The following is a 72,089-nucleotide window of genomic DNA, read 5'->3' as shown; positions in this document are numbered from 1 at the left end:
TTAGTATATAAGTGCTTTGTTAATAGTTCTATTGCTCGTTTTTAGTGTTGGCTAGTTCTTTTTATGTTTCCTGATGCTCTTTCTAATATTATTTTCTCCAATATTTGATGTGTTGTCATAGAGGCAACATTTCAGAAAAGAAAAGATTGTCCCTATCAAATAAAATATAAATTCTCTCCTAATTATTTACCTTATTTGTGTCCTGATTTTTTGGTTCTAATTGTACGGTGGCCGACCCATGCAAACGCACTACAATTAGGAAAATCGTGCTGCACTTTCAAACAATATGTATACTGTAAATTGCATGTCAATTTCACAGAGTTTGTCTGTTTCATAATTGTAAATGTTTTGTCAGTATTGAAATGACAAGGTTAGCTTCTTTAGCGAGCTAGCTTACAGCAGATCTTCAATAATATCAAAAGTAGTAATGCAATCACATTGTTAAAATAAGCAGATACAACTTTTTAGGTAAGTTTCCAGTGACAGTTCAGTTGGCAATCTTTATAATCTCCATCTTCCGTGTTGTTTTGAGCTTCTTGCATAGTTTTTTTATTTGCAGTGTTTTGTTTATGCAGCACTTTTAGTAAACGCTGTGCATGTTTTGTCAAGTTGGTGAAGATGTTTCTTAATTTTCATGTGTTATGGCACATTTGTGTTTTTATGTTTTGATTGCCACGAGTCTCTTCTAATGGAAGTGTTATGGGGCGCTGTATCGCTGAGTAACATGATTTCCTTTCAAAATGTCGCTCTATTGATATCATCTACATTTCCTCTTAAGGGAGATAACTTACCAAAGAGAGAAGTCAGTTCACAGTTTTTTATTCTTGCAGTGTTAACGCACCTCTTTATGTGTCCTGGGGGATTTTTCTGAATTAATCACCACAAAGTTCATGCACTCCAAAAGCTACCTGATGCAAGTACAACTAGACAATCTGATAATCAGATAAAAACACAATTCATAAGCAAAATGCTGCAGATGAACAATCTCCTATGAAACTGCAGTACTCTCACTGACCCCACGGTGGCAGTGTAGAGCAAAGCACGCACACTTGCATGTCCACACTCATGGAAGCTTTCTAATTTCTCTAATTCCCCTCCTCGACTCCTTTCCTCGTGTCTTAGTCCCGCCCGCAGGAGATGCGAGCGGAGGAGTCGAGGAGGGGAACCGAGGAGAGAGGAGGGGAAGCAGCAGGCGGTTAGAGAAATGAGAAATCCTCTCCTCTGAGTGGTCATTTTAAAGAGACGTCCATTAATGATGACAGGAGGCACAGCAGCCCTCTTACTGATGGACAGAACTGTGTTCATGACGACATATATATTTACTTTTAATTCATTGACAGTGCGGTATAATGAGACAATAACAAGCTACAGATGCGGTCATATACACACACATTTATATATATATATGTTTTATTTACAAGTATTATTAACAAGTATTTAAAGTAAGCATAGCACACCAAACCAACTGAGACCCGTCTGTCCGCCGCATCTACGCACACACACACACACACACACACACACACACACACAAGCCCGCCTTAACCTGCCATCAGGCCCTGGGGGCCGGGGCTGATGGTTTTGTAGGCCCCCTATTTCAACAACAAATCAAAGTCATTTATAGCCTCGGCAGGCTCTGTGATCGCACTTCTCCACTCTGCCTGGTCCTCTCCTCCAGATGAGTGACGTATCGGGCCTCCCTCATGTATTGTCCGGATGCCATTGGCTCCCCTCCACGTAGCAAGTCCTCGTCGTCCTCTCCATCTCCTCCAACAGATAATGTCCCTCCTGTCTGTTTTTCCTCTCCCGCTACTCCATCGCTATCAGAACCAGACGGCCTACTTGGCTCCGAGCCCCCTGCTGCCGGCACCACTGCAGTGGCGGAGCCAGGACATTTTCAGTGGGGTGGCCAGGATGGAACCAGTGATCATTTTGGGGTGGCATTGAAATCACTATTATATGAACATAAAAATACATCTCACTATAAAATAAGGGGTTATTTAAGGCACCTACAACACACCTCTACATTATTTGAGATTAAGCTAGTGGTGGAATAGATCAAATAATATTCAGTATATCTAACTATTTTTTTGTCAGAGGCAAAGTATCAATGAAGCTTACATTATACAAATGTAGTGCAATATACAGACTGTTTAGCTTATGGTGATCAGCAGCCCTATGAGCTCATTCTCTCAGTGTATCATCAGGAATACAGAGACACACACACATCATTTAAATAAGAGTTTTTAAATTCAATTATTAGTTAAGAATAAACATCTTAAAGTAAATAACAATAGTCCTTAAGCCTGTAAGGCCCCCGGTTGTAATTTTACAACATTTCCTTAAAGGGATAGTGGAAATCCGCGAATTTTGGGTTTAACTTATGTATTTTTATTAAAAATAAGCATAATAAACAATTTTTTTTAATTTCATGTGCCTAGTTTCATTTTATTTTCAATTTTACTGCGCCCTCTCAATGAAACGAAATACTTCGGGAATCGTCGGGAATCTTCGGGTGATGACGAGAGCATAGGAAGACGGGCACAAACAATGGCGGACATTCAATAGCATTTGCATGTGAATGTGAATTATGGTGAATAGATGTGTTTTGTATGGCTGTAGTGCGACAGAAAAATTCTACGTGACACAACGACATTGGATTAACCTTGAGATGCGTTTTTATTCCGTTGAACACAACTTTTGATCACAAATCAAAAAAGGTAAGACGTAATTATTGTAATATTTTTGGAACCGGATGTTGTTTACTTTCTCTTTTCTGGCTGATAGCTCCAGGAATTCGAGGTCTTACAGTGATGACATTACATGTGTGGAATCTGTGGAGTCTCAGATTTAAATCGTATATCTTGTTTGTGCAGTTAAGATAGTAATAAGGGCATTTCTACCGTGTGTTGTGTGTAAAAAAGCGTTAGCATTGTTTCGCTCAATGCTAATTCAAAGGCTTGGTATTACTCTTGTGTTTTTTCTAGCTAACAATTGTTCTTATTGTCAGTTAGCGGAGTTTCTTACCTTTAAAAGGGTATGAAACATTAATAGTTCCATAAATGTTAAGAAGCCCTGAGACATGTGAGAGAAAAAAAACTGTGGGAGGGGTCCACTGGGGGGACCTTCGGGCTTAACTGGTTAACAATGATTAATATTTGTAAAGGCTACAGGTGATCTTAAGATGCGTGAGCTATGCTTAGGGACCTACCAGTCAAGATTATTTGTGCGTAGGGGTGTATCATCTGGCGCCTGGTCCTGGTCATCCTCGCCATTGCCCATGCCGTGAACCATCACCTCGGGCTCGGGCTCGAACAAATAAGGACGTAATGGTCCATCGTCTGGCTCAATATTGTCACCATCGTCGCTTACTGAACCGGATTTAGATTCAGTTCCTAAAACGACATTTTCGTAGGAAAGCCGAGAGGATGTTTCTGACTCGCTATAATCACTGGATACCTCGTACAATCCTTCTTCTTTGTCTGGTATATTTGCCCTTCCACGTTCATTCTGCATAGACGCCATGGTTTGTTATCGTATCGTCTTCCTAAGTTTTCGTCACTTCCGGTTTGGCTGAGTCGAACATTTCGTTTCTAAAAAACTTCGGGGAAGCTGCAATAAAGTGCTTCTAACATGCGTAAGGCAATTATTAGATTTTTTTAATCAGGTGTGATTGTTTTGGTACGTAATTATGCGTGTATATAAGTTAAAATGAAACTATTTGAGGTTCCATTTCCACTATCCCTTTAAGCTATCCTAAAAAAGTCAGTAAATGTTTTTGTTTTTTTAAAAGACTACATTTACATCATTGGGTAGGAAATGTGTTTATAGGTCCTGCCCTCTGGCCATACATATAAGACTAACATTCCTGACAAAAGATCTCAATAGTAATCTTTTATGGTGTAAATGCCTTTTTAATAATAACATTTTTGAATGGAACATTCTCAACACGAATGCATCAATCCAAATAAATATAACTTGAATATGTGGGAAAATACTGTGTTTGAAATGTATAATTGAATTGAGATGTTAGCTTTTTGTTTTGATATATATATATATATATATATATATATATATATATATTGTTTTCCAGTCTCCCTTCAGATATGTTAAGTGGCATGTAATTCAACACAATGCTGCTCACCTCCTTCAGTTGGGAGAAAAGCTGGTTCAGGTTCAGCATTATGGGGGGACAGCAGGGCTGCTGAGCCTAAAGATGGATCTGTTGGTCCTGGCACCAGGGGGAGAGACAACTGATTTAGTATGAATAGCTGCTAAAAATCTACCTGAATTTGTTAAATGTCAGCTAAAAGAGCAGTGAAATTAAAAACCTCTGAATTTTCTATATAGATATTAACAGTACATAAAGGTGGGGTAGGTAATTTTGGAGAAACCAGCTCGAGTGCGCTAGAATATGAAAATACACAGCCGGAACAAATCTGCTACTTCCTTACAGAGCCCCTCCTCCAACACACACGAACGTGCACATGACCAATGAGGGCACGAGATAAGTTTGTGCACAAATGGAAGGCTGACAGGCAGGTAGGCCATCCAGTTATTTTAGCCGGGCCGGATGACATTTTTTTAATGGATTTTTTGTCAAAGCGCTTAAGATATTCATTGCTATCGGGATGTTAAGAGCATTTCATGGAATATAACACAAAGTGTATCTCGAGCCGGTTTCTCAAACTTACCTACCCCACCTTTAATGTCAGCTTAGTAAAAAAAACAACATAAAAATGCTCACACTCACCTTTTCTCTTCAAATACTGGGTGACATACTGTCGCCCTTTAGTCCCTCTCTCTTTTCTTTCTCTCCTTTCTTTCCTTTTTGAAAGCCTGACTTTGTGAGTCGTTGAGACATCGTACACACGTAAGTGCTAGCATCCCTGCTCCTAACATGCTCTCACTCTCTGCTAGAAAGTACCGTTTGGAGGTGGGACCAAACCATTAGATGTAAATAGAAGGGGGTGTACAGAGGCTTTGGATAATTAACTCTTGGAAGAAAATAAGTTAAATGAATTGTAAGTTTAGTGAGTACATTATCAATATAACATAATATTAATGTTAATTATTGATGAATGATGAAAGGTTACTTAAAACATTTGTTCTGAATGTTCTAAAATTGTTTGGGCTCCGTGGTGAGGGTGTTTGGGGCGGCCAATACGGCCAGGGCCACCCCCAGCCACCCCCCAGCTCCACCACTGTACAGAACTAATCCGTCCTTCCTCCTCATCCTGTAGGTTTAAAATAACCTGTAAGCTTCGGCATTTTTTGTAATAGCTGCTTGTCTCGAAACTCCTTTTCCCTCAACAATTTCCTTTTCCGAGCGCCACTCTCAAACTTTTTCTTCTGCGACATTTTCTCCTAAACAACCTTCATCTGTCACTCAATCACTCGCAATTTGAATAAGTCACATGTGAAACATATTCTCATTCTGATTGGCTGTTAAGTGGTGCCCACTTACTGTTACGGAGTCATCATGTTTGAGAAAAATCTCTGGAATCCATCGATCTGATTGATTAGCGGAGCAAATGATCAAAATAGTATGGAGGGAAGATATTTTCGTTTGGATTACTGGTCTGGGGGAAGCTCGCGAGTGTGTGTGTGTGTGTGTGTGTATCCGTGTGCGTGTTTGTGTATTTTTGCGTTTGTGTGTATTGTGTTTGTTTCCCGGGAAAAACACTCACGAGAAACACCGGCTGTTGTTGTGCCTGCTGTGACGTCAAGTTACTCCGTTCTCCGCTTGTAATTATGCCGTTACAAGCTTCAAAGTTGTATTTATCATCTGAATTTGCCGAAACAAGTTTAATATTCTGAAAGCCAAGACTTTGTTTATTTGAAATCAGATAAAAACAAACTGTAACGGACCCTGCCGTGTTATCTATGATTACTATACGCCTTACATTCATAATTTCAGCGGAGGGAGCGGTGCTGTGGAACAGCAGAGTGGCGAGTGAGAGCTGTCTTCTTCCCTTTACAAGCTTCAAAAATGTATTTATCGTGTGATTTTCGAAATACAAGTTTCATATTCTGAAAGCCAAGACTTTGTTTATTTAAAATAAAACACCCGAAATTAAAAAAATTCAAATAGAATTTTTTTTTTTTAAATGTTTGTATTGGCTCATGATAGGCCCCCGATCTTCGTAGGCCCCTGAGCTTCAGCCCAAGTCAGCCCGTGCATTAAGGTGGCCCTGCACACACACCTACACACTGTACCACACGCACCTACACACTGTACTACACGCACCTGGCGTGGCACGGTGTCGCCGAGGCTCCACTAGCACCCCTCTAGGTAAAATAATAGTTTTATCATGCCAAAAAGCTGCTGTGTCGTTTATTGCACCTCAAACATTAAAACTAGGGGCGGGACTCGATTAAAAAAATTAATCTAATTAATTAGAGGCTTTGTAATTAATTAATCGAAATTAATCGCATTTTTAATCGCATATACATATTTGACCTAAGAACAGTGAGAAGCAATTTTTTTTCACATGGATTTTAGTATACCATTAGGCGCATTCACACCGCAGTACTTTTCCCACAAAGGTTCATGAGAACTTAGTTCATGAGAACTCTTTGAACCTGGGGGAGGATTAGGCAAATGAAGCCGCTGACGTCACTTCTTCTTCTTCTGCTTTGGGTTTACTAGCAGGCCGCAAACCACTTCACGGCGTATACTGCCGCCCAAAGTCCCCGGCCGGAAGTCCCCGGAGTTGGGGACTGGCTTCAGTAGAAGCTGCTGGGAGTCCCAGCAGCCTTCCGAGTAAATCGCCAGAACGCCGACACCCTCCTCATCTCCACCGCTCCCATGTTTTATTTTGTGTTGCCATAAGTTAGTCTCTCTGCGTTTCTGCGCTGGGCTAATGCTAATAATGCTAATGCGAGGATAATAAAATGGCGACTTCACAAAACTTTTTGGGAGTTTTACGGGGCGTGGTTTGCAATCCGCCCAGCCAATCAGAAATATAGCTCTTTTCTCACAAGAGAGCCGTACGAAAGTCCCTGCTTTCGTGGGGGTAAAAAGGTTCTCATGAACTAATTTTAGTACCGGCTCTTTTTGGTGTGAACGCGATAAAAGAGGCTAACGTCCACGCTAGCTTCCACGCTAGCTGCTATATGTTTTTGCATTGAGGTGATACTTGAGGCTTGATGTGCTGCGGTGATATGCGAATTCCTTTTTGCATAATTTGCACACAACCGTGCTCTTATCGACGCTTCCATCCGTCCGTTTTTTAAAACAACATTTCCCACTGTTGTTCACTGTGGTTTGTTGTTGTCTGAAGTCATGAACGTTAGTTGGTGCTCCAGTATAATCGGTACGCCTGAAACTCATCCAGTGGGAAACGTTCCGCGGTGCAAAAATAAGTGCGATTAAAATGCGTTAATTTTTTTAACGCGTTAATTTTTGTGTAATTAATTAATCTTAATTAACGCGTTAAAGTCCCGGCCCTAATTAAAACAAATCCAGAGTTACGTTTTTCTGTACTTCCTCTAAGAAAAAAGGACAGTAAAAGAAGAGCTCTGTGGCTTCAGCCTTGATCGCCATTCAAATGACAGTGTTGTTTCCCCCAAAAGTGGGCGGGGCCGTAATTTTCGCCCGGAAGTGACGTAGATGTTACTCTCATCTATGGACATCGATCGCCTACTGCTATATTTAACCATATATCGAGCCCGATCGTCAATTTCCAATGATTTAATGTAATTGTTTGCCTGTCTGGCCATTGTAATCGGGCTCTTTGAAGATCCTAAAATCCACGGTTTTCTTAAATTTCTGATCGGATTGGCAAAAACTTCTGAATTTGAATTGACCGCCATTCAAATTTTTGCCCGGAAGTGACGCATTTGTTACTCTCATCTATAGAGTGCCGAAGTCCCTCCCTTTCCGGTGGACCTCCATGGGACCTTTTTTCTGAAAAAGTCAAGTGAATGGCGAAAGAAAGATCGTTGTGCCACGAATTACACATATGATGTTTGTCTCTGAAGTACCAGCACCTTACCGTGGTAGAGAGGTTTGTGTGCCCTGATGAACCTGGGGGCTGTGTTGTCTGGAACCTTGTGTTCCTGGTAGGGTCTCCCATGGCAAATTGGTCTCAGGCAAGTGGCCAGACTAAGATTGGTTCAAAAGACCTCATGAAAGACGACACAAGAAGTGAGGATACCCGGCCCGGAGGAAGCCCGGGGTCCCCTTCTGGAGCCAGGCCCAGAAGGAGGACTCGTCGGCGAGCGTCTGGTGGCCGGGCTGCCCAGCCCGAAAAGGCAACGTGGGCAACACCTCCGCTTCTCCGTCCCGCGGGCCCACCACCTACGGGAAACAGCGATGGGGTCGGGTGCGCTGCCAGAAGGGTGGCAGTGAAAGCGGAGGGTCTCGACGGACCAGACCCGGGCGACAGAAGCTGGCTTTGGGGACGTGGAACATCACCTCTCTGGGGGGGAAGGAGCCGGAGCTTGTGCGGGAGGTGGAGCGTTACCAGTTGGATCTGGTTGGGCTCACCTCTACGCACAGCGTCGGCTCTGGAACCTTACTTCTGGATAGGGGTTGGACTCTATTCTTCTCCGGAGTTGCTCAAGGTGTGAGGCGCCGGGCGGGTGTGGGGATACTCACAAGTCCCCGGTTAGGTGCTTCGTTGTTGGAGTTTACCCCAGTGGACGAGAGGGTCGCCTCCCTACGCCTGCGGGTTATGGGGGGGGAAAACTCTGACTGTTGTGTGTACTTATGCACCCAACAGCAGTTCAGAGTATACGGCCTTCTTGGAGACCCTGGAAAGAGTCCTGTATTGGGCTCCTGAAGGGGACTCTTTAATCTTGCTGGGAGACTTCAACGCACATGTGGGCAATGATGGAGACACTTGGAGGGGCGTGATTGGGAGGAACGGCCCCCCTGATCTGAACCGGAGTGGTGGTTTGTTACTGGACTTCTGTGCTAGTCATGGATTGGCCATAACAAACACCATGTTCGAACATAAGGATGCTCATAAGTGTACGTGGTACCAGACCACCCTAGGCAGAAGGTCCATGATCGATTTCGTTATCGGACCTGAGGCCGTATGTTTTGGACACTCGGGTAAAGAGAGGGGCGGAGTTGTCAACTGATCACCATCTGGTGGTGAGTTGGGTCGAGTGGCGGGGGAAGCCTCTGGATAGACCTGGTAAGCCCAAACGTGTAGTTCGGGTGAACTGGGAACGTCTGGAGGAGGCCCAAGTTCAGGAGGCCTTCAACTCACACCTCCGGCGGAGCTTTTCGGGCATTCCTGTGGAGGTTGGGGACATTGAACCAGAGTGGTCGGTGTTCAAAGCCTCTATTGCCAAAGCCGCGGCGGGGAGCTGTGGTCTCAAGGTCCTAGGTGCCTCAAGGGGCGGTAACCATCGAACCTCCTGGTGGACACCGGTGGTCAGGGAAGCCGTCCGACTGAAGAAGGAGGCCTTCAGGGATTTGTTATCCCGGGGGACTCCCGAGGCAGTTGCAAGGTACCGACAGGCCCGAAGGGCAGCAGCCTCATCCGTGGCCGAGGCAAAGCAGCGGGTGTGGGAGAAGTTCGGAGAAGACATGGAGAAGGACTTTCGGGCGGCACCAAAGTTGTTCTGGAAAACTGTCCGACACCTCAGGAGGGGGAAGCAGGGAACCATCCAAGCTGTGTACAGTAAGGATGGGACGTTGTTGACCTCAACTGATGGAGTGTTAGGGCGTTGGAAGGAACACTTTGAGGAACTCCTGAACCCGACAACTCCGCCCTCTATGTTAGAGGCAGAGCTGGAGTATGACGGGGGATCAACACCAATCTCCCGGGGGGAGGTCACTGAGGTCGTCAAACAACTCCACAGTGGCAAAGCCCCGGGGGTGGATGAGATCCGCCCGGAAATGCTGAAGGCTCTGGGTGTTGAGGGACTGTCATGGTTGACACGTCTCATCAACGTTGCGTGGAAGTCGGAAACAGTACCGAAGGAGTGGCAGACCGGGGTGGTGGTTCCCCTTTTTAAAAAGGGGGATCAGAGGGTGTGTGCCAATTACAGAGGCATCACACTACTCAGCCTCCCCGGGAAAGTTTACTCTAAGGCAGCGGTCCCCAACCTTTTTTGCGCCACGGACCGTTTTAATGTCAGACAATATTTTCACGGACCGGCCTTTAAGGTGTGGCGGATAAATACACAAAATAAAATGATACAACCGGCATAAAAACTGGTATTTTCATAAATATAATATTAAACGTGAATCCACTGTGTACTCGTATGCAACTTTATTATCAGCGACCTCGGAACATCGCACCAACAACATAACATGAGTAACATCCTCTCTGCCCCCTAACACTCTCTGGTCGCTATGGTAACGTTTAAACATGCCTTCAAAATAAGATACAACACAAAAACAAATATAAAGTGCATGAAAAATACAGCTCACCATAACGCTAAATCAGTGGGAGCCCTGAGCTTGTTTCTCTGCAACGAGACGGTCCCATCTGGGGGTAATGGGAGACAATGACACCCGAAGTGTGTTGCTTATGTCCAGTCTACTCCGTAATTTTGTTTTGGTTGCTGTCCAGTGCTGGAATTAGGCCGGTACTCACCGGTACGCAGTACCGGCACTTCTGGTTCTGACCCATGGAGTACCGGCACTTCTTGCTCAGTACCGGCATGCTGGCGGTACTCCGGTACTCATGCACCGTGCCAGTACTCAACACTCTCCCGCCGTTCTTATTATACATCCATATATATATATACAGCCGCCCGGTACTCAGTAGATGCGTCATGAGGTGCCGAACGGACATTCTCATCGCTCTAACCGCTGGAGTTTCACAGCGGCTGTCAGCTGTTTACTCCTGTCATTCAAACAGAACCTGCTGGAGAGGGGGCGGGGCTTATCTTCTCCATGTAAATACTGTGGTGGAAACGACTATGTCAAAAATTAACCTATTTGACCGTGATTTAATAGTAATACACGTTTCAAAATAATAATAATAATAATAATGCCGAAGTAACAACATACTGAAAACTGTTAGTAAAACCATGTTTTAATGCTTTACAATTTACATACCTAGATGCACGTGTGTTGTGTTTATGCAGTGCAACTCCCACCCAGTGGGTGGCTATGTAGAGTGATAGAACAGAGCAGGCACGCCCCCGAGAGAAGGAAAGCAAGTCACGTCACAAATTAGCATTTCTAAAATGTTAGCGATTAATAAAAGTGCAAAAAGACAGCGGTTGTCGCCGGAAGAAACTTCAAATACAGAGAATGCTGTGCCTGTGTTGGAAATTGTGTCTGATGGGGAGCTTTCTTTGATTGATCCTCCTGCTCCAAGTTCTAGTGCATTAGCATTAGCACTAGCTCCGCCGCCTCCTCCAGAGCCTCTAACGTTAGCTGCTGCTGGCGCAACTGCCACCACCAACACCGGGCAAAGCGATGCACCTGACTGCTGGACAACGGACCAGGTGCAATATTTTTGCAAGACCAATGCATGGTGTAGTGGAAATTTTATTATATCCTGATATGTTCAAAGTAACCAAATGCTTCTCATTTGGTTACTGTGCTGTTTTCCTCTATCTTCTCTACTTCAAGGCCACAGAGCTGTTTTGGCTACTGAGTTGACTCACACAAAGTCACACGAGAACTTCTACAGCTCAAGGCCAGGTGTCTAATAACAATGTGACCGTGTGAAGATTTCTTCTCCTCCCCACCTTTTTACTCTCCCTTTATATTGCTTTGCTATTATATTAAACTGCGCACACTCGCGCAGACTATCCTATACTCTGTGAGACCTGTGTCTATATTTTATTGTATCTGATGTTTGTTTGAGGCCTCGAATAAACATCACCAGAAAGACAACTCTGTTGGATTCACCATTTATTTGTTTTCTGACTTGTACTCTACAGTATTGGGGTTTTTAGATTTCCATAACAATGGCTCCTTCTTAAAGATAAGAAGCTAGGATGTCGGATATGCAGAGATGTCAAATCTTTGGGAATACACACTGGACAAGGACTGAAACTGTCAACTGAATGGGGTGAGTGTGCAGTGTCTTATTTCGGTGTTGACAAGGGCAAACAACAAGCTAGCCTGAGAAAAAAAATCAAAGAACATAAAGAATCACAAGCCCATGTAAAAGCTGCTGACATCCTTACATCTGCTTCACGTGAAACTATTCAACATCAAGTGCAGTCTATGCATAAATCTGAATTAGACACCACTATCAGAGTTTTTCGAACGGCATATAAAATTGGCAAACATAGCCGGCCATTCACAGACATGCCAATTGATTTGAATGTACAGAAACTGAATGGGCTGAACGTGGGCAGGGTTTTGCACTCCAATAAAACCTGTGGCGAAATCATCGACCACATAGCTCATGAGCTGAAGAAAAAAATGGCAAAAGACATTACAGAAAACCAAAGAAAACTCTGTGTTTTGGTCGATGAATCTACCACTATTAGTGGTAAAACGGTGCTTGTTGTGTGTCTACGCTCAGCATTAGCTGATGCTGAGCCCGAAACGTTTTTTTGGGAGCTGATCGAGTTGGATGGAACAACGGCTGATGACATCACAAAGGCGTTAATGGAGTGTCTTGGAAGAGATTTTAACGAGGACTTTTTAGGTCAGTGTTTCGTTTCTTTTGCATGTGATGGGGCTTCAGTCATGCTAGGGAAGAGAACAGGCGTTGCTACTCAGTTGTGTAGTAAATTCCCAAGCCTGTTTGTGTGGCACTGCTCCAATCATCGTCTAGAGCTGGCAGTTGGGGATGTGGTCAAGGAGGTCTCAGGGCTCAATCATTTCCAGATCTTTTTTGACAAACTCTATTCCTTGTTCCATGCCTCCCCCAAAAATCAGAGGCAGTTAGCGCAGTGTGCGCAAGCAGTCGGACAGCGTCTCCTGGTGATAGGGCGTGTTTTGTCCATCCGCTGGGTGGCTTCAAGTGAAAGGAGCGTCAGAGCAGTCTGGGAAAACTACCGAGTGCTTCATGATCACTTCACAAATGCTGAAAACGACACGAGCAGGGATTCCAGAGACAGAGCAAAGTACAAGGGCCTGGATGATGTGCTCACATCTGCAACGTTTGTCAGCAATCTGGGACTGATGTACGATGCGCTCACAGAGCTCAGCGACCTCTCTCGGCAACTCCAAAAAAGAGAGATGACACTTCCTACAGCAGATAGGCTCTTAACTCGAGAAATACGAGTTTTTGAATCCATGGTCACCATGCCTGGCCCACACATGACTACAGTTCATACAGTTCTAGCTGAGAAGTCCTTCAAGGGTGTTGCCCTGCGTGAGAATGGCAGGCTTGTACAGATTCATGCAGGTCAGTTTTTCCGCAGTATGGTAGAGAATCTGAGACACAGAATGACTTCCACAACCTCCTCTCATGTCAGCACAAGAGAAATCCCATTACATGGCCGGGAGGCCCGGGACAATCAGCTAATCCAGGACATGAAAGTTATCCATCCTGGAAGTTGGCCTGAAGAGGAGTTAGACGTACAGTATGGGGACGTAGAGGTGCTACGTTTGTGCGAAGTGCTGAAAGTGGACAGAAGAGAGACTGTTCAGGGCTTTCGCGAATACAAGGAAACCAGGGCATCCCGTACACCTGCTGCCATGGAGCCTCTACTGAAAGCAGTCCGAACCATCGCTGTCTCCACTAGTGAGTGTGAGCGGGCATTCAGCTGCATGAACGATATCCTTACTGCAAAAAGGAATGCTCTCTCTGTCAGCCGACTGTCCAGCCTGGTTTTCATTAAATGTAATGGACCATCACTAGGACAGTTCAATCCGGAACAGTATGTGAGGTCCTGGCTGGCAAAGGGAAGGAGAAGTGCTGATGAAAGAGCCTGTCCAGCTCCAGCCCCTGATACTGATGTCCCCAAGGCCTTCTGGAGCCTTTTCTAACAATGTGAAGTATATTGCAAAGCAGCTCACCCAGTGAGAAGACTTTTGGCATAATGTGCCGATTTGTACAGATCCTGGAGATAGAAGGACTTCAGACCAACCAGGGAGTTATCTGATCAGCTTGGTGTTCAATGTAACTCTTTACCATGGCTCAGACTTTGTTACTTGCAGTTACAGTTTCTCATTTTAGATTGTGCACATTTTGCATTTGTTTTTACATGTTCTTTGTTCATGCTCTTTATCATTTTTCTGAGTTGGAAAGTTAGATTGCATCATAGTTTACTTTATACATATTTGTATTCTTCAGTGGTGAAGTATATTGCAAAGCAGCTCAGCCATGTGAGAAGACTTTTGGCACTTTTTCGTTTTCTGAGTTGGAAAGTTAGATTGCATTCAAAATATACAGAAATACTTAATTTTGTTAAAGCTTTTTATAACAAATGCTTCTGACCAGAGCTTTGTTTCCTTGTCATTAATGTTGAACACCACCAGAGGGGCTCTCACCTGAAAGGTCTCTGCTTCATGTGTCTTCAGCAGAAGATCTAGACTTTGATTGCTATATTTTCAGTTAATATTGACCTTACTGAACTTTAGCCATATCCGCTGCCTATCATAAAAAATGTTAAGTACAGTGAACCTTTCTAAAATATACAGTAGTAAAGAGACAAACCCACCAGCATTATAGTAGCCAAATTCTTGTTTGTGGGCTGTATATATAAAATTGACTTGAAAAAGTTTGCTGATTTTAGAGTACTGGCACCTTTTTCATTCCAATTCAAGCACTGTTGCTGTCACTGCAGAAAATCCCGCTTCACACAAATAGGATGTCGGAAATGGCAACAGGGTTTTCAGTGCTGTTGTGGCGATCTCAGGGTATTCTGCCGTGACTTTAATCCAGAACACCGGCAGAGTTGTTGTCTCGAACATACTTTTAAGGCCGCCGTCATTTGCGATCTCCAGCAGTTGATCTTCTTCTTGCATAGACATGCTTGATTCACCTGGTTTGTTGACAAATGGGTCGCGGATCCATTCCTTGGCAGTTCGTGGGTCTTTTGTGGTTGGGAAGTAGCGCTCGAACTCTTTTAAAAGCAAAGACAGGTGATCATGCACCATCTGGGAGAATGAAAGCTCGGGCTCAGTCTCTTCCAAAATCCCCGCGAATGTTTGAAACATGTCAAATATACCTCTGTTCACGCGCCGTCCCCACAAATCCAGTTTGGCTTTAAATGCAGCTACTTTATCTGCCAACTTGAAGACAGTTGTCATTTTCCCCTGAAGTGACAGATTGAGTTCATTGAGCAGGTTGAATATGTCGCACAAGTAAGCGAGTTTTGCGACCCATTCCTTGTCACTGAAATGTGCTGCCAGCGGTGACTTCTTTTCTGAGAGAAATCTCTGCAGCGGCTCTCGTAATTCAAACACTCTGGCCAGCGATCTCCCTCGGGATAACCATCTTATTTCTTTGTATAAGAGAAGGCGTCTGTGCTCCGCGTCCATCTCCTCACAAAGCTGCTCGAACAGGCGCGAGTTAAGGGCGTGTGCTTTGATGTGGTTAATAACTTTAACGACATCATTCAATACGCTGTTAAGTTCCGGTGGCATTTTTCGGCTAGCCAGCATTTCCCTGTGAATGACACAATGCGTAGACTCACATTCAGGTGCGACCTCCTTAATCCTAGTAGTTAAACCAGACAGCCGTCCGGTCATGGCAGCAGCTCCGTCTGTGCATATGCCGACACAAAAGGACCATTTCAGTTTTCCTGATATATAATCATCCAGCGACTTGAATAGTTCTGCGGCTGTGGTTTTGGTTGGCAACGATAGAGCACATAACATATCCTCATGCACATCCTCCTGATAAAGATATCGCACATAAACAAGTAGTATTGCCTTGTTGTCAATATCTGTAGACTCGTCAACCTGGAGTGCGTACCACGGTGATGTATTAATCCTCTCCAACAATTGTGTCTCAATGTCCTCTGCTATTTTCTCAATGCGCCGAGTGACGGTGCTAGCCGAAAGAGGCACCTGTGCTATCTTTTTAACCGCAGCCTCTCCTAGAAGTTCACGGCAAATGTCTTTAGTGGCGGGCAGGATCAATTCTTCACCAATGGTGAATGGCTTCTTAGCCTTAGCAATACGGTGAGCCACCAAGTATGATGCTCTCAGTACACTCGCATATGTTGATGTGGCGGCCCTCAGGAATTGCTTCTGTCCTTCTTGTTCATGCTTTTTTCTTTCAAAATACTCCGAAGGCTTGTCTTTTAATGCAGGGTGCTTGGTCTCCAAGTGGCGAAGCAGTTTTGAAGGCTTCATTGCCTCATTAGAGAGCCGGTTGCCGCATATTATGCAGAGCGGGCTTGGTGCGCGGGCATCACCTGTCGCGATAAATCCATATTTTAAGTAGGACTCCTGGTATTGTCTGTTAAATGCAGCTTTTTTTTTCTTGGAAGTCGTAGGCTCTTCTTCTGTCTCCTCACTGGGCCTTTTTCCCTTCGCAAAGAAACTTTCCAAAGATGTTTGTTTTTTACTCATTTTGCTAGTTTGTGGGTTTCCTTTTAGCGGCAACGGATTAGCGGCATAGACGGATGTAACAGAGGGAATCCGGTCAGTTTTCAAAATAAAACATTGTTCAAACTCAGATAATAAATAAAACGGAAATAATGTAAGTTATTTATTTTTTCTCTGCGGCCCGGTACCAAATGACCCACGGACCGGTACCGGTCCGCGGCCCGGGGTTTGGGGACCCCTGCTCTAAGGTACTCGAAAGGAGGGTCAGGCCGATTGTCGAACCTCAGATTGAGGAGGAACAATGCGGATTCCGTCCTGGTCGTGGAACGACGGATCAGCTTTTTACTCTCGCAAGGATCCTGGAGGGGGCCTGGGAGTACGCTTAGACTGTAGACTTGGAGAAGGCGTATGACCGAGTTCCCAGGGAGGTGCTGCGGGAGTATGGGGTGAGGGGGTCTCTACTCAGGGCCATCCAATCTCTGTACTCCCAAAGCGAGAGCTGTGTCCGGGTCCTCTGCAGTAAGTCGGACCCATTTCCGGTGAGGGTTGGCCTCCGCCAGGGCTGCGCTTTGTCACCAATCCTGTTTGTAATATACATGGATCGGATTTCGAGGCGTAGTCATGGGGGAGGGGGTCTGCAGTTCGGTGGACTAAGGATTGCACCACTGCTTTTTGCAGATGATGTGGTTCTAATGGCTTCATCGGTCTGCGACCTTCAGCACTCACTGGATCGGTTCGCAACCGAGTGTGAAGCGGCTGGGATGAGGATCAGCACCTCCAAATCTGAGGCCATGGTTCTCAGCAGGAAACCGATGGACTGTCCACTTCAAGTAGGGAATGAGTCCTTACCCCAAGTGAAGGAGTTCAAGTATCTCGGGGTCTTGTTCTCGAGTGAGGGAACAATGGAGCGTGAGATGGGCCGGAGAATCAGAGCAGCGGGAGCGGTACTGCAGTCGCTTTACCGCACCGTTGTGACGAAAAGGGAGCTGAGCCAGAAGGCAAAGCTCTCTGTCTACCGGGCCATTTTCGTTCCTACCCTCACCTATGGTCATGAAGGATGGGTCATGACCGAAAGAACGAGATCGCGGATACAAGCGGCCGAGATGGGTTTTCTCCGCAGGGTGGCTGGTGTCTCCCTTAGGGATAAGGCAAGAAGTTCGGTCATCAGGGAGGGACTCGGAGTTGAGCCGCTCCTCCTTCGCGTCGAAAGGAGCCAGTTGAGGTGGTTCGGGCACCTAGTTAGGATGCCACCTGGGCGCCTCCCTAGGGAGGTGTTCCAGGCACGTCCAGCTGGGAAGAGACCAAGGGGTAGACCTAGGACCAAGTGGAGGGATTATATCTCTTCGCTGGCCTGGGAGCGCCTTGGGATCCCCCAGTCAGAGCTGGTTGATGTCGCCAGGGAAAATAAAGTTTGGGGCTCTCTGCTGGATCTGCTACCCCCGCGACCCGACCACGGATAAGCGGGAGAAGATGGATGGATGGATGGATGGATGTTTGTCAATTTAAAAGATAATTTTGCAAGTCACATTTTTTAAAATGTTTCGTAAAACTGTGAAGTAACACTTTTTTTTGTATGAAACCGCTCAATGAACTACATCTCCCGTCTTGCACCACACACCAAGACGACCGTCACGTTGAAACATTTCACTTCTTTCTTTCAGTATGAGGCGAAAAGTATTAAAAGAGGTGAAAATCACTACAAGTCTGCGCATGTTGAGAGCTGTACATACACAAAAGGGGAGTTAGTTGGTTCCATAAGAGCCAGCATGCGGGACCGGGACTCTGGGATTTGTAGTCTTTCTAGTTGCGTATTTTTCATAGTCTTATATTTCAACAGTTTTACGACAAACTGTGACTTTTTTGACATGGAAATAATTGTTTAAGATTGACAAACATCATATGGCACAATTCAAACGGGATTGAAAGATACATTTTCTCTCTCCATTGACTTCAATACATACTTTTTCAGAAATAAGGAAAGGGGAGGGACTTCGGCTCTCTATTGGGATCATTTGTATTTATGTGGACCGGAGGGAGAGGGTGACGAGCATAAGTTTAACTTTCCTTTTTTATTTAGGCGTCTCTGTTGAGTTTGTCGATACCTACACATATCTGGGCTTTTGGTTGGACAGATATCTGAACTTTAAACACCATATTGAAGTTCTAACAAAGAAATTGAAATTCACTCTTGGCTTCCTTTTCAGACTTAAATGTTGTTTTTCAACTTCATCCCGTAAAAGATTGGTCTCTAGCTTATTCCTGTCCCAGCTGGACTACGGTGATACCATCTATAGATTTGCCTGTCCCACTGTTTTGGCCAAACTTGACCCACTCTACCATGCTGCACTGCGATATATCAAATGCTCCCTATAGGACTCATCATTGCAAACTGTATAGCCTAACTGGATGGTCCTCACTTACTATGCGTAGGATGCAGCATTGGTTTTTATTCATGTATAAAGCCATTTTAGGTAAGCTTCCACTGTACATATGTGCCAGATTTTCCCCAGTTTGTGACTCTTACAACCTCAGATCCAGTGCCTGGATACGGTTCCAGGTTCCTGCTGTGCGGACTGAGGCTGGACAAATTAGTCTTTTCTATTATGGTCCTTGGTCTTGGAATGATCTTCAATCAAGCCTAAAACTGAGGGCGCTTGTCTCAAGAGCATGTTTTAAATTGATGTCGTCTGAAGTCCTTACCACCAGCTGCTTTTGCAGTAATAAGTAGTGTACCTTTCTTACTGTCCTAATGTGCACAATGTAGTGACTGCTTTTCGTCTTTTGTTTTCTTAGTTACTGTATGTTCTCTGTATTGATGTGTTATGTGTAACGTTGCTGCCTTCTTGGCCAGGTCAGCATTGAAAATCAGATTTTATCTCAATGCTTTTATCTGGTTAATAAAAAAAAAATTCAATTCCAACTTTGGTCATGAAGAATATGTTCCTCTGTTGTCCCCGTTCATAAAGCATAAAACAACAGCATCAGAGGCACGGTGCAGAGTCTCTAGATGAGTTTACAGTAGTCCCTCCTTCTTATTAAACATCCATGTTGTAGTTCCATAGTTTCCCCACAGCAAGCAGACGCCACATTTATGGACGTCCGCTGGCCGCATCATAAATACTCGGATAGTGAAAGTGCATTCGGATTCTCTAAGCACCGCAGTCTCTTCTCCTAAATCCTTTTGAATTCTCCTATCCACTATCCCTTAACCCCATGACGTTTCAAACAGAGGTCAAGGAATAGACGATCTAGGACGATATCAGCTGATTTTTTACTATTCGACCGCAACCGAGGAGTCGAGGGGGGGAAATTAGAGAAATTAGAAATAGAAAGCTTCATGGCCCCCACATTCACATAAACACAAACACACACACAGACACAAAACAAAGTCACAAGTGCGGCACCAGATGATGCGTTCACAATACAATGAACAGCAAAAGTGCCACATATGTTGAATATAATGGATTATTTTTCAATATCAGACTCTTAATGTCCTTGACATCTGATTGAAGCAGAGCGAATGTCAGCCATTTCCATAAGCAGCAGAGAGGGGAGTGAGGCCCGAGTGATGGAGACAGAGAGAGAAAGGCAGTGAAAAAGAGATGTGGGTGGCTGTGAACAGAGAGGGAAAGATACTCTACTCTGGGCAACCCTCTGGGACGCTGTATGGACGTTTGTTTGGTAGAGAGGAGTAGTGCATCTGGGGAAGCTGTAACCCCGGGTAACAGCTTCTCAAAAAACTGGCCCACACTGGATCCCAGAGTCGTGAAACATGCAGGACTCTTTCTAATCCGAGCACTTTAAAAAACTCTCTGACAGCAGCAGCTGGATGCTAAGAGCACTTGAAGGCATTTCACTGAGGCCTCGACGTGCACACAGACCGTGCTGCCACTGATGTTTACATGCTAATGATATGCTAAAAACACTTTAAATGTCAAGTAGGGGAGACCGAGGTTGGCTGGCACAAAGCTATTTTCTGGTTCGGTAAAGGTCATGGAAATAAAAATGGAACATCAACATTGTTGTGTTGTTCACCTGCACTCATCTACTAGTTTTAAACCTTAACAGCCAGGGCTGACCATAAAGGAGGCACCCAGGAAGTCTTCTCGCTCTCTCACTCTGGGCCTGTTGCTGATGAAGGAGCCTGCAGTGTTTAGCAACTCATTCTCTTTGTATTGTCTGACCTTTTTGAAAGTGTGTGTGTTGAGAGGTGGAGGAGTTAGGTAAGTCTGGGGTACCCTGTACATTTCTCACCACGTAGCTAACTCATGTTTAGACACACTAGGTTAGCGGATTGTTGCCACCCCTGTATATTGTTTTGTCAAATTCTTAGTTTAGTTAGTGAGGGTTTTTTTGTTTGAGTTTTGGTTTCGAAGGGTAGATTTAGAGATATGCCTGGTTTTTGTTATGCTTGTTTCTTTTGTTTGGCACAATCCTTTCACTCCTCCTCCTCACCAACAGAGTGTTTCAATGATATGTCGGTTCGGGGTTTACACAAAATAAACCTTTACGCTGACTCCCTCATTTTTATTGGTTGTATGTTATTGTCTCCAGGTCCCCTAGGCCAGGGGTGGCCAACCCGCGGCTCTCGAGCCGCATGCGGCTCTTTGCCTAGTTTCATGCGGCTCTTTGCCTAGTTTCATGCGGCTCTTCAGTTCATATCGAATTGTATATGTGTGAGTTTGGGGGAGAGACATTGACTCCTGACCAGTGTTGCACGGTGTACCGATACTTGAAAGGTACCGCGATACCCTGCCTTTAAAAACGTTACGATTCCGCCGTTTCATTAGTATCGGTACTTTAAGAATGACGGGGAAAAGTACTCCGGTGAGAAAGCGCCGTTTTAATAAGAGCCGTGTGTGTTCAGCGCTCTGCTTCCACTCCCTGCACTGCAGCCTTGCCTGCAGTCCCTCCCTCTCAAGCACGCTCTAAGTCCCTCCCCTCTCAAGCACGCTCTAAGTCCCTCCCCTCTCAAGCACGCTCTAAGTGCCTCCCCTCTCTCGTGCACGCGCTAGCTGCCAGAGCATGTGAGAAAACGAGAAGCATGGCTGCAAGTGGGAGTGCAACTGCCGCTGCGCCTCGGCTTGTTGACAAAAAATACGCCAGAAGCGAAATTTGGAAGTATTTGAGCTATATCTCTGACAGTGAGGGCAAGCCTACGGACACCACGAGGCCTGTCTGTGAGACATGTATTAATTTTATTTAATACGAATTCTTGTCATTTATTTTATTTATTGTTCTCATTGTTTAAAAGTGTGTGTTATGGTTATGGTTCTGGTGTGAAATAAAGCACAATAATTACATTTAAGACTGTTTCCCTTTTTTTAAGAAAAGTATCAAAAAAGAATCGGAATCGCAATTCTTGACTTGGTATCGAAACCAAAATGTTGGTACCGTGACAACACTAGCTACTCCTGACAGTTAAACCTGATATTTAGTAGGTCTGTTAAGTATTGAATGCTGATCATTCTGACGTAATTTGGCCGGTCAAAGTTGTTTGGGCTCGGATAAAATCGCTCCGTTACTTTCGTCCCGTGTTACTTTCGTCCCGGCTCTCCCTATGTGTGTATGTGTGGTGTCAGGTGTCAGTATGAGAGGATGACAGCGCGTCTAATTTTGATGTGACCCAAGAGCCAATCACAATAATACCTGCGATGCAGTGAACCAATCACCTTTGAGGGGGGGAAAACCTATCGTTGATTAAACACTATCCAGTGTTTCCCCTACCATTGTGTTGGAGGGGCGCTGCGCCCCGCCAACGGAGCCCCGCGCCCCCCCCTGAAATTCAAGGTGTTTCAAAAATATATATAATATATATTTTTTAAATATATATATAGCACCAAATTGCAAATAATCTATAACTACTGTCACTTTTCACATTGAACATGTGCTCTTTTATTAAATAAACTAAACGCTTTCATTTTAAGTTGTGAGTTTAGTGTTTTTGACCCTAAGAAACACTGATGCAATAATCAATAACAATAATCCACAGCTCCTCTCTCTGCTCCAGAGGATTTAAAAAATATATATCCCAATGCCACAAAGATGCATCAGTGACGTGGTTGAAATCTTGTCTCCAGAAAACAAAAAAACTGAAACAAGCGTTATCAGTGACTGTGTGTTTGATGTGGCTCTTTGCAGTAACATAGAAAAAATGTGGCTCTTAACCTCTGACTGGTTGGCCACCCCTGCCCTAGGCCTTAGTGGGGACCAGTCGTTGAACCAGGGACCCTGCGGTCATGAGTCAACTGCTTTCCAGCTGAGCCACAGCACACACACTCAATTCATCTGAAAACACTGCACGCTATTTATTCCTGTATTTATTCATTCATTGATGTTTTTATTCCTACTTTTATTTATGCTTTTATTTATTTATACTTAAAACATGTTCCGACCTCTATATAAGAGGGTCTGAGCTCTCTTAATTCCATCGTGTCACCGGCCCGGGTACAGGAGGGGTAATATGGTTCTTATTATACATCCATGGGTAATATGAGCGTTGTGGTTCAACCGATCTAAAGCACTTTCTGCTTCCAACAAATCGGTTCACTAAAAGGTTCATCTGAGGCTTCATGGGCTTCATGTGCACACAAGACCCCCTGTTGGTGAACAGGTGTAAAACAGCCAAATATTATTTGTAATCTTTGACATACTAAAAATACTGGAAATAATGATACAAAAGTGTAAAAGATGTATTTGTAGTCCTTTATTAACAGAATTTTGCACCAGTAAGTGTTTTAAAATGACTGTATATAATAATAAAAACAATGTATCAATACAGTATCTTATATCTATACATAAATAAATGTAAAGGTCTGCTGCCTTCTATAAAGACAAAAGAAGCAATATATGTTCGAAAACTGGAAAAGAAGAAGGGTTTAACTTTCCAGAGGGCATATGCTTGTGTGACTTTTCAGAGGGCAGTGAATATGCTTGTGTGACTTTTCAGAGGGCAGTGAATATGCTTGTGTGACTTTGCAGAGGGCAGTGAATATGCTTGTGTGACTTTGCAGAGGGCAGTGAAAATGCTTGTGATTCATGGAACAATTGTATTGGTTTTTGTTTAAAAACAATATTTCTTCCACAGTTTTCGGGCTTAGGCGATTTCTTTTCTTTGACACAACTTCTCCTGCCTTTGAAAAGACCCTTTCACACGGGACTGAGGAAGCAGGTGTGCACAAAAAAGTGACTGCAAGTTTATGCAGGTTTGGATAAACATGTTTTTGTGTCTGCCAGTAGTTCAGAGGGTCCTCCAAGCGTCCGATATTTGGTTCGGCCAGGTACCGCTGGACTTCAACAGTTGCGTCAGCTGTGGCATTCTTGGTCTTCCTGGACATCTTCACAGTCTGATCCAATTTATGCCAGAGTTTGTTTCCTGAAAAGTATACACAGAGTGTCAGTGGATGTAGTAAATACTTCAAATTGCTTTAAAATTAATAAAATTACCTGGGGTTTCTTGTTCAGGTTGAGATGTGGATGGACTTTCTTGGGGCACGGCTTCAGGTGTTCGGATCAGTGCACCACATTCAGTCACAAGCCTTTTTGTGGCTTCTGCAGATTTTAAAGGGCTAAAAAATCCGATCAGTTTGAACCTATGGTCCAGTAGCGTTGCCAATGACATGATGCTCATAGATTGGAGTGTGTGGAGTCTCTCTTAGCTGCCTTAATAGATGTTCTCCCATTTCTTTGGCCACTGCTACTGCAGTTTTTGCCATCTCCTCATGAAGCATTTGCTCCAGCATTTTGAGGAGGGGCACAACCTTGGAACCAGATACATTTTTCTCCTCACAAAGCTCAATGGTGGCATCATTGAATCCAGACAGCAGAGAGAGGCACCCACTTATGGTGGTGAACTCGGCAGAGGTCAGTGTGGTGATTTCTGTGTTCAAACTGGCTAATGCCGCACCAACTGGTTTTCTGAGGTCCACCAGACGTTGCAGCATGTGATATGTGCTGTTCCAGCGGGTCTCCACCTCTTGCAGGAGCTTCAGTGTGGGCCTTCCCAATTGCCTTTGCACCGATACAAGCTTCTCCTTTAACACAAAATTAAAGATGTATTTAATTGTCAAATTAGCAGTAACATAAACATAGCATTATTATTATTATTCATTATTAACCAATGTAAAAAGGTCAAAGCACATACCTTGGCAAGGGTGCTGCTCCTGAAATATCCCACCAGTTTTCTTGCCTTGGCTCGAATATCACACAGCACAGGGGTCATGTCAAGAGATTTTTTGACAATCAAATTCAGTGTATGTGCAATGCATATTGCATGACGTAGCTTTAATTGTTTGCCACAGGAAATCATATTGGCTGCACCATCCGTCACAAGGCAAGTGACCTTGTCAGTGATTCCCCATTCCTCCATGAGGGAGGCTTTCACTCTGGCCAGGTTTTCAGCAGTGTGTGTATGGGGAAATTGTTGCACTCCTAACAACAGAGAATTGAGACGTGTGTTATCGTCTACAAAGTGGCAGGTTACAGCCAGATAGGCATCCATATTGATGGACGTCCACATGTCAGAGGTCAGGCTCACTGCAGCCACCTTCTGCATATCAGCTATGGCCTTGTTCCTTTCCAGAACGTACTTGGCATCCACCATAGCCTTAACAGCCTAAAAAAGGGGAAATCACTGGTTAATTGTCAAATGCCATGAAAAATAAACAATTTTGCTCTATACATGAAGTCTTACACACCTGCCGTGTGGGGATGACATAGTTTGGATCCAATAAGGCCACAAATGCCCTAAATCCCACATCCTCCACAACACTGAATGGCTGTGTATCCTTCACAATCAGGTTGACCAAGGCCTCATCCAGATCCTGTTTTCTGATAGGCCTAGCTGGGGGGGGGGAAAGGGAAGCTGTGTTAAGAATGAGTATCTTGTAACTTTCTTTTATTTGCATGATAAAGTGAAGTTAACATGGTTAAATTATAAAATATATTATTAAATTATTAAATGACAAACCTTTAGCAGGTCCACCTCCATGTCCCTCCTTGTTCTCATGTATGGCACGATAATGCCTTAGCATGGATGAAGTATTATTATTGTATCCCAGTTCCCTGGAGCACAATAAACACTTCACCTTTGAATGAAATAGAAAAAGTAAAAAAATGAACCATACAAAATCTAACATAATACATCTGTTGTAATATACTATGTATGCAACCTACCTTATTCGGTGAAATCAGATCAAAGTGTTCCCACACAGGGGAAGTCCTTCTCTTCTTTGCTGGCTCCATTCTAACGAGTTGCAAAAATATCGTACAACCAAAACTGGCAAACGACAGTGTTCTCCTCTCACAAGGTTCACACATCTTGATCGAATCCCATGGGTTTTTATCTGTCAGAAGCACGCGCCAAGATCTGAAGCGCTTCCTGAAGCAGTCACATGGTATCGACAGGCAGCGAGGCTTCGTTTGTCATCGATGACGTCACTGGCCCAAAACGATACAAGCCTCGATACAGGCTTCACAAAAAGCTTCTGGGATTACTCGACACACGCTCCGAAGCCTCGGCGCAATACGCAACATCACTAGTTGTAACCACTGTGTTGGGTTAAATACATACTTGTGTTGGGCAACTCCTGTGTGGAACTGTTGTCCTTATGTTACAAGCAGAGCCAGCTTGTAACATATGGGGGCTTGTCCGATCCAAGAATCAGGTGATATTTGTTTACTTGATTTGTTTGCCTTGATTGTAAGACAGTTTGTTCCTGGTGTAGGGCATTAAGGAGTAGCTTTGGAATTACCTTTCCTGATAGGTATAAGCAACATATCCTTTTAGGGGAGCTTGTTGGTTTGTTGTTTGTTATTTTTTTGCGTAAACATGATTCGACATTTTTTGTCATGGGTACACGTCCGTGGCTGTCTTGGTGAGTAACAGCTTTACCGGGTCATTGGGTAAGTGTTTAAAACACCTGTCGTGGCATGCATGAAGACTAGGGTGAGACAAGATAGTTAGTATTGGGTAGGCAGTTAGCTAGGGCAGAGGTATTCCAGAGTTAAAAAAGAAAAAAAATCCTTTTAAGTGTTTGTGCACCAGGTTCAAGGGAGTTTGTATAATCATGGCTACATTGATGGATTTTGTTAAGTGTCCCAGTGTGGAACTGCTGGAAGACCAACTGTTAAAAAATTGCAGAGTATTTTGAGGTAGACATTCCAAAGCAGGGTCGTAAAGACACCATAATGACTATGTTACAGGCCCAGTTGGTACTGCAAGAAGTTCTGCCAGCAGTGGCTGTCGATGGTTGTTCCGAGGATGAGTTGGCTGAGAAGGCAGCTATAAATCCAGAGCGGCAGAGAAGTGCAGGTTTTTCTTTGTCTGACTTTGGTGAAATGACATTTGAACAGAGAAAGGAAATAATGCTGCTGCAGTACCAACAAGACAGTGCCCGTGAGGAACGAGCAAGAGCTCGTGAGCAGGAAACTGAGATGGAGCGTTTAAGGTTAACTACAGTGGTGCAGGAAGCTGAATTGCAACAAGAGCATTACAAGTTGGACCTCATCCAAGAGGGTAAGCTTTCTCCTGGGGTGTCCCCAGCAACTTTTGATGTAGCTTATAACCTGAGGTTGTTACCGAAATTCAATGAGAAGACTGTAGATTCTTTTTTTGGACTTTTTGAGCGACTTAGCCAAAGACGACAGTGGTCTGATTCGGAGAAAACATTGCTATTACAGTGTGTGTTAACTGGTAGGACTCAATAAGCATTTTCTGCATTAAGTATGGCTGACAGTGAAGATTACTTTAGGGTAAAGACTGCAGTGCTAAAAGCTTAAGAGTTGGTGCCTGAGGCCTACCGTCAGCAGTTCAGGAAGCTAAGGAAGTCAGAAGGACAGACCTATGTGGAACTTGTTCGGGAGCTGTAAATGTAATCAATGGGTCACGGCTTCCGAAGTAGTAAATCTTAATGATTTGAGGGAACTGTTCCTTCTTGAACAATTCAAAGATATCCTTCCAGAACGCGTTGCTACATACCTGAATGAGCAAAAGGTTCAAATGTAACAGAAGCTGGGGTGTTAGCTGATGAGTACACTTTAACACACAAGATTCATTCAGGGGAGAGATTTGACTGGGGGAGCAGAAATAACTGGTTTGGTGACCACAGAGGTAGAGTGGGTGAAGTGTTAAGGTCAGAGCAAAGGTCCTTGTATGGCTGGAGGGATAAAGTAGATCTAAATACTTGCAACTTTTGTTTGGGTAATGGTCATTGGAAAAATGAATGCCCGGAACTTAATGCAAAAACCAATGGACTCCAAAATGGCCAGGTTCCCAGGCCTGTTGCCCTTGCAGCTCCTGCCACAAGGTTGCTAGGGAGGAGGTTATAGCTGCGGTTAAACTCCATACTCAGAATCAGAATACCTTTATTAGTCCCACAGAGGGGAAATTTGCATCGTTACAGCAGGAAAGAGCCACAGACAGCTTAATGTTACATATGTTAAAACAAACGTACTAAGTTATGATATGGTTTGACACATGTCATTTTGTTGAACAGGTTAACATCACATTTGAACATATAATTGAATTAAAATCATTAAACAATTGTAAATCATAACAATGTACATAACATTGTTGATGGTCAATTAATATACTCATTGACAATGTGCTATTATACATAACATCTAAAAAAGAGGACAATCACCACGGTGTGTTCAAAATGTCTGCCAAAGAGGAACATGGCATCATGTGATGCTGGTGACATGGTATTGGGACAAACCATTTTTTTACTTAAAGGCGGGAGTTCTGTTAGTAACATAGTTGACAGAACTTTTGCGGACATTCATATATTAAGATATTTAAATTATTTAAAGGAGGAAATAAATTAAAAATATATTATTATTCTTTAGTATTTAGAGTTTTGAAATAAATGAATACTTGTTTTAATTTACTTTAATGGTTTCTATTCATTATTTTGAAACCAAGACACCCTCAACTGAAAAACGGACATAGCAAAAACTGACAATTTAAGAACATCATGACACATTTCAAGCTAAATAAAGCATGGATGCACATAACGTTTGTGTGATATAATAACATGCTTTCCAATAATAGGCAAAATATGATATTTTTGAAGAAAATAGTTAGAATAATTATAATTATCATCAATGGACATACCCTAAATTGTAGAATCACTCATATATAATAATTTAATTGTTCTAGTCTGCGCATATGACAGGCCTTTGTGTTTGATGTTTACAAAGTATGGTGATAGCAGCTTTAAATTACTTTAAATGTATGAGATTTACAGTAAATGTATTTGATTTGGCTTCTATTTTCGATGTTAATGTTGTAATTGCCATCGAAAATGAATTGTTGTGTTTATCTTCAGTCAAATACAAAAATCATGGTGGGGCTGATAAAGGGAGGCAGATATTTATGTCATGACATTCAGCTGAGCGGAAGACAAGATCTCATGTCCACACAAGAATCCATGAAACCAGAACACGTGTTATAACGAGTATTAACATTAGTGAGTGATGATTCCTCTGACCCCAACATCCAAGACCAAAACATGTGCACTCCTTGACCTGCAATGTATGACCTGCATATATATGAGTTCAGCTTGTTTTCCCAAACATTCAATCAATCATTTAAACGGCAGGAAGTATTTAATTTTTAACGTAACAGAGTGTGACATGTAGTTCGTCAGCAAACTAGATTATTATTTGATATTGATGCTCCCCAGAGGTTGAATAATTACAAGTTTGGTGGCTCCGTGATTAATAAAATCTTGGTGTACATTTTATCCAAATGCGTCATTAAAAACTCCATTTACAAAAATAGACTCAAATGCCACTCCAGAAATGCACTAAGAGAAAAAAAACAGTCAATTTAAAGATCTCCTATCATGCTACTTTTAGGCATATATTATTGGTATCAGATACAAATATAAAAACATATTTATGATGTGTTCTTCTCAACATACCAAACAGATCATGCATTTTAGACATCCCTCATATCCTTCTACGTATTTCAGCCCTGTTAGAGAATGGCTGATTATCTGCTGGCCCCGCCCCCTTTTGAGCAGCAGGCACACAGATGCAGCTAAATGCTGTCGTGATTTAACGCCATATCATGTTCCAAACCACTTCAAGGATTATTTCTGAAACAGCATGGAGCTCAAATGCTTATTTTCTTGTTCTAGTTTTACACATAGGCTACTCTCTCCAGTACAGGTTAGCTCTGAGTGTTAGCGATGCTTGCTAATGTAAACAAATATTCTGGTCCGACTCATGAACTGACGGACAACTTCTCACTTCAAAAAATGTTTAAGAAATCTAGACCGCAAAAAAATTAAACAAGCGAGTACCTGTTTGTCCTGGCCAAGGACAGGTTCCATGAACACAACACGAGCATAACGTGTCATCACGTGGTGTAGTGCTGACGGAGAGCACCGGAACCCCGCTCCAGCAAGACATGCCGCAGTTTTTGCGTGGCTGTGGCTGCTTCTCAGGTCGATTAAATGAAATCCTTGCTTCCCTCACTTGCGTCGTTTCCCTGCCTCTAGTCCCTCCCACCAGGGACGCATGGAGGGACGCAAGGAAACCACGAGAAGCAGGGAAATGAGTTTTAAGAGCAATGGGACGTCCTTTCCTCCGAGCGTCACGTGAAGCGACGTCCGTTTGTGATGACGCTGCACAGCTGATCGTCTGACAGCAGCTCTGTCCCCGTTATTTCCACACACACCCCCGCCTCTGTTAGTACACATTTACTGACACAAACATTTGTATCATCTGTTGTAGACCCCAATAAATAAAATTAAATAAGAACTAATTCTCAAAAAAGATAAACGCCATTCTTAAAATGTATAAACGAACAATAGTTTGATTAATATTGATTAGAGTGCACAATAGAAATAAAAATAATTGAGAGAAGAAAAAGAGATATGTTATCTATCAAAACCCAGTTAGATTAACATTCATTGGATTGCACACTTTGTTTGTTTGTTTGGATATGTAGTAAATTAACATTTCAATAGCACTTAATGACTGATTGAATGGAAATGACAATAAATGAAAATGTAAAACGAAAAAAGCGATCATGAAAATGTTTCCAAAAAATGAATTAAATGATTTTTGACCACTTTGTTGTTCAGATATATCACATATTTGCAGTGGCGTTTCTAGGTGTACAAAACTGGGGGGGCAGAAAGAGGTCGGGGGAGAGAGAGAGAGAGAGAGAGAGAGAGGGGGGGGACAGAGAGAGGGAGGAGAGAGAGAGGGGGGACAGAGAGAGGGGGGGGAGGAGAGAGAGAGGGGGAGTGTCAAATTACATACTGAAGACCACAGGAGCAACACTGTGAGCGCATACATTTACGTACACAGCGTGGGGATGTCATAGTAATGCACCTTCATACATGGAGTAAAGGTCACCATCACAAAGTAATTCTTAACAATAACAACAACCATAATGCTTTAGCATTAACACACCATAGACTGTAAATATAAGGAAACACAGACACTCATCATCGAGGGTCACAATATCAATCGATCCAGCAGAGGCAAAACACAGAAGATCAACAAAATATATGACATAAATGAACTTACCAAAGCTGAAGGCTCACTTGAAAAGAAAAGCGGCACGGCGGTCCTTCCTCTGACAGAATGTGTCTATCACTTTGGGGATGAAGTCCTGTAGTTGCTGGATCAACTGGCTTTCAATTGAAAGCATGGCCAATGCGTTAAGTCGCGGCTGTCCCATGGTGTTGCGAGTGAAAGTCTTTATCCTTTTGAGGGTGGAAAAGTTCCTCTCTGACTCGGATGTCGTCATCGGAGTTGTCACTATTATTTTGACCAAAATAACAGTCTCAGCCAACGTTTCCTCCAAGTTGTTCTCGTGAATGGATTTCAACAGAGACAGGGCAGTGTTTCCAGTGTGAAGCTCACTGTGGCGGTAGAGCGTGGTCAGCTCAGACTTCAACTTCTCCTTGTTTCCCAACGCAGGCCACAGTTTCACGGCGCAGTCAAGCTCAGGTGTAGGAAATGACAGGACATGCTGTGGGAAGAATGAGCTGTCAACAAGCTTTGCAGCGATCAAATGGTCACTCTGTGAGAACCTCTGTTCCACCTGTGAGATGACTGTGTCACAAGCCTCCTTCATCACCGGCGCTGTGCTGCTGACTCGTCGGCCTGGCTCGTCTGTTCCATCATGAGCAGTGGCGGCCAATGCATCAGTTTTCTGCCTCATTTTCTGAACATTTTCCTTGAAACGGCAGAGCGCGCTGTTGATCCCAGGTGCATCGATGCTTCGTTTTGCAGAGTGTTGTATAGAACATCCACTTCTGGCATAAGCAACGAAAAAAACTCCAGGAGCTGCATAAATGCTCGGTCCCGCAGTTTCTTTGACAGGCCGTATGCCTCACTTATGGTGACCGCATCCCATCCTGGTTGTGCGCGTATATGCTTCATACACTGAAGTAGTGCATCTCGGGTCTCCCAAACCGCGTTCACAGTTCTGCTTTTAAAGTTCCATCTCACAGCCGGTGGCCGTGGGATGCGTCTCTGTGTTGCCTCTGCAAGAGCTGCAACACGTTTTGGAGCACCGGAGAAAAAAGTGGAAAAAGCAGTTAGATCTGCAAAAAACACCTTCAGGATGCTCATCCTTGCTGAACACAGTTGCTGCAGGGTCAGGTTCAGTTGGTGGGCGTAGCAGTGAACAAACTGAGCGTTTGGGTACGTCTCCTTCATCACCGTCTGTACCCCGCGCACGTTACCGCTCATGACGGCCGCCCCGTCATAGGTCTGAGCGATTAGCTTTTCTTTCAGCTTCAGGGGTTCCAGAACAGCCTTGATGCTGTTAGAGAGACCTACACCAGTTTTGTCCTTTACTTCCACAAACTCCAAAAAACGCTCTGTAACTGTGAGGTCAGGCATAATGTATCGCAGCACAATCACCATTTGCGATTTACAGGAGACATCGGTTGTCTCGTCGGCCTGAACGGCAACAAATGATGTGTTGTCCACTTGCTTGGCTATTTCCTCCCTGTACACATCATACATGCAGTCCAAGAGTTCATTCTGTATGGTGCTTGATGTCCCTTTGAAAACAAGCTAAGCTTCGTAGTGCCGTTGAAGCCTGGAATCGCCCTCACACATTGTCTCGAAAATTGACCTGAATATCCCTGGATTCAGAGAGCCCGCCGACTCGTTGTGGCCCCGCAGTGCTGTCTCACATTTCCTACACAGTTTAATACAGGTGATGATCCGACCAAGCACGTACCTGTTTTCTTCCACCTTCCTATTATGAGAATCAATGCCGCGTCTGTAGGCGCTGTCAATCTGAGCTGCAACATTCACCCTTCCAAGTAATCCCAATTTTACGGCATTTTCCAAATGACTGTTGCTGCTCTCATGCTTCATTGTCCTCTCCGAAAGATGCTTTAAGTCCTTGTAACCTGTCCTCGACCAAGTACCTTGATCTTCACCAAAAAGCAGGCAAGGAAAGCAAAAGAGGGAATTCTTCTGGATGCTCGCCGTTAGCCATTTCTTTTTAGCAAACCACTCAGCGTTAAACCCACGTTTAACTTTGCCCGCAGTCTGGACCATTTGGAAATCCGGTGGATGGTGGGCACCGAGGCGCTTTACCTCCAGTTTCTCTCCGAGACTAAGTGTCTCAAATGTGTGCTCCAGTAAATGGTCAACTTCATTAATTTTCTTTCAGTTTTTTACTTCTTTTAATCGCTGGTGATGTTAGCTATATGCTGCTCTCTCGTCTCCTCTTCAAACTACACGTGACGTTTCGCAGCACTGCACACGTGAGTACTTACAGCCAATCAATTCTGAATTATGTGAGATGGCGTATGGTGGGGATGGGAGCACTATGCCCCTACGGTCATTATTTTTTTGCCACACACATTAAATAGAAAAATACTCTGAGCATGCGCAGTGTAGTTTTTACAATCACCGTTCACTTAGACTGTGAGAGGGAGGGGCAGGATCGGGTTTTGTCCCACATGGCTCTAAACAGCTCAAAACGGCACTCTAGACACTAATTAGAAGAACACAGACTAAAACAGAAATGTACAGACGAATCAGATTATTAAACATGACCTTAAAATATATTTTATATGTTTTTTTATTTATTTTTTTGTATTTTTTTGTAATCATTATTTGTAATACTTTCTTCTGACACTAGGTGGGGCTGTGCCCCACCTGCCCCTAATGACCCGCCGCCACTGCATATTTGTAACTAAATGATACATGAATTGAAACAAAACACGGTATAAACTGAGGAGTGACTCCCGTGAGGTTCATGTATTTTCTTCACTCTGCTCTCATGTCAAGAAGCATATGATCAGTGCATGCACTGCCTCGTCCAATCAGTGAGCGATACACAGTAAGGGGGCGGGGTGAGTATCTGAGGATTTCATCGGAGGATGGTCTGGTGGTTCCTCGGTTATCGCTCCTCCATGATCGCTCCTCGCTCCTCGATCCTCGGTCCTCCGGCAGAAATAAGAGCCATGGGACGGTACTCAAGATGGCGCAGGCAAATGAACTTCCGGTGAGACCGAGGACCGAGGAGCGAAGAAATGAAAATAGTCGACCTGAGAAGCAGCCTGTGTCTTTAGTTGTAAACCCAGTGGCGATCTGTTGTTATTAGCATCTGGTTATCTATGGGATTAGTTTTGTTTTATAAAGATAAAGCAACACTTTCTCAGAATCAAGCAAAACTAAGAGTTTAAGAGAAAAAAAACTGAGTCAAGCTAAATACATTTAATTTAAAAAAATAAAACTATGAGTTGCAAACAAATCATTTGTGTAATCATGTAAACTATAAGTATTTTTTCTATGTTTTAGCATATATTTTTGTTTGCAGTTCTCTTTGGAGTTCAGTTTCTCAATGATCAGACTTTTGCTCTCGCTGCAGCTCTCTCATTTGCGCTCCTTCATTTTTTGTTTTCAATTCTGACACAAACCTCCCAGGTGGGCGGGACTTTCAAGGGTGCGTCCCCATTGGCTACTCAGTTTTTGAGTGACAGCCCAGTCCTCCAGCGATTGTACAGTGCAGCTGCGGTGCGATAGCTGAGCGTGGATAGAACACCCCCAGAAGTACCAGCTTTTCAATTATTATAATACTACAAGTGAAAATATATGTAAGTATTTGTCACGATCTGTCTGTGTTGTGTTTTGTCTTGTCTAGATCTGTTTTTGGTTTTCTGTCTGCGTTGTGTTTTGTCTTGTTTAGATCTGTCTTTGGTTTCCTGTCTGTGTGTGTTCCCTCCTACCTGTTCCCTCCTACTTGTTTTCTTGATTGTGTTCACCTGTGTTTTCTCCTCCCTCCTCATCTGTCTCTTGTTTCCTTGATTAGTCCTGTGTGTATTTAAGTTCTGTTTTTTCTGTCTGTCATTGTTGGTTCGTCTTTTGTTGTGACTAAGTCTCCGGTGAGTGTTCTGTTTTGTCTTTATTAGTATCCGGTAGCCTTGAAATAAAGGAATTTTCAGTTTAAATCTGCATTTGGGTCCTGCCTGCTTCACACACCGTAACAGAACCAACCAACCAAGCAGATCCTTTTGAGCAGGAGATATTGGAGTTTTCCTTTGCTTTGGCTGGCTGCTCTAGTCGATGGTTGGGAGCGTCCAGGGTTCAGCAGCGAGAGGCTGTTCTGGCAGAAGCACGCCAGATTACGATGGAGAAACCAGGCTTGGTTAAATTCTTACCGGGCGGGATTTTGGATTTCCTCATGGTGTGTTATCCCCTGCCTGACAGCCCCAGGCCTCCCAACTCCCGTTATGACACCACACGCATCGGTGTGGTCCGTTTGGAGTCAACCCTGGCCTCTGCCCCATTGCCAGGAGCCGTTCTCTGGAACTCGTCTGGCCTTTGGAGGCAGGGGCGGACTGGCCATCGGGAATACCGGGAGTTTCCCCGGTGGGCCGGTGCTGTGCGTGGGCCGGAGGGCCAAAACAATAAATACATGTTTTGTTTTTTTTTGTTTTTTTTTTTGTCTAAATCCTACCGGCCCACATTTGTAAGTATACCGGCCACTCCCTTTTTTGTTTTGCTTAACTAAATCCTACCGGCCCACATTTGTAAGTGCCCACATTTGTAAGTGTTCCGGGCCGGCCACTCCCCATCAGGCCCGTAGCAGCTGTCACTGCGCAGTGAAAGATCAGGAGTGAGTTACTGATGGATAAACAAGCTCCAAAGCGTAAAGGAGGTGCACAAAAACTTAGGGATAAAAAAATGAAAGCACTTGAGGAAGGTTCAGCAAAATCAAAAAAAATTACAGACTTTTCGTTTGGTCCTGCAGCTGGTTCTAGTTGTAGTACAACCACCACCGGAGAAGCTGATGTAACGTTAGCCGACACAGCGGCCATTCCCAGTGGCAGTGAGTCCAGCAATGAAACTGACACAGCACAGCGGCATCTAGAGCCCAGTACCAGCAGTGATATGATGGTAAGTTAATGTTATGATTGATGCTGAAAGTGAAAATCCTCATTTGGCTAATGCTAGCTTGCTTTTTAATGTAGCAGATGAGGTAATATTAGCTAGCTAGCCTATTTCTAGCTAGCTAGGCTATTGCCTACAGTACATTGTGTGTTCACAGGGACAGCTAATGCATTAGCTAGCTAGCCTATTGCCTACAGTACATTGTGTGTTCACAGGGACAGGGTAAAATTAACACCATTCACTGACCAAATTCTGGTGAAATATGCAAGCTGCTGGTAGATTTGCTTCACTCATTGACAACGGTAATCTATTTGAACATTATAGCCACTTGACTTGGGCTGGTGAATCAATGAGACTACTATGATTGCTTATACTGTCTTTTGTTTGATTAGCTTAGACGTTAGGTTACCCTTATTAATACTAAAAAATAATAAAGGGTCCATTATTTGTCAACCTGCAACTAAAGTTACTGTCTGGTGGAAATTAGCCTGTTACTGTCTTTAAGACTTTACTTGGTTTACATACATAATAATAACATGGTGGTAACATAATAACGTAACATACTAATCAATACTAATCATTTATGTAGGCTGAAGATGATCCTGCTGCTGACACTGACAGAGTTAGTCAAGGCCAGGATGTCAGTGCCACCCCAGTTGATTATTTCACCAGGCCGATGTCAGGCACATTAGACCTATTCTTCCGTTTTCACCCCCAGCAGAAGGCAGACAAGGCTGTAGTGCAGAGGGCTTTTTTTTGCAAAGACGGCACAAACAGGAAATGGCTATCATACAGTGAAGCCAGAGAAGTACTCTTCTGCTCCCTTTGTATGGCTTTTGCTAATCCTAGAGATAGCAACTCCTTCATCACTGGTATGACCAACTTCACACACATACATCAGAGAGTCGAGGAGCATGAGCAGAGCCATGCTCACAGAGGTTGCGCTGAGGCATATTTCCTCAGATTCTCAAAAAACACAATTCAGGACCTTCTCATGGGACCTCAGATGTCACGTCACAGAGAGGAAGTCCGCAGGAAGCGTCAAGTGTTGGAGCGCATCATAGATGTGTTGAAACTCATTGGTCAAAGGGGTTTGAGCTACAGGGGCACGCAGGCGGAGGCATTATATACACTAGATCAGGGGTGCCCAACCTTTTTTGAACCGAGAGCTACTTTTAAAGTTGCCAGTCTGTCGAGATCTACCAGTCCAAATAGAGAGGCGTAGCCATTACTGACAGCCTACTACCAGGTAAATACACACTTCTACTTGTATAAAACTGACCTCTGTACGATTAATACTTCATAAAATACTGCAGATTCTTTATCTTACCTGCTCTTTCTAATCTACACACATACAAGTATTTAACTGAAGTTACACACATGTTGTTGATACAGAGTTGGAGTTTATTCACACGTCACTACAGTGGGTAATGTTTTCAAGAAACATTGAACAGTGCTGCCACATATGACACAGGAACAAAAGAAAAGACTCTGAACCCTTTCTTTGCCATTATATAAAAATAGTGTTGCTACAAAAGTATAAATTAGGCTTACTAATAAGACAACTCAGATCTGAAGCTACACAGAAATCTGCTGCCAAAGTGCAATAAAAAAGACAAAATTAATAGAATCAAACCCTTTTTTTGGTGCATTTTAGTAGATTATAAAAATAGGATGCCAGCAACACTAGTTTCTTAACCTGAATTGATAATAGACTATAATCAATTTAAGTTTGCATTCTTATACCATTTTGTACAATAATTATAATGAATAAGTTCAAACAAACTAAAACTTACAGCTGATTAATAACGGTATCTAACTTGAGTTTGTATTATATCAAAAACCTGTTGAAATGCTACTGTTATTTTTACTGTCCACCAAAAGCGCGTCGCAGCCTCCAGGAAAGCTTCTTTCACAACTCCGCCGTCTTTGAAAGACTTTGTGTGTTTCGCAAGAACGTGACTGACACGATAAGATGCTATGGTAGCAGCCTTGCTCTTGTTGTTGGGCCTGGTGGAAATGGCCTGCTGTGCATTTAGCTGTCCTTTCAGGCCCCTCCCCTTTTGGGAGCGGAGGGCAGAATTAGGGAATTCCGTCTCTTAGCGTTTGTGCACTGTTTTGAAATGCCGCTCCTAAATTACCCTTCTTCGATAAAGCCACGCTCGCATTGCAGATGAGACAGATGGACTTTGAATTGGAATAAATACAAAAATAATCATCCTCCCACTCGGAGTTAAAATTATATATATGTTTTGCTTCTGCCATAATTGCGGTCTTGTTTGTGTGCGGACTATCACTCCTGTTGACACGGACAACGTTAGCGAATTAGTGCACTGCCCACTAGCCACGCCCCGACACATGGGGTCACGCCGGCCAATCACAAAGCTTTGATGCGTTCAAGTGCATTATTCTGGCACAGGAAGATTATGTTATAGGACATTAACGATAAAACAGAATATTGTTGTTCTATTTTTAGACACATCTCACGATCGACTGGGAATCTCCCCGCGATTGACCGGTCGATCGCGATCGACTGGTTGGGCACCCCTGCACTAGATGATGACACCATTGATCATGGTAACTTTTTAGAGATGATTGTTTTGCTGGGAAAATATGATGTGTGTCTCAAGGAACACCTCACTCTCTGTATAGAAAAGAGCAAGCAAATACACCAGTCTGGTTTAAGACAAGGTAGAGGTTCCCTTGTCACTCTCCTATCCAAAACAACCATCAACTACATCATCACCACCATCCAACGCCTAATGAAGGCCACCATCGCCACTGAAGTCCGGGAATCTGGCATGTATTCTGTCCAGATTGACACCACACAGGACATCACAGCCCAAGATCAGTGCTCTGTTGTCATACGATATGTGACAGACATTGTTCATGAGCGACTTGTTGCTGTGATTAAATGTGAGGCATCCACTGGGCAGTACTTTGCACAACTTGTTGTGAATGAAGTACTGGAGACCATGAAACTGGATGTGAGGCAGTGTATTGGAGATTCCACCGATGGGGCCTCCAATATGCAAGGCCAATATAAAGGCTTCTCTGCACTGCTCGCCAAAATGTCCCCCACCCATGTCCATGTATGGTGCTACGCACACGTCCTGAACCTCGTCCTGGCAGACACAACACAATGTGTATTGGCAAGTGGGTCTCTTTTTTCCCTGTTGAACAACATCGCTGTCTTCATCAGAGTGTCCTACCAGAGGATGAACATCTGGGAGAAGGAGAGCAAAGACCCAAGACACAGACGTCTCGCCCCGATTGGAGAGACACGCTGGTGGTCCAAAGACGTTGCTGTGACTAAGGTATTTGGCTCTTTTGGAAAGCCAGATAATGCCCTGTATGTTGATGTCCTTCATACCCTCTCCGCCATTCAACATGGACAGACTATCAACGCCACTGCACGGGTCAATGCACATGGATACATCACCCAGCTTCTGAGGTATGAAACAATACTTACAGCTCAGATCTTCCTGAGAATTTTCCAGGTCACCTCACCAGTCTCAAAATACCTTCAGAAAAGTGGAATGGACATCCTGACAGCTCATCGGATGATTGTGGCTGCAGAAACACAGCTGAAAGATATGACCAGAGACTTCGAGAAAGTCAAGACGGCGGCCGCCACATTCGTCCAGTGGGCCAACAATCAAACAGAGGAGCAGAGTGAGGAGACTGAGCTGGAGGTTGAGGCCGCTCTGCCACAGAAACGGGGTAGAAAGAAGAAAACCATGCCTGGAGAGATGTCCAAGGATGAGGCTGTGACTGATGCTGAAACATCATACAAGATTGATGTCCATAATCAAATCATGGACACAGTCACAGGAAGCATGCACCAGCGCTTCCTCAAAAATGGCACTTTGTATGCTGATTTGGCACTTCTGGACCCAAAAAGATTCAGCCAGGTAACATCTTATGCCGGTGGTTTCCCAGAGGCAGCACTCCAAGAATTAAGCAAGAGCTTGCTGCCATTTGATGACAGAGCAACGGTGGCCAAATTACAGAGTGAGCTCATCAGTCTGGCAGGACAGTGGAATAGGTTGAAGACATCTGTATTTGAGGAATACACAACCAAGACAACAGAGGCTGGGCCAGAGGATGCTGAAGATGAAGCGGAGATGGTATATAAAAAGTGCTCATCTTGCAAGGACTGCCCATTGTGTTGCTACCGTATCCTTAAGCAGTACAACCTCCTGACAGATGCATACCACATCATTGGCCTTGCATACAGGTTCCTGCTTACCCTGTCTGTCACACAGGTAGCATGCGAGCGAAGCTTTTCAACACTAAAATTCATCAAAAACAAGCTCAGGAGCTCGCTCTCTCAACAGAACCTGGAGTCCTTTATGCTCATGGCTACTCAACCAGATGTTTTGAAGATGCTGGATAGTGACCAAATTATAGATGGTGTTGCAGAGAAAAGTGAGCTGCTGCAGAAACTACTAATTCAGTGAGGTAATAATACATTTACATTTATTACTATGTGACTTCCCAATCTTGACACTAATAAATTAGTGATTATTGCAGACTATTAAACAACATTAAAAACATGACATTTGTTCTAATGAAGGCTTCAGGTGGATGTCAGTATCATACATAGTACATAACATGCATATATGTTTTGTCTCTCACCCATAGGCCACCCTATTTTTTCCAGAGGGGACTGACTTCTACAACCTTGCTCCCAATGTCAAAATCAACCACTTCAACCCAGCCTCCTCCTTTTAAAAGCAACACATGGATGAGCTCACTTATAGACCCAAAAGGGTAGAGAGGGAAGTATTGACAGGGCTTATTGTTTATAAGTATGTTGCCCTGCCCTCTAGTGTTTTTTGTTGTTGTGTATGTGTATACAGTATTGTAGCGAGCCCTGGGTTCAGAGGGAGGGGCTTGCATAGGGGAGGGGGGGGAAAACGGGGTTCAGGGGGAGTGGCTGCACCCGTAGGATAGAAAAGGGGGAAGTGACGTCTGACTCAGAGGTCGCACGGCTGTGGAGAAGAACGTTCATTCAGAACCCACATTCTGTTACTGAGTTTAGGCTAGTTAGCGAGCAGGTTTATTGTTCTGGGTGCAGTCACTTTTGCCTCCACTTGCTGTTCAAATAAATGTTGAAAGAAAAAGTAAATCTGTTTACAGTTCTGTTTCATATTGGTGTTGAGAGATGTATCCATAGATTTAGTCCCTAATTTTGCTCTCAAAATGCACCAGATTGATGCATTTAACTTCAACATTTTAAAACAAATCTTCCCGGGGGAGCATGCCCCCGGACCCCCCTAGAGGAGGTGAGGTCCACCACCTGCCCATACCCCCTGTCAAATTGTCTCACCCACATTGAGGATGCTTCCTACGCCCATGTTTTATTCCATGCATCAAGTCAGGCAAATTGGGTCCAAATATTATTGCATCAATGATCTGTTAACATTAAAATCACTAAATATATGCTGTAACTATTTTGCTTAGGCAACTCAAGGGCTCAGGTAATGTGATGACTATATGAATAATGGTCCAAAATAACATAAAATACATAGGGTTTTTTGTTAAGTAACATACTTTCGTCGCCGGCCGGCCGATACATGCCGCGCATTAAGTGGGCCTGTCTGTCAATTAATCCCCGGGCCACTTTTTCCCCCCAGTCCGCCCCTGTTTGGAGGTCCACGGAGCCTCCAAACGGCTCCTAAAGGAAGGAGTCGCAAGGCCAGGTTAGCAGCACGAGCCCAAAGATCCATGGTCCCGGCCCCAGTTCTAGCCCCAGCGGCCATGGTTCCGGCCCTGGTCCCGGCCCCAGCAGCCATGGTTCCAGACCCAGTTCTGGCCCCAGCGGCCATGGTTCCGGCCCTGGTTCCGGCCCCAGCAGCCATGGTGCCAGCCCCAGTTCTGGCCCCAGCAGCCATGGATCCGGCCCCAGTTCTGGCCCCAGTTCTGGCCCCAGCAGCCATGGTTCCGGCTCCAGTACAGACCCCAGCAGCCATTCCGGCCCCAGTTCTGGCCCCAGCAGCCATGGTTCCGGCTCCCAGTACCAGCCCAGCAGCCATTCCGGCTCCAGTACAGGCCCCCGCAGCCATGGTTCCAGCACCAGTTCTGGCCCCAGCAGCCATGGTTCCAGCCTCAGTCCTGGCCCCAGCAGCCAGGGTTTTCGACTCCAGCCCTCGTCTCCGGCCAACGCCAGCTCCCCGTGTCCTGTCAGCGTACCAGCCGACGCCAGCTCCACGTGTCCTGTCGGCATTCCGGCCGACTCAAGCCCCCCGTGTTCTGTTGGCGAACCGACCGTCTCAAGTCTCCTCTCAAGTTCCTTCTCAAGTCCCCTCTCAAGCCACATCTCCAGCTCCCTCTCGAGTCATCTCTCAAGTCTCCTCTCCAGTCCCCTCTCGAGTCCCCTCTCGAGTCCCCTTTCAAGACACTTCGCAAGTTCCCTCTCGAGTCCCCTCTCAAGTCACCCCTCCAGTCCCCTCTCGAGTCCCCTCTCGAGTCATCTCTCAAGTCTTCTCTCCAGTTCCCTCTCCAGTTCCCTCTCAAGTCCCCTCTCGAGTCACCTCTCAAGTTCCCTCTCAAGTAACATTCTCAAGTCCCTCCTCTAGTCACTTCTCTAGCCCCCTCTCTGGTCCCTTCCCGAGTCCTTCCTCTAGTCCCTTCCCATGTCCCTTCTCTAGTCCCTTCTCTAGTCCCTACTCAAGTCCCTCCTCTAGTCAATTTCCTAGTCCCATCTCTAGTCCCACCTCGAGTCCCACTTCTAGTCCCACCTCTAGTCCCATCTCAAGTTCCCTCTCTAGTCCCATCTCAAGTTCCCTCTCGAGTCCCCTCTCCAGTTCCCTCTCGAGTCACCTCTCGAGTCACCTCTCGAGTCCCTCCTCTAGTCCCTCCTCTAGTCCCTCCTCGAGTCCCCTCTCTAGTTCCCCCTTGGTTCCCTTCTCGAGTCTCCTCTCGAGTTCCCCCTTGGTTCCCCTCTCGAGTCTCCTCTCGAGTCTCCTCTCGAGTCACATCTCAAGTCCCTACCCAATGTCCTGGTCCGTTGGAGATTCCGCTGGGGGTCCTGCCAACTCCATGTCCTGTCCCGTTGGAGGCCCCGCCGACTACTCCTCTGCCGGGGGTCTTGCCAATCCTATGTCCGTGCCGTTGGAGGTTCCGCTGGAGGTCCTGCCAACCCTATGTCCTGTGCTGTTGGAGGTTCCGCTGGGGGTCCTGCCAACTCTATGTCCTGTCCCGTTGGGGGTCCCGCCGACTACTCTTCTGCCGGGGGTCCTGCCAACCCTATGTCCTGTGCTGTTGGTGGTCCCGCCAACTACTCTCCTGCCGGGGGTCCTGCCAACCCTGTGTCCTGTCCCGTTGGGGGTCCCGCCGACGACTCTTCTGCCGGGGGTCCTGCCAACCCTATGTCCTGTGTCGCCCTCGAGTCCGGCCCCCTGAGAGCCGCGGTCTTCGCCCTCGAGCCCGGCCCCCTGACTCTTCCTTCCGCTGCCTTCGCCCTCATGCTCGGCCCCCTGAGTTCGCCCGCTGTGGCCTTCGCCCCACCATGGACTATGCCTTGCCCCCGGGCCGTCCGCCCGAGACCCCCACCTTGGACTCTGCTTTGCCCCCGGGCCGTCCGCCCTAGACCCCCTCAATGGACTCTGCCTTTCCCCCGGGCCGTCAGCCCAAGACCCCCTCCATGGTCTCTGCCTTAACCCCCGGGCTGTCAGCCCAAGACCCCCTCCATGGTCTCTGCCTTGCCCCCGGGCCGTCCGCCCGAGATCCCTTCCGGGTACTCCGCTGTGCTCCTGGGTTCTCAGCCCAAACCCGTCCTCCTGACCCCCTCCACCCACCCTGGTGGCCCTTGTTTTGTGGTCATTTTTTTTTCTCTTAAACTCTTAGTTTTGCTTGATTCTGAGAAAGTGTTGCTTTATCTTTATGAAACAAAACTAATCCCATAGTTAGCTAGCTATGCTAACGAATTTAAAGAGCTTTTCTACAACCAGGTGGAAGAGAGCTCTCTCCTGACAGACTGAGAGGCTCAAATAACTTCAGCTCAGTGAGGTTAAGGCACACCTTGATATGATCATTATAGTTATTAATGAGACATTAGAGACTAAATGAAAAACAGGTATAAAATACTATATGACAGTAACAAAAAAGTTGTTAAAAATAACAAGAATACAGTTTAAAAGGGGAGTGATTTGTAAAATATCCATAAAGAAAAAGAAAAATCTGTTTACATGTCTGGTTATAATAATAATAATGGGTTCCATTTATAAAGCACCTCATATTTGACTCCAAATCCCGAAGTGCTACAAGTGGTGGTTTATAGATCTCTTCATTTTGCTCTCAAAGTGCACCATGATTGATGCTTTTAACTTCAACATTTAAAAAAAAATCTTCCCCCGGACCCCCCTAGAGGATGTGAGGTCCCCCCCGCTTAAATGATGTCCACATGGATAGGATACTAAATACATTTGCACACATCTTGTGTCCATATCTTTCTGTTTTGGTGGTCATGCCACAACCGTGCACGTGCATGCGCGAGTCATGGTACGATATGTGGATTAAGAGGTTGCTTTTTCTTTGCACAGCATGAAAGAAAGGCCAAATGAATGGGCTGTGATTTTAGTTTTTTTAAGCAGAGGTTGAGTTCAATCATTTGTACGACCCTCGGAGGATGTTGTAAAAATTGAAAGGAAAAAGGTTCCCCTCCCCTGCTGTAAATAATAATAAAAACCCTTGATTTATAACTTAACATCTCTGTCTCCTATTGATCTGAGTATATTATAAAGAATAGGCAGTTAATTGAAGCATTATAGCACAGATGGTATATTAAGCTTTTTTTTCCTGCTTCGAATAGTTCTCTCTTTTTTCACCATACCTGTGTTTGCATCCCTGAAAATGGACAAACCAGCTGCGCCTGATTAGGGCATGGCCATCTTTGATCGTCAGGTTGCCACTATGGTGTTGTCCTGGCTGGGTACCTTGTTTTTGTCTTCGAAAATTAACCCATTTACAATCTTTTCACTTAATGAAGTCAGTGGTAACATTTTTGTAATGAAAACATTTCTTGTTTAGTTTAAATAAGCTCCACCCTCTTGTGTCACTTGTGCAAAAAATGCAATGCCAAAACATTCAATCATTTCTGTTCTTGTTTTTTTAATTGCATTCTTCACTGAGGTGACTGGAAAGCAGTATAATGAGGATAATTTAACAAGGCCATGTGAGAGAAACAGCAGCCTCTTGTCGGTGATCAGTCTCTCTCAGCCCTCAGCTCGGAGATGGAGAGCCTTCTCTCTGTATCCAAGGAAACAACAGCCAATTTCACACTGCAGCATGTTTTTTTGTTTTTTTACTCTTGCCAGTTTAGCATTCTAACAGGCAAAATGTGTTTTGCCATCACTAATTCTCTTTTCTACTGAGCTGAATGTACTGTGGCTTAATCAAAACCATCATCATCTATAGGACTTCCTTCTTGCCACGTTTTCATTTAGTAACGCTTGCTTCACAACCTGATATAAGTGCTCCATTTGACCGGTTGCATCATGTCTCCAAGACTACTGATTCTCTGATAGCACAGCCTTTCATAACAGATGAGATATGAGTCCTGCTCTTGTTTTTTTAAAAGGGAAAACTCACCTGTGGCTGGCTGTAAACAGTGTGTATGCACTCTGATGCTAATCCGGGAGTAGTTTATTAATTTGTACATCTTCATAACACATCAGTCCTGCTTCTGAATGATGCTCTTGGCGTAATGTGATTTATTTTTCAGTCAACAACTCCAATGGAAAAACCAAAACTAACCATAAATTGATCCTCCTAACAAATGTTGTTTGCATGCAACAGCTCCATTGTTGAAATTAAAAACAGATCAATAAGCCACACTGTTGCACAGAACAACATGTTCCACACGCTGTAGTGTATTGTTACTGTTGTCGCAGCTTTAAAATCAGTTGTGGTCTAGAGAGAATAATCAGTAAGGTAACAAACGTACAGCAACACAATATTCGTATTAAAAGCAATAAGGATCTTTTATACTTGCAAGTATGACGTCTCCTCCAAAGAGCACGTACTGTTCTGAGTGAAACAGTCTCTCCTTTATAGGAGGACATCACAGCTTAGTTACATTACAAACAACATTTGGTTAGGCCAGCTGAGACCCCCTGGCACTGTATGCAAAACTCACACCCTACACAGAGCAAAAGGGATACAGATAACACCTTATCCTAACTTCTAATGGATGTCATAAAACCCCCTAGTCTAAACACATCTGTTTTACACACACATTGAAAAAGTCCCTTCCCACGCTATGACCTAATCAGAGGAACAGTTTACAGTCAGCAATGTTATACATTTGATCTCACAATTTCCATAACATTACTTAATCCCACATACACTGTCCTGCTGCCCCAAATAATTACTAGAACACCAAATATGGATTAATCTGCCACTGAAACTAGTCCCCAATAAATGCGCTATACACTTGTTAAAAAGTGACCTTTCTTTATACAAAAGGTAATTGTAGATTTCTGACTCATTTCTTTGAGGTTTTGAAGGGCTTGGGCTAAGAGCAGCGGAAAGGGACATTGATTTTGATGTTTTCGTGAAGTGTGCTTTTATTTGTTTCCTGTTCTTCTCCCATCTCTTAAAAAAAATTCAAATTCTTACAACCTTTCATTTTAAAATATGTCTTTAATGTGTTTTTTGTTTGTCTCCAGCTTTCATCTCTGTCTTTATGAACATAATACATACACTTTCACACTGCGACAAAACCTTCCACATGTTTTTGAAAGCTATAATATATTTCAGTTAATTGTCTTATCTGCAAAATATGCAACTTTAAGACCACTAAAGAAACGTCTTAAGACTAAAACAATGACTTACCTTAGGAGTTTACATATTTTATTATTATTTCTCACAACATTGAATAAAAGCAGATTTCATCAGGCTTTTTTAATAATAATAATAATAATAAACAGGAAAAATCCCATTAACGTGTATAAAAAAGTATTCACCCGTTTTTAAATTGGACACAAAAAATAGACAATCAAACCAAACTGAAAACACAACCTCCTTGTTGAAGGAAAGTAATCATTGACCATGCAAGGGAGTCAATCATTAAAGCGAGAGAATGACTCAGCAAATTCAAAGCCACAGAGCGTAATTGCCGTCGTCCAACAAACTATTCAAATTACATAAATGACATGTCACAAATTTGAACAGGATTGGTGAAAAAGAAATGTAAAAATATGTTGCTCTAGTCACTAATTCTCCAATTGGAGTACTCTGGAATACTGCAGCGATATGCAAGATAAAAGTTGTTTAGCACTTTAGCTCTTTATTTTTCTCATACAGCACCTCTTTTCACCCTCTGTCTGAAACCAGAGCCCAGTCCTCTGATTGGTTAGCTGGCCAGCTCTGTTAAGATTGCTCAATTGCTAAGAGATGTCCCGCCCCTTAGCCTATCACGTACAATGTGTAGCCCAAGCCAGTGTTAAATGGTGATTTCAGTATGTTACTGAAGTAAACAAAGGAGTCCAATGGAGGCGTTTAAGGCAGGGGGGGGGGAGAGTGTGAGAGAGAAACTCCCAAAACACTTTTGGATTGTTTTGCCTAAAGGCCACATAGATTTAAAATGAGAGACAAAAATCAAGAAAATGTATGAATGAAAAGCAATACTGCCAAAACATTGAAAGAAGTCAAAGAAGCCCATATTTCTGACTTAATTGTCAGTACAACTCATCAAAAAGAAGCAACTCAATGCTACTCAGTTTCAGCGTAATTGCATAATGACATAACATTTCTTTGTCATAATGAAGTGATGGATTTAAAACATTTGAAATGTTTTTGGATACAAGGTTGTAAGGTAAATCACAGTTTGATTGTGCTCAGTGCACTTATTTTTACAACAATTTAAGCTAAATAGTCATTATTAAAAGTCAGTGGACATTGAAGTCTTTGCTGCTGATTATTAAATTACATTACATTACATTGCATTTAGCTGATGCTTTTATCCAAAGCGACTTACAATAAATCAAAGTAATTCAGATAATCTGTGAAGGAAGAACTCTCACCATTCAATAAATGACATCTGCTCGGTCGTTTTGTTAGGGGGAAGGTGGAAAATCCCCGGACACAACATTTATTCCATCCATGACACAAAATTGCTCGTACACAAAATATCTTTCTTTGTCTTCACAGCTCTGAGCACCAAAATCCGCATTATGATAAATTGAGGATTCATTTTTTGAAATAATTAACCAACCTAAACATCAATCTTGAAATGTAGCCACTCAAGTGCATAAGATTGAGATCATATTGCTATATTAATCACCGCTGTCAACTGCCAATACAACTAAAATGTTTTGAGAGAGTAAAAAGAAAAACCATGGTTACTAAGTTTTGTTCATAATGTGGTGCAGTAATGAGTCCTAAATCCAGGAAAACAGTTAGCGTTTTACCACTTCCCATTTCAACGTGTCTGTGGTCAGAAGCCTGTAATAATATCTTTGGCTAACACAAGCTCACCAGATGTTTGATGTTTTGTTCTAAAGCATAAAATACGTCGGTAAATACCCCACTCGTGAATGTCCGAAGCGATATAATGACATCCAATGGAGAAATTCCATTGCTTTTTGAGAGACTTTGCAATGCAAAAATATGTCATCACTGCACCACTCTATTGTAAGGAAGGTGCTGATCAATAAGTCGTTTTTCTGAACATGTTAAGGTTTCCCCTAGTTTTGATCAAGATAAAAACACGTCAACCTTTTTCTTAGTTCTGAGTTCATTTGGTTTATTTCTTAATTTTTAGGAAAATTGTCACCATAGCTGTGTGTATCATTGCTTAAGATCAAGCTGGTTTGTGTTTGCACATAGAAATGTCAAGTTGACCCGTAGACAATCAATTCAAGTGTTAAAAAGCAACTGCAAGTTAAACTTAGTCGTCAAGACAACAGTCTAATTGAATGACTTATTAATTGCCTGTTGACAGCAGGCAGGTGACAAACTGGGAGCTCAGTTACCCTCCCGGCCACGTGAACTTCAGCCCATTTTAAGTGTGTGTACACCAATCTATTTTTACCATGTTCGAGGCCCACATAGAGTATAAATACATACATACTGCTGCCGTGTCCCATTTACCTCTACACAGACATGTACTACACCTCTGGGGGCTGTGAATGAGAGACTGGCTTTCAATTCGCTATGCGAGTATGTCAGGGCTGACGAGAAGGATTTATGTCTGAATGACAAATCAATCCACACATATTTATTACCTATTTATTATGACCTACTGTATATGTATGATGGTTTAAACAAGGTCAGAACATAAACAATCCACTGCAAGCCAATAACACACATAGGTGCCAGATTTTGACAAGAAAGATATGTGTATACAACAGATGCTTTTCATTAAGCTAAAGGCTTGTTCATTCTTGTTTTTTACTCTACAATTGAGCGTCCGTGTAGATTTTAGCATTGGCATTAACCCACAAGTTACAATGGTCGCCAGGTTTAAGACGCCATTTGTCTTGGTACTTCTTTAAGCCCCTGTCACACTGTCCCGAAATTGACACCCGATGGACACACGAATATGGAATTGTGAATTTCGCACGAAGATGGCCCCGAACCACACACGAAGGCAACATTTACATTACATTTAAGACATACAACTGCAATGAAAGTACCAAAAACAATTATGTTACAGTACTATGATACTGTACTGATATCTTCAGACTTTGTTCTTTACTTTATCCATCTTTATATGTAGAAAATATTACGTTTTCTCCGTAATGTTGTTTCCATAGCAACAACAACTTCCTGTCAACTCTCCTTCAAAATAATATATTATATCCTTTTTAGTTTCCCAGAACACAAATTGGGTTATTTACATAATATGTTTACATGATTTTGTTGTGCAATAAAACAACCCGATGGACACACGATAAAGGAAATGTTCAAATTCGGCTGTGATCGTAACAACATCGGGCCATTCGTGAGGGCATCTTAAGCCATCGTATGACCGCCGGTGGAGTTTCTCAGGCTCCAGCAGCAACTTCGTGAGCGGTGGCAAAATCTTTGGCATGGCAAAAAATTGCCGAAGGACCTTGCGAAGGTTCATTTTCGTGTTGAATTTGTGTGTCAATTTTGCCCTTCGTAAGGCCATCGTGAGGACATCTTGTTATCATCGGTGCCATCGGGCATTCGCCCCGATCAGAGTGAGGGTGAATGCACCGATGATAACACGAAGATGACACGATTTGACAAGATGCCCTCACGAGTGCCTTACGGCCCGTCTACACTACAGGCATAAAAAAATCTTGAAGCTGGGCGTGTCTGAAGCTTGGCGATTTTTTGCGAGCAACGCGACCAACAACCAATCACATGAATCTCCCGCCCACGACATACAAAGCAATAGCAATGTTAAAACGAAGTAAACTGGATATAAAATCCCCAAACAGGCGAAAACCTACCAGTTTCACCCACTGTCTCTGCCACCTCCCTCCATGCCTGGTTCCTCCGGTTTGTATCCCGGTAAATAGTTCTGGTCGGAAAGAACCGGGTGATTTGCTACCGTAATTTCTCGTTTGGAATATGAGGAAATGAACTGCGGTCTGGCTCTCCCAGCTTGCACGCGGTTTGATTGGCTAGCGCTTGTACTGGCGGGAATTGCAAAAACGGGATTTGATTGGCTGACGCCAGCTTCGAGCAAGCATCGAGCCTCAAAAGTTGAACATTGTTCAACTTTTGACGCCGATAGACGCTCGCGATGCTTGCAACGCCTTGCCATGCTACCCACAATGCAGTTCGGCAAAGTTTGAAAATATCCTACGTCACCCCATTGAAATGAATGGGCGAAGCGTTGAAAGCATTTTTTGACGCCTGGAGTGTAGACGGGCCGTTACGAAGTTGCCGCTCACGAAGTTGCTGCCGGAGCCTGAGAAACTCCACCGGCGGTCATACGATGGCTTAGATGCCCTCACGAATGGCCCGATGTTGCTACGATCACAGCCGAATTTGAACATTTCCTTTATCGTGTGTCCATCGGGTGTCAATTTCGGGACAGTGTGACAGGGGCTTTAGGACGGACTATATATTCATGTTGGTAATGGCACAAATGGTGCATCTTCTCACTACAACTCTCTACAAAACAATCATTTAGATCATTTTTCCCAGCAAACAGGAGCATGCGCAGTTGGCGTACCAACATTACAGACCACACAGTCATCAATGTTGGGCTCCAGGCACACGTTACTCACAATTTGCATCATGAGGACCAATATACCCTTGCAGTCATTGAAAGCATGACTTGGTTTGGCTGTGCCTTATCGCTTAACTCAATCGCCTCCTTTCCTTGCCTCCTAATCCCAACATTGGGAAAAAAGAAGACGTGAAGGTGAATGACAAAGTCTTTGTTGCCATAGCGCCAGTCTGGGAACGATTACTGGGTCACATGACAAGTTTACATAAAGAGAACCACCCAATGTCTTTCTAAAGTATCATAAAAGGAGCAATGCTTTATTGGGATCACTTGCTTGAGTACTTTTAAGACAAACAGCGACAATATCAGCAATAAGCGACAATATCAGCAATAAGCCTGGATATTCAAATTAATGCACTGTAAATCAACTTTAAAAAATGAATCTTAGTTCTTTCCTAATTAGGCTTAGGGTTATAGTCAGGTATTTTATGTGTTAGATTGTTCTATGTATGTCAAAATCAAGCTTGTTTTTGTGTCTGTCACCTGGGTGCAAGAAGAATGGCCCTCCAGGACAAAGAGGTGAATTTAGTTGAGTCATCGGCGCTAATTCCATGTTTGTTTACAGTATGTGGTTGGGCAACCTTTGCTGCACGTTGGGCTGCGAATATCAGGAGTAGTCTGGCAATGTTGAAATGTAGTACCACTGTACAGTAAACAGCAGAAGAGTTCATGTTTACAGACTCAGACTGCCGGCGAAGAGCAAGGAAATGAGAACTCATATGAACTTTTGTCCCATGAGGCATTTGAGGCCAACCTACAACACGTTAGACATTTTTGTCTTTTAGTAAACAGGATAGATTTGCAGCATTAATCACTTTTGTTTCAGCCTCTATACTCTGTTAATAAAGGAGCCGTTTTTACCTTAAATGCTTGCCATGTGCATATTTAAACAGAAACTACATTATTTTCTACAGACATTAGGAAACTGTCTATTGGTTCAAGACAAAATGTATGTTTTCAGCCTAATAGAGATGCCCAGATGATTAAAAAGTAATTAGATCTCAGCATACTCATCAATTACTTTCATCACAAAACATAACTAGCCCTGATCAACCTGTAATTAACCCCAAAATTACTACATGAGTCATTTCAAATGTCTGTTTCAATACAATTAGAAAACATGATAATTATGCATGCTTTTTAGACAGGGTAAAAAAAAACGTTTATTTAGGCTATGTGTTTGTTTTGGTTTCCTGTGGGTCAGTTCTCCGCCTACACGATGACGGAGCAGCAGAAAGTGCCCTAGCAACAAGTGCAACAGACCAGTGTAGCTTCAGTCTCTCAGGCGAGAGGATATAAAAAATAGGTAGAAGATAGCTGGAATGTAGAAGAGCAGGTACAGGGTCAGAAAGTGTGCATTGCCCAGATTGATGGTGTGACACATGTGTGAGGCCCTGCTCATGTGAACTGCATTCCTCGTGCAGGGAGGCCTCCAGGATAGGGGCTTGCTGCAGTATTCTTGTGCCTGCCTGTTTAATCACATTTACAGGAGGCCACAAGCGGCGGACGGGCACTTCTGGCCCGTGTGGACCGGACTCAGGAGCTCACATGGCACACCATACACACTCGCTCCCCTCTGGGACACACAGTGCATGCCTCTCTGCTCCTAAATCCTAACACGAGCCAATACCTTAACCTGTCATTCAGTGGTAGCCCCGCCTCCCAATCTGTCTGCGCTCCTCCCTCAGTCCGTCTCCATGCAGGACTCCACTCCACGTCTTCTCTCCAGCTTGTTCCCTACTTCGAAAGTAGGTCACTGTTTGCTTTGTATTATTCAGCAACTGGAATGATTGTGCGGTGAGGGTTCTTGACTGTGATCTGGGTGACATGCAGCTAGCCAGTGGTGAGCAAAGCAAAATAGAGAGATAGACAACACACCTCCCATGGTCGATAAAGGTAATGTTTAACACCTGAAAGCAAAGGGAATGTCTGCAGTCTCAAGGCTTTAACTGCAGCCTCCATGAGTGACCCCTGGCCCCTGCCCACATGTATATAAATGTCACAGAGATATGGATCCTCCATGAGCAGAGGAGCATTCTTAATAAACAGTAGGTGAAGAAACAAAAGAGATCAATGCAACAGGGGGTCATGATTTGTTTTAACCTGAAGAAAACCAATGAGGCTCCTGCAGACAAACAGATCTGAATGTAGGCTACACAGAGTTCACCTCGTTTCACCGCAGCCTCCAGCGCATTGATATAATCTGGCAGGAGCTTGGCCTGCGTGCGTGCGTGCAGGTACATACAGCATATTTTTGCCCACTTGGTATGAAATATTCTTTTTTCTATTAAGTGAATCTGAATTTAGTCCACAGGGGCATTAGTCCAGGCTGGGATCCTACCTGGAATGCAGAGTTGTTACGCAAGGCGGAGGACTTTGGATGATCTGTGATTGATGCACTTTGTGGCATTTAAAAAAAAAAATTTTTTTAACCAGCTTCATCTGAAAATTCAGCAGGCACACACACACTATTAAATGATTGGATGCAGTGCTTAGCTGTGCGTACAAATCTGTGAATACATGAATTACCATCAGTTGAATAACAGTTCTGAGAATCTGTCAACTGTCAGCCTCATAGTTAGGGATTGTATGCAAGTTGTTGTTTATACTGAAGAGGGAAAGGTTACATTTTAAGATGTATTTGTCTAGTCTTCAGGTCTTTATGCCTGTTTTCTTTTTATTAGATTCATCCAACTTACATTGTGTTTCTTCTCAAGTTTTGGAAAACTAAAGTGGGCATTTTAAACTAATGTGTTAAAAACACAGTGAAAACTGTTTGTCATCAGATTATAACATTTTAGTCAAACTACTCCTGCCAAAATACCACCTGACATCTTCAATATTGTGATTTTTGTGGTATGTCCTTTCCTGTAGTGTTTAATATAAATTCATGTAAATGGTCTGCAAAGGCTAAAATCCCAAATATTCTCACCCACACACCAACAGTTCGCTTAGGGCCCTAATTTGGCCAGCTGGTAAACATAATGTAGCATTTAGCAGCTAAAGAGCTAAAACAGATCGAACCAAAGGGATCAGCTGCCCTCCCCATCCAAATCATTTTCCTACAGTCCCTTAGTTCTTCTCGTCCACAGTAGTGCAAATAAATTTGCCTAGTGTGGCGTGGGGAAAAAATTAGAGGAAGCCAATAATACGTCCTTTCTTTTGGGTCGGGGTGTGGTGGTCAATGCAATAATGTAACCAGATGAGTGATTACAGCACCCGGCAGTGGCGTCGCCTGGCCTGGGCATTCGGAGCTTTAGCCCCAAATGTTTTTTCTGTAGCCCCGGACAATTCTCCCTCAATAATATAATACATTGACCGTGCTTTACGTGAAATTCATCATGACACAAGAGAGGACGCAGGACTGTAATTTCCCGTGTTCAGTGAATGCAACAGAGGCAATACACCAGACCGATCAGAGAGTTGCATGGAAATAAACGTGTGCTTGTATCATTCAAGCTCGGCTCTGTGTGTGTGTGGCAATAGCGCATTTAGTGTGATCGAGAGAGGGAGAGAGGTGCCAGCAGGGACCATGTTGTTAGCATCTGGTTAGCTAGCTGCACTAACGGACATAAGGAGCTGTTTGTTCCACAACAATCTGGAGGAGGGTCCTCTCCTCTCAGACTGAGAGACTCAGGTGAGCTAAAGGACTCTCTGAGTGTTTAGATGGTTCACTTTAGTCTTGCATTCACACCTAATAGTCCGCTTCTCTGGTGCGCACCAGACCACAGTTTGTTACATTGTTTCATTTTTCAGAAGGTTCGGTTTGCGTTCACACAGGCAAAACTCAAACGGACTATAAACTTTAAATACAAGTCATGTGCACGGAAATGCTGTTCAACAATTGGTCAGACATTAAGGGGGTAAAAAACGCAAATCCCGGCTATTTCTACCGGAGCCTCCGCCATGGAGCATCGGCACTTTCGGCAGGTTATTCTCATGCTGCTGTTAATCTGGAGATCAACAGACACTAGCGGCCCGCGCATATGATTATAATCAGACAACGTCCGTTAAAAAACATTATAACATAATGAGAGACGTTCTGCAGTAAGGAGGGGCGTTTCACCGACGACAGGTGTTCTTACTTTTATGTAGGCCTAGTTGACGGAGTATTTTTACTTTACACGACACTGTTCAAGACTTAATTCTGCTTCACTCTTTACATTAACAACCGCGGATGTCTTGAAAGACTCTTTCGCTAAAGATTTTTGAAGACATCCGCGTTCTTGTGACACGTAAATACTACGCTTCCTATGTTTTGGTGCGGACTGCGTTCACACCAGCAATGTACCGCTCCAGAGTTCGCAAGCAAGCGTTCCGAGACCACCTATTTTAGAGGACCAGAGTCCGGTTGTTTAGTTCACTTCAGAGGTCTCGGACTGTGTTCACACCGACCCAAATGAACCGCACCAAGCGGCTAAACGCACCAGGGTTAGATTCAACCGGACTATAAAAGGCTGGTGTGAATGCGCCGTTATCTCAGTGGGGCTCAAACGGTTTTCCGTGGCACAGCTTCGTATGATCATTATAGTCTATATGGCAGTAAAACAAGAATAGACTTTAAAAGGGGAGTGATTTGTAAAATATCCATAAAGAAATGAAAATAGCTAAATGTATCCAGAGCTCTTAATGTTGCACTCAAAGTGCACCAAATTGATGCTTTTAACTTCAATATTTAAAAAAAATCTTCCCGGGGGAGCATCCCCTCGGACCCCTAGAAGAGGTGAGGTCCGCCCCCCACTCATAAAAAATAGCACTTTACCCCTGCCTATATGCCATGAGCTGATTATCGAGGCTTCATTGTAACAGTCGCGGGTGTACTGTGTGTGCGTGTGGGGAGTGTTGCAGTAGAACATTCCACTGTAGCGCCGCGGCCGCCCCCACTATGGGCTAAGCCCTGAATGTTTTCAGGTCCAGGCGACGCCCCTGGCACCTGGTATCATTTTACACACATTTGTATCATACAGATGCAGGACTTACACACGCCTGTTATCTAACCGACAGGTCCGCACGCACTCTCCAGCCGAAACTCTAATTCAAGCATTCATTCACAAACTAAGTCAGGAGACCTTTAACGTTTTATGTCCGAGTCGCTCCTTTTTTCCTCGCTGTACACAGCTCCAGTTTGGGCATTGGCCTGTCATCAGATTGTATTTGTTATTGCTGCTGTAGCGGAAGTTTAGTAGAATTATTTTTGATGAAATACTCCAAATCTCCACCCTCCATAATTGCACTTGCTTCAGTTGGTTGCTACTTTCTAACGGTGGTGAGAGTGGTGCAGTGACACTATCTATCTTCTATCGATTAGATTTATGATTCGAAAATTATAAAAGTAGGGTAGACATGTGGATATTATCCCACTGAACAAAACGTGCATTTATCTAACAGGTTCGTTTTCCACTGACCTTATTTCGAGCTATTTTCCAAAATCCTATGGAGAAATCCCATTGCTTTTTTGTTGAGGGAAACCGAGCGCAACTTACTTCCGAGTTTTAGGATGCGTCACTGCAACACTAAATTGATGCGATTTGATTGGATTGTGAGGCAAGGGAAGCCAGAGCCCTATCTCTAGGGCTCTGAGGGAAGCCAGCCGCCTCTGGCTTCCCTTGGCATGGCTCTGACCAATCACAGGTTGGCAGGGGCATGACGTGAGCCTTGTCTGATTGGTCAATCCCTCCATTTTTTTTCACCAAGGGAAGCCTGGTTTGGCTAGCCTCCTCTCGCAACAGTGAGTGCAATCTACTGTTTCACCATAACATCTAGAGGGGTGCTGTTTCACTCTTTGTAAAATACTCAATGAGAATGGGGGAGAGACGGGCCGGCAGCAACACACAGCAAAGAAGAATTTCCAAAACTAAACGAAGTGTTTTTATTTATTTATTAAAATTATAACTACACTCCGAAAAAACAGGGGAAGCCTGGCTTCCCTTGGCCTCCAGGAGAAAACGCCACTGCTCGTCCATTCCCTCTTGATTCAATGTATTTATTTATTATGGAGTAAATAACCGTCATAAATAATAACCTCAGGTGATGTAAGCTGTCATTGAGTTAATGGCATTGAATGCCTCCAAACACAAAGCCTGCAGGATTCAAACTTATACACTGGCCAGACAAAAGATGGTGCTCATTTCCTCCTGCTGCAGTTCTGATAACCTTTTCCCTTCCCCATTAACAGATGGAGATGGAGATTACAGATGTCCCCTTTTTTTAAGTCTGTCATGCTTTTCATCTCAGCGTGATAAAAAGCCAACAGGCCATCTGATTTACCTGCCTCACTGTTTGCAGCTCTCTCTCGAACACATTTTGTAGTCATTAAATTGGATTGATAGTATGAGTCTTAGGTTATGTCCTCCTGAAAAAAACAAATCTGTAACTGTAACTATAGAGAGGAAATATTATAAAATGGAGCTTGAACCTGCCAATCAATCTGCCCAACCCAGTCTCACGGCATGTTGTGTTACGGCCCGTCCACACAGCTTCTGCCCATTCACTTTGAATGGGGTGACGTCACTTTTCGCCTAACTGCATTGTGGGAAGCAGAGCGGAGCTTTCCTGGCGTTTCAGGCTGCAAAAGTTCAGCAATGTTCAACTTTTGAAGCTTCTGAAGCTTTCGGTGGAAGCGTCAGCCAATCAAATCATATGCCAGTACAAGCTCTAGCCAATCAAACCGCTGCTTGTGTGTCAGGGGCGGGAGATTCATGTGATTGGTTGTTGGTCGAGCTTCAGACACGCCAGGGTCGGCTCTAGAACAAATCGAATGGGGGGGCAATCATTTACCAAGGGGGGGCACACACTGCCGTCAACAACCAACACACAAACACCAACGCAACTTCAATTTCAAAAAACATGCTGTAAAGTCTATTGTCTTTCACACACATTGCAGGGGTGTAGTGCTATTGTATAGCGCACCTATGACTTGTGCATACATGCACGGTTTGTGGCTGGCACGACCACCAAAACAGAAACATATAAGGACAGAGGGTGTCGTTTTCTCATACTGATATTCTGCACAAACTGTGCTGTTGTATTTGCTGTAAAGTGTCTTTACTGTAGGTTATTTTTTATTATATGTACAGCACTTTGGCTCGACCAAAAATCGTTGAAAAATGTGCTATATAAATAAAACTTGATTTGATTTGATATGGACATAGGCCACCATATAAAAAGTGTGCAAATGTATTTAGTATCCTATCCATGTGAACATGTTTTAGGTGGGGGTGGACCTAACCTCCTCTAGGAGGGTCTGGGGGCATGCTCCCCCGGGAAGATTATTTTTAAAATATTGAAGTTAAATGCATCAATCTGGTGCACTTTGAGAGCAAAATGAAGAGATCTATAGATAGCCTACATCTCTCAGCATCCATATGAAACAGAACTGTACACAGATTTACTTTTTCTTTATGGATATTTTACTAATCATTCCCCTTTTAAACTGTATTCTTGTGTTACTGTCCTATAGTATTTCATACCCGTTTTTTATTTATTCTCTCTTTAATAACTATAGGCTAATGATCATATAAAGGTATTCCTCGAAAATACTTACATAAATGGTGACCAAACCGTTTGAGACCCACTGAGATAACTTACACTAAAGTGAACTATCTAAACACTGAGAGAGTCCTTACCTCACTGAGCTGACGTTATAAGATCCTCACAGTCTGACAGGAGAGGACTCTCCTCCACCTTGGTGTAGAAACAGCCCTTTATATCCGTTAGCATAGCTAGCTAACCAGATGCTAACAACATTCCACGTTACCGCTCGCGCACTCACAAAATGCGCTCGTGCCACACACAGAGAGCCAAGCTTGAATGAAACACAGAGACCCATGTACTTGTACTGTACTGTATATCATATTATTTTCGATGGCTTTACTGTATAATCAGTATAACAGATGAACAGATCGCCACTGGGCTTTCATCTAAACACACAGCCACGTAATGATAAAAAAAAAAAGGTCAGGGGTCATTCGTCAAGCAACAATCAGAGAGCAGCAGTGAGCACACCTCAGGCTGTGTTTTATATTTGTATTCTTTATTTCTGATGTATTTCACACAAAAAACCTTTAGTGGAAACGTTTTCACTTATATGATTAGAAAAAGAAAAAAACGGCAAAGTGGCAAGGCTTGCCAACCCTGCGTTGGGGGGGCACAGTGACTCATTTGGGGGGGCATGGCCCGCGAATGACCCCCCATGACGCCGACCCTGAGACACGCCCAGCTCCAAGCTTTTTTTGAAGCTGTAGTGTGGACGGGCCGTTATAGTCACGACATTTAATCTATTGATTCATGTTCAGCAACACGATTTCCCCCTTTTTTTCGTGTCACACAGAACGATTTTAAAAGCAATCTATTTCTATTATGTTTCGTGCCTGGACCACGTCTTTTTGTCTGGTCGGGTTTTGGAAGACCGGAAGCTGTGTGGTGCATAAAAACATGTTCTTCCTCAATATCAAGCCACGATTATTGTTATTATTTTAAATCGTATAATGTCGGGGGTTTTTTGCCGTCCGCAAGGAAAATAAATTTGGGCTCAGAGCCTCAGAATACTGAAATCTGTATTTTTTTAAATCTTTTTAATTTGTTATTCTTTTCTAAATAACACACTGTTATTTACTCAACAATAACACACAATTATCCTTGTTTTTATTTATTAGTTTAATTCTATCATCTCAGGCTTTTTAGCCGTTCCGCAGGAACTGAATTTCAAAATAAAGTCACCGGAAACAGACGTAGGCCTATAAGGGACATTTCGAGCATCGTTGCGATACACACCCACTGAACTGATTACCCAAGATCCTCAGCTATGGTTTAAGCTCGGTGATTGGATGTTGTAGCCGCAATGCACATTGGGATATGGTGTTTATGCAATATGAAATCCAAAAAACATTTCGGAGTTTAGGATGGCCGAAGACACTACACTACCCATAATCCTCAGCTATCGTTTGGGACTACAGTCCCGTTGCTTGACAAACCCCATGATCAGGGGCGGCGGGTACTGTAGGCTAGGGAAGGCTAAGCCTTCCCAAATATTTGTGTCCTGGTAAAATAAAAATATAATGTATAATGTTTGTGTCTTTGACATTAGCGCTGCTATGCAGCCACCAGTAAACTGTACTACGAAGCCAGTTCAACAGACCCTGGATATGTTTGAGTTATCTTAACTAACCCTAACAAACGAGATCTCGCTAAGTGGTCCTACGACGCTGGTTATCAACTCGGTAAATCAAGCCAGGGTTTCTCTCTCCAGCTGAGAGCGCGTTCACGTGAAAGGGGCGGGGTTAGCTATATTTGACCAATCACAAACAGGAACAAGTGTACTGACAGCGCAGCGTCATACTTCATTAATGAAAAGTAAACTAATATTAGACAAATATGAACTTTAAACATCCATGATTTAAACATATAATCCAGGATACAAGCCACATAGTTGCACCTGCAAGGGGAATATAGAACAACTGGTTAAAAAATTACTACCGAGTGTTTGAAAGCGTACAACAGTTTTATGATATCACTGCCCCATCTAAGACACGAGTGGATCTGACTTTAATTACATTTGAGTTGAGTGTTTCGTCAACTTAATGTGTTGCTTAAAATAATACTTCTGCATACAGTATGTGACACTGTAAGTGTTGCACGGCCAGATACGGCTCGAGAAGCTGACTCAGATAAGGAAATATATGATATATTATGATATTATATGATCGATGATCTGATTGATGATGTGATATGAATGATAAGTGCGACACATCGGCGTCTTCTCTGCATACGGCAGTTTAAACTGTATTTCCTTTATCCTGTAATATGACTTGATAGATTTAAACTCCGCACACTGAGCTCTGATTGGTCAGCAGGCGGTGCTTTCACTGAGTTGATCTCTTTTCTATAGACGCAGGAGGCAGGCAGCGTCAGGTAAAAAAAGTTATTTAGCCTTCCCAAACCTGAGCCTCACGCGCCGCCTATGCCCGTGATTAATTTTTAAGCTCTGGGATTGGATGTTGGAGTGGCAGTGTGCCAAGGTTACGCCGAGCGTCAGACAGTTACTAAATCAGCCTACTATCACCTAATGAATATATCTACAGTAGGATTAAAAGACTAATGTCACAGCAGGATTTGGAAAAACTTGTCCATGCTTTTATCTTCAGTAGACTGGACTACTATAATGGTGTCTTTACAGGTCTCACTAAAAAATCTATTAGATAGCTGTGGTGGTGGTGCTGCAGGGACTTCACCCCTCATGTCTGCAGCAAGCTGCTCCCTGAAGGACTTCTGGGTGTGTGGCTTCGTCCTGCCGGGGTCACCCCTCATCTTGTGCAGCTCTTGTGGAGAAGGAAGCTGTTCACCACTGCAATGTCCAGAAAATGGTAAAAAAAAGTCTTGTACCATGTCATGGTTTTGTGGTGAACGCTGTAGTACCCAATCAAAGCATCGGACACATCCACGCAGCCCATGCTTCTGTTGTAGTCCACCACAGCGTCAGGAACGGTAACAATCTTAGTCTGCCACACACCAGCCCGTTTCACTTTCCTCCTGACAGTCTGTCCACTGAACCAGAAGATGCAGAGGGAGGCTGAGTTAGTACTGGTGCAGACGTCCGGCGGCGTAGCTTGGATGTTGATGGCTCTGGGGCAACTGTATGCTGATCTGATGCACGTCGTAGCTCGGATGAGGCAGATGTTGATGGCTGTGATCCAGAAGCCATTTGATACTCGTCTTCATCACTGTGAAAACACATTTTGAAAAAACAATTACTTTGATTACTTCACTGGCGTATTCTTTCAAAAATGTAACTCAAATCAGAAATAATTCCTCTATTTAGCGTGTGTGAAATAACAGTATATACACATATATATATATAGACTGATATACAATACAGCTTTATTTATAAACTGCTAATAGTCAATGTCTGTAGAACTACAAAACAGCATCCATTTGGCGTGTGTGAAATAACAGTATATATATACTGGGTTGATATACAATACAGCTTTATTTATATACTGCCGTGTTATAGTCACGAAATACAATTATCTATTGATAAGTGTTCACCAACACGATGTTACCATTGTTTTCGCTTCTCACAGAACAATGTCTGTAGAACTACAAAACAGAATCCATTTGGCGTGTGTGGAATAACAGTATATATATATATATATATAGATAGACTGGGTTGATATACAATACAGCTTTATTTATATACTGCCGTGCAGAGTTTGGCGTAACGCGTTACTGCAATAATATTACTTATATCGGTAACGAAGTAGTGTAACGCGTTACTTTTATAATTCAGTAAGCACACTACAGTTACTAACATTGCCCCGACACGCGTTACTTCGTTACTTTTATAAAATAATCACACTCACTGACAGACAAGAGGGGTGTCCGCCGCAGGTTTAAAGTCTATGGTTTATATACATGTAGGCCCAGGGTCGGCGTCATGGGGGGTCATTCGCGGGCCATGCCCCCCCAAATGAGTCACTGTGCCCCCCCAACGCAGGGTTGGCAAGCCTTGCCACTTTGCCATTTTTTTCTTTTTTTAATCATATAAGTGAAAACGTTTCCACTAAAGGTTTTTTGTGTGAAATACATCAGAAATAAAGAATACAAATATAAAACACAGCCTGAGGTGTGCTCACTGCTGCTCTCTGATTGGTGTATTGCTTGACCAATGACCCCCGACCTTTTTTTTGTTATCATTACGTGGCTGTGTGTTTAGATGAAAGCCCAGTGGCGATCTGTTCATCTGTTACACTGATTATACAGTAAAGCCATCGAAAATAATATGATATACAGTACAGTACAAGTAGCCTACTTCTGGGTCTCTGTGTTTCATTCAAGCTCGGCTCTGTGTGTGTGTGGCACGAGCGCATTTTGTGAGTTCGCGAGCGGTAACGTGGAATGTTGTTAGCATCTGGTTAGCTAGCTATGCTAACGGATATAAAGGGCTGTTTCTACACCAAGGTGGAGGAGAGTCCTCTCCTGTCAGACTGTGAGGATCTTATAACGTCAGCTCAGTGAGGTAAGGACTCTCTCAGTGTTTAGATATTTCACTTTAGTGTAAGTTATCTCAGTGGGTCTCAAACGGTTTGGTCACCATTTATGTAAGTATTTTCGAGGAATACCTTTATATGATCATTATAGTTATTAAAGAGAGAATAAATGAAAAACGGGTATGAAATACTATAGGACAGTAACACAAGAATACAGTTTAAAAGGGGAATGATTAGTAAAATATCCATAAAGAAAAAGTAAATCTGTGTACAGTTCTGTTTCATATGGATGCTGAGAGATGTAGGCTTTCCATAGATCTCTTCATTTTGCTCTCAAAGTGCACCAGATTGATGCATTTAACTTCAATATTTTAAAAATAATCTTCCCGGGGCAGCATGCCCCCAGACCCTCCTAAAGGAGGTTAGGTCCACCCCCACCTAAAACATGTTCACATGGATAGGATACTAAATACATTTGCACACTTGTTATTAGGGCTGGGCGATTTGGCCTAAAAATAAAATCGCAATTTTTTTCTAACTAATGGACCATTTTCGATTTAAACCTCGATTTTTTTCTGTTTTTTTCTAAACAAACCAGACCAAGGCTCTTTTAAGTGAACGACGGGAGCCGGCTCTCGCCCGCGAACGAGCCGTTTTTTTTTGCGGAGGGATCTAGATCGGCATGAAGGCACATTATGCAATGTGCACATTATCCCGCTTATTACATGGCCACATTCTCAACAAAGTAACGACATGACTCCCAATATTAATTGAAATGCTTTTATGGATTTAGAAAATGATTTTATTGACTTAAAAAATAGTTTTATGTATTGATTTAAATTGACAAGCATCCGCTAAGAAAAGTAGTCCGTTGTTACTGTTTGAACTAACGTAGCAACGGCAGGAACTGCTTCGATAGTGTTTTTGAGGAGCTTTTTGATTACAGATTTGAAAACATCGTTGCTTGCTTTAAAAGTAGCACACTTCATGATGTCAGACCTTGGAAAGTATCTAGATATCCCTGCCCTAATGCCAAAGGAACTGCACACTGAATATGTGTCGCCGTTTGATGTCTATGTCTGGACCGCTGCGTAAAAAGGAGGGTTTCTGCCCCATTACTTCTCTTCTTACTTCTATAAGAATAAAACACGGAGGACGGAGATCTCTTTTCCTCCCCCTCTACAGACCACCCAGCAGCTGATCTCAAAGCACGCTCCCCTCTCCTGCAGGGGGGCGTGGTCAGCTGCAGCTCACAGAATCAGCCCGCTGCAAAAACAGCGCTGGAAAAAGCAAATGGAGCGAAATGAGGCATGGCTAAAATGCAGGATCTTTTTGGTATTTTGAAAAAAAAAAAATATTTATATACTTTATATAGGTCGATACAGTAGCCCCTTTTTTTTTAAAATAGTTTGTATAGGTTGTTGCTATCTGTTTTGTGTAGCGTGGGTTCTACAAGCAAGTCAATGCATTCATTGGGTGGTATCAGAGATTTACACGGGTCCTGTAAATGCAATGAAAACAATTGGCCACAGCAAATCATTTATATTAACTTTTATTACTTTATTTACTCTTGAATACTTCAGTACAAATGATGTATTGAATAATTTAAGTGATATATGTGTACACAGAGCTGCAGATCGGGTAGTCACAGGCAATGTGGCTGAGTTTTGTGCGCGTTCTGGAAAGTGAGAGAGTAAGCTACTACGGAGTCCCTTAAAGCAAAACAAATCTGCGGAGTCTAGAAATGTTTTTAAATCGCGATTTTTCGGTTCAGCCATTTCACAAACCGTAGGAAAGTAAAAATGCAAATATATCGTTAAAACCGAAAAAATCGCCCAGCCCTACTTGTTATATGGTGGCCTATGTCCATATCAAATCAAATCAAGTTTTATTTATATAGCACATTTTTCAACGATTTTTGGTAGAGCCAAAGTGCTGTAGGCTACATATAATAAAAAAATAACCTACAGTAAAGACACTTTACAGCAAATACAACAGCACAGTTTGTGCAGAATATCAGTATGAGAAAACGCCACCCTCTGTCCTTATATGTTTCTGTTTTGGTGGTCGTGCCAGCCACAACGGTACATGTATGCACAAGTCATAGGTGCGCTATACAATAGCACTACACCCCTGCAATGTGTGTGAAAGACAATAGACTTTACAGCATGTTTTTTTAAATTGAAGTTGTGTTGGTGTGTGTGTGTGTGTTGGTTGTTGACGGCAGTGTGTGCCCCCCCTTGGTAAATGATTGCCCCCCCCATTCGATTTGTTCTAGAGCCGACCCTGTGTAGGCCTATGTAATCTGCGCGATTTGCGAGACCACATCTCCACGTGCAGTGCTGCATAAACATGGCTGAGTCTTTTCATCTGTAACTCCCTCAAACGGGGCCGCTCGCTCTCTTTTGTTGATCGCCCTCTCACGGGTGAACAGTTCAATGCCCCGCTTCATTGTAGGAATTCTGCCATGTCTCTACCACTTTAGTTTGACCATCTCTGTTACTAAGTTATGGAATTCTAAATAAATAAGTAATTAGATACCTTACCGTTACTGCGCTCATAAAGAATGATAAGAATAATGCGTCTTGAACTGGTTTCATTAATTAGTGTCTTGACGTTTCAGACTGTTAGCTTGTTGTGTGGCTGGTAGCCTATTTTAGAGCATATAAAAATAAAGACTTGTGTTATGTCTTCCTTAATGCAATAGTAATTGGGGGTGCAAGTGGAGTCTCGCAGAGGCAAAACTGTGGCGCGCACACTGTAGGTGCGCCGCAGTCTGCGTGATCTGCCTGTAGGGGCGGGCCGGCCCTGCGAGTAAAGTAACGAGTAAAGTAACGAGTAAAGTAACGAGTTACTTTATCTAGAGAGTAACGAAGTAGTGTAATATATTACTTTTTTTTAAAGTAATATGTAATATATTACTTTTTTTTAGTAACGACCCCATCTCTGCTGCCGTGTTATAGTCACGAAATACAATTAATCTATTTATACGTTCACCAACATGATGTTCCCCCATTGTTTTAGTTTCTCACGGAACGATAACGCTACAACAACAAAGCGGCGTCCATTTTGTATTTTGCAAGTGTGGAATTACTATAGATTACACCAAATACACAACTAATAGATACAAACAGAGAGAGTACATACCTTTCCTGAAGTTCATAATCAAGGTCTGATTGTTGTCTGACTGTTCTGTTGCCTACTATTTGTCGTGTTATTCAATAATACACGTGAGTTCAACTGTCACAATTACGTGTCTCTTTATTGGTAGTCAACATGCTAGCACACACCTAGCTCACCTGCTCCGTTACCATAACATGTCCTCTGCCTATGACGTCGATCAACCGTGCCCGTAAGGCTTCACTCCTATTGGCTAACACACACACATATACAATAACACCACATCTCCATTTTTATGAATCAATGGGTAGACTGCCATTGACTCCACAGACCTTAGAGGATTATTCTGCCTCTGTAGGGTGGAAGGTCTGTTCCTATCTGAACCAGATATAAAATAACAGTTAACTCCAGACCTTCATGAACTAAATGTAACCCTATGATATTTTGTGTATTACACAACATTAATGCACAACATTAATAATAACCAGTTTTTTTTTACTCTCTTATAAAACTCTCTATAATATCTCTCAGGCTTCTGGTTTGTTTACAAGTCCAACCTAGCCGGTCTCACCACGGCTCTCCCCAGACCTGGTTCTCGGGGTAGGTGGCAGATCTTGAGCACCGGGCTCCGGAGGTTCTGCAATATGCGGCTCTGGACCACCTCCTGAATGCTGCTCAGCTGCATCCCTGCCGCTCTGCTCTGACGAGGAGTACATGGGGATGAGATGATGGCGATTTCGCCGGACTGTCCCATAAGGTCCCTCAAGAATGTAGGAGCGCGGCGTGTTGTGACTTCCCATAACCGTTCCACTCGCCTTCTGATCCGTGACCCAAACCTCTTTTCCCGGTGCAAGCCTCTCGAGACTTTTCACTCGATGACGCAGGTTGTACCGCTGTGCATCCTTTATTCTCCTCTCTCTTTCTCGCAGAACTACAGCCTCGCTGTCGGGAAGAGCAGGATCCAGCAGCGCTGGTAATGTTGGCACCGTCGTGCGAAGCCTCCTCCCCATGAGAAGTTGCGCAGGGCTATACCCGTTTTGTAGTGGGGTGGTTCTGTAAGCCAGCAGAGCCAGATATGGGTCTGCTGCTTTCTTAAGGAGACTCTTCACAGTCTTTACAGCCCGTTCTGCCTCACCGTTGCTCTGTGGATATTTCGGGCTGCTGGTGATGTGTTTAAATCCATACGACTCTGCAAACTCTTCAAATGCCCTTCCCGAGAACTGCGGCCCGTTGTCTGTGACCAGCGTCTCAGGGATACCATGTCGTGCAAAGATGGATTTGAGATGGTGGATTACATCTGTTGATCTTGTGGGTGTCAGCAAAGCCATTTCCACATACCTTGATGCATAATCCACTACCAGCAGATATGACTTGCTTCCCAGCATAAACAAGTCGGCACCCAGTTTCTGCCATGGTCGGCCTGGGTATTGTGTTGGCATCAGCGGCTCTTTGGGGTTCTGTCTCTCCTTGCTGCATGTCCGGCAGTTGAGAACCAACTCATTCAGCTGCTGACTTAGCCCTGGCCACCATACAGACTGTCGGGCACGCTCCCTACACTTCACCACTCCTTGGTGACCTTCATGTAGTCTGGCGAGCACATAATTTGTCATTGTTGCGGGGATGACGAGTCTGTCCCCCTTTAACAGTAGTCCGTCCTTTACAGTTATGAACGCTTGTTCCGCCCAGTATAACTTTATGGCTGGTTCGCTGTTGCTGTGTGCTGGCCATTTCTCTTCACACAGCTGCATCACTCTTCCGCACACACTGTCCTTTGCCAACTGCTCTTTTAGCTCTTCCAGGTAAGCCGTGCTTGCTGGCAAACCATCGATAATCATGTCCACATAGATATTCGTGCTCTCGAGGAACTCTTTTTCATCTGGTGTGGAGTCTCTTTTCACAGGTGCACGTGACAGTGTATCAGCCGTCCACAGGCTTTTCCCTGGCACATGTGTGATTGAGTAGGAATAACGCATCAGGCGCATCCGGAAACGTTGAATCCGTGGGGGAAGCGCATCCAATGCCTGAGACCCCAGGAGACTCAGTAGAGGTTTATGATCCGTTTCCAGCTCAAAGTGTCTGCCGATGAGAAAGTTGCGAAACCTTTCACAAGCCCAGGTTAAGCCTAAAGCTTCCTTTTCTACCTGTGCGTATCTCTGCTCCGTCTGTGTGAGAGAACGTGACATATAGGCTACCGGCCTCCAATCCTCTTCCCATTTCTGCAGAAGCACACTCCCCAAGCCGTATGATGATGCATCTGCTGAGACCTTGGTTTCTCTGTTTGTGTCATACATGGCTAGCACTGGTGGAGATATCAGAGAGTCTTTCAGATCTTGGAAGGCTCTGGCCTGATCGATGCCCCACAGCCAGCAGTTATTTTTGGAGAGCAGGTCTCGAAGTGGCTTGTCTCGCTCTGCTAGCTGCGGTATGAACTTCCCCAGCTGGTTGACCATGCCTAGAAAGCTCCTCAGCTCGCTCACATTTTTCGGCTCTTCCATTTTCCTTACCGCCTCTGTCTTGCTCGGGTCTGGTCTAATGCCGCTAGCAGTGATCACATGGCCCAGGTATGTCACCTCCTGTTTGGATATGTCACACTTTTCCACATTCAAGGTGATTCCTGCCTTTTGGATCTTCTCCAGCACAGCATACAAACGAGCGTCGTGCTCCTCCTGTGTTTGGCCCCACACCAGTACATCGTCCATGTGACAGACGACCCCCTCTAGTCCCTCAGTTACCTCAGTTGTCATCCTGTTTTGCTATGCCAAAAGGTAGCCGATTGAAGTGGTATCGGCCAAAGGGTGTGATGAACGTTGTGTACTTGGCTGAGCCTTTTGTTAGAGGTATTTGCCAAAACCCCATGTTTGCATCCAACTTGCTGAATATTTTGGCTCCAGCCAGCTTTCCCAGTGTTTCTTCCACTGAAGGTAGAATGTATTTTTCTCGACACACAGACTCGTTCAGTTTAGTTAGATCCACACATATGCGAACAGCCCCTGTCTTTTTAGGCGCCACCACCATGCCAGCGCACCAATCTGTAGGCTCCTCAACTCTGCTGATCACCCCCAGGTCTTCCATGCGGGACAGTTCCTCTTTGACTTTGTCCATCAGTGGCAGTCGAATCCTTCTAGGCGTCTTCAGAGAAAACGGTTGGGCCCCTGGTTTCAGCTTAATGGCATATGGCTGCCGCACCTCTCCAAGACCGCTGCATACTGTTGGGTAATTAGTCTTTAGCGTGTCCATAGTGACGTTGTCTAGTCGTGCCACTAGCTTCAGCGCTACACTGGCAGGCCTCCCGAGCAATGCTGTTTGCAAGCGTCGAATGACATACACATCCTCCATAAGTTCTCTCTCTCCTTTCTTCAGCAGCATACTAGCAAAGCCCACTACGTCTAAAGGATTTTTTCCTGGACCCCAAAGTGGCTTCCTTGGCTTTTGAAGAGCTGGTGGAGCTTTGTGCTTATAGACCTCCTTAAACACGGAGTGAGGAATGACTGTAACATCAGCCCCAGTGTCAATTTTGAACTGCACGCTTTTGTTGTTAATGTCAATGTCTGCCATCCACGGATCATTGTCGGCCTCAATGCTACCTAAGAGCAAGCTTTCCTCTTCTTCATTAATCTCATGCACGCTTTTAGCTGCTTTACACACGCGCATATAATGTCCCATTTTCCCACATGCATGGCATTTTACATCCTTGGCTGGACACTCAGTCTTTACATGTGAAGGAGGACAACCACAGTTATAACACTTTGCATCATAACCCTTGTTGTATTGTGGCTTGGCTTGGTAGCTATTAGCAGATTGAGCTTTGTTTTTAGCATATTTGCTACTGCTCTTAAATACTCTGTCCACTAATTTAGCGTCACATGCCTCAGTTCTATCGTCACCTCGCAGAGAAGATTGTTGCCGTTTCACCTCTTCACTCTGCCGAGCCATGGTAATAGCTTTTCCCAAGGTAAGGTCTGAGTCCAGTTGCATCCGTTCAGACAGCCGCTTATCCGTCAATCCGACAACAAGCCTGTCTCGAATGAGTTCATCATGTAGCACTCCGTAGCTACAATGCTCCGCTAGTGCATATAGAGCTGTGACGAACAAGTCCACTGGTTCACCTTCTCCCTGTCTGCGCATATTAAACTTTGCCCGCTCATATATGACATTTTTCTGACAACGAAGAAGCCTTGAAAGCCATCCCGCACACCTTGGTAAGTGTCTCTCTGAGCCGCTGTGAGAGTCAATCCACGTAAAATATCATCTGCTTCATCTCCCATGCAGTATATCAATGTGTTGACTTGATTCTCTTCTGAGCTACTGTTCAGACTACTTGCCAGGCGAAATCTCTCGAACCGCCGTATCCATTTGGCCCATTCCTGCGGTCTTGAAAAGTCGAAAGGCTCCGGTGGCTGGATGCTAAACGTAGCACTCGGTCCCGCTGCTGGCATTATTCATACTACGCAGGATCCTATCTCTGGAACCCATTGGTCGATTTGGGTGATTGACACCTTTTTTGAAACTTTAGAGCCAATAGAATCGAGGGGGAGTTAGTAAATCCCGCTTTTAACTTACGTCAAGGAGAGAGATGCTTGCGTAAACAGCACATTAGACACCCTGAGCCCCGGACTGCAAAACTTTATACCTACTCTGCAGCCATGAATGTAATGATGGATTATCAACAACAATTCTAAAGTGACAAAGAGACATTGGATTAACCTTGAGCAGCGTTTTTATTCCCTTGAACACGACTTTTGATCACAAAACAGCAACGGTAAGATATAATTATTGTTATGGTTTAGAACACTGTTGTTGTTTTCTTGCTCTGTTCTGGCTGCTAGCTCAGTGAGTTCGTGTCCTACAGTGATGATATTTATATCAAAATAATCTATGGAGTATCAGCTTTCAGCTGATATGTAGTTTGTGCAGAACATATTAAGTTTTAAAGATGGTTTTTGCTAGTTAGCACCGGAAGTAGCATCAGCCTGTTTTCACTAAGGGCTAATGCTAACGCTTCTTGTGAGACTTGTGTTTTGTTTCGGTAAAAATGGCTCATATCGTCAGAGTTTTTTTCCCGTTATTTGAGTATAAGACATTCATAGGTTTTTAAATATTAAGAAGCCCCCAGACGCTGTCTCCTGCAGTGACGCGTTTTTCTCCCGGTATCGGGGGGGGGGGGGGGGGTGGGGGGCCGTGCTTAAGAGGTTAATGTCTTTCGTTTTTTGTAAAGCACTTTGAATTGCCTTGTGTTGAAAAGTGCTATATAAATAAATAAACTTGCCTTGCCTTGCCTTAGTTCATGACGGATGTATTTTGTTATCCACACATATATTTTTTTTATATTTGAACCTACACCTGCAACAGTCAATGACAGGCAACTGTTGAGGAGTTGGAAAGGTCTGAAGATGTTACAAATAAGGTACACACAGCATACAATGCCATAATAACGTTGTATTATTAGTGTATGACACTTGTGTATGTATAAAATCTGAAGATGTGTAGTTTTATTAATGTTTTCACATAATTTTACACAATATTATTATATTATTTCACATATTGTAGTTCTACACATTAATACCTGATTTGTAAAACATCATAGGCGGAAAGGTATATCCGTCATTTAATGGTAAGCTATTGAAATTCTGAATCCATAGATGGGTCTCCCATCACCCAAAACCCCTGACTATTCTCTCAATTCAGTATTTACATTATTTATTTCAAAGAAAATCAATAATATCTTTAAAAACTACAAGTCCCTTTCTATCAGCTGTGCACCGTTATGGTGTAAATATAACCTATCTACCAATTGGATCAAATATAAAAGTCAGCCGAATTAATGTTGATACTGCAAGGAGACGTATTTTGTGAAGAGAAATTGAAGATGTTGTTTAATTGCTTTTATATTTATGATCCACGTCACATATTCAGTTTCGGTGGCAGTTCTTCCAGTTTGTCTAGAAGTCTTCTAATCAGGGCTCTATAAATAAAGAACTACGGCAGATGTGTAATA

At 43.7% G+C, this 72,089-nt stretch overlaps 2 protein-coding genes across 2 annotated transcripts; one reads left to right on the top strand and one right to left on the bottom strand.

Annotated features, from left to right (window-relative positions):
- Positions 1 to 23,238: 23,238 nt before the first annotated feature.
- LOC117539847 (zinc finger BED domain-containing protein 4-like) lies at positions 23,239 to 24,633 on the bottom strand. Its single transcript, XM_034206196.1, has 3 exons — positions 24,525 to 24,633; positions 23,828 to 24,414; positions 23,239 to 23,756 (listed from the first exon to the last, which is right to left on the bottom strand). Exons 1-2 carry the CDS (start codon positions 24,600 to 24,602, stop codon positions 23,974 to 23,976), a joined length of 519 nt encoding a protein of 172 aa, XP_034062087.1. The 5' UTR covers positions 24,603 to 24,633; the 3' UTR covers positions 23,239 to 23,756; positions 23,828 to 23,973.
- Positions 24,634 to 35,387: 10,754 nt separating this feature from the next.
- On the top strand, positions 35,388 to 39,733 carry LOC117539872. The gene is made up of 4 exons (XM_034206225.1): positions 35,388 to 35,776; positions 36,360 to 36,906; positions 38,327 to 39,597; positions 39,713 to 39,733. The coding sequence occupies exons 1-4, from the start codon at positions 35,507 to 35,509 to the stop codon at positions 39,731 to 39,733; spliced, it is 2,109 nt and encodes a 702-aa protein (XP_034062116.1). The 5' UTR covers positions 35,388 to 35,506.
- The last annotated feature ends 32,356 nt before the right edge of the window (positions 39,734 to 72,089 follow it).

This window comes from Gymnodraco acuticeps, unplaced genomic scaffold (genome assembly GCF_902827175.1).
Source record: "Gymnodraco acuticeps unplaced genomic scaffold, fGymAcu1.1, whole genome shotgun sequence".
Lineage (NCBI taxonomy): Eukaryota > Metazoa > Chordata > Actinopteri > Perciformes > Bathydraconidae > Gymnodraco > Gymnodraco acuticeps.
This window is presented reverse-complemented; position numbering and strand designations above follow the sequence as displayed.

Coding starts and splice junctions, on each gene's coding strand:
- LOC117539847 (XM_034206196.1), bottom strand. CDS start 24,602: ATGACCCCTGTGCTGTGTGATATTCGAGCCAAGGCAAGAAAACTGGTG. Junction 24,415..24,524: donor GGAGCAGCACCCTTGCCAAG/GTATGTGCTTTG, acceptor TTTGTGTTAAAG/GAGAAGCTTGTATCGGTGCA.
- LOC117539872 (XM_034206225.1), top strand. CDS start 35,507: ATGGATAAACAAGCTCCAAAGCGTAAAGGAGGTGCACAAAAACTTAGG. Junction 36,907..38,326: donor GGAGGCATTATATACACTAG/ATCAGGGGTGCC, acceptor CCCCTGCACTAG/ATGATGACACCATTGATCAT. Junction 39,598..39,712: donor ATAATCAAATCATGGACACA/GTCACAGGAAGC, acceptor GTGGTTTCCCAG/AGGCAGCACTCCAAGAATTA.